Here is a 67,406-nt window from a genome sequence, read left to right as displayed (position 1 = left end):
TTGGTTTTGAAAGGAGTCACTTTTCCCCAAGAAGCCAAACTCAAGAGCCCACTTGGCAGGTGTCATTTTGTAGGGCACGTTTGGGCCTCCGATGGCAGCCAGGTTTGGAGGAGGGGGCAGCTTTGGTCTGGGAGAAATCCTCGTCCTTCTGGAATTTTTGGAGGCAAAAGCCCAGCACGGGCCGCAGGCAAGTTAGGCAAGTTGGCTTTGAAAGGAGGCACTTTTCCCCAAGAAGCCAAACTCAAGAACCCACAATGCAGATGTCATTTTGTAGGGCGCGTTTGGGCCTCCGATGGCAGCCAGGTTTGGAGGAGGGGGCAGCTTTGGTCTGGGAGAAATCCTCGTCCTTATGGAATTTTTGGAGGCAAAAGCCCAGGACGGGCCGCAGGCAAGTTGGCTTTGAAAGGAGGCACATCCACCCAAGAAGCCAAACTCAAGAGCCCACTTGGCAGGTGTCATTTTGTAGGGCACGTTTGGGCCTCCGATGGCAGCCAGGTTTGGAGGAGGGGGCAGCTTTGGCCTGGGAGAAATCCTCGTCCTTATGGAATTTTTGGAGGCAAAAGCCCAGGACTGGCCGCAGGCAAGTTAGGCAAGTTGGCTTTGAAAGGAGGCACTTTTCCCCAAGAAGCCAAACTCAAGAACCCTCAATGCAGATGTCATTTTGTGGGGCGCGTTTGGGCCTCCGATGGCAGCCAGGTTTGGAGGAGGGAGCAGCTTTGGTCTGGGAGAAATCCTTGTCCTTCCGGAATTTTTGTAGGCAAAAGCCCAGGACGGGCCGCAGGAAAGTTAGGCAAGTTGGCTTTGAAAGTAGGCACTTTCCCCCAAGAAGCCAAACTCAAGAGCCCACTTGGCAGATGTCATTTTGTAGGGCGCGTTTGGGCCTCCGATGGCAGCCAGGTTTGGAGGAGGGGGCAGCTTTGGTCTGGGAGAAATCCTCGTCCTTCTGGAATTTTTGTACTCAAAAGCCCAGGACGGGCCGCAGGCAAGTTAGGCAAGTTGGCTCCGAAAGGAGGCACTTTTCCCCAAGAAGCCAAACTCAAGAACCCACAATGCAGATGTCATTTTGTAGGGCGCGTTTGGGCCTCCGATGGCAGCCAGGTTTGGAGGAGGGGGCAGCTTTGTTCTGGGAGAAATCCTCGTCCTTATGGAATTTTTGTAGGCAAAAGCCCTGCATGGGCCGCCGGCAAGTTGACTCCGAAAGGAGGCACTTTTCCCCAAGAAGCCAAACTCAAGAGCCCACTTGGCAGATGTCATTTTGTAGGGCGCGTTTGGGCCTCCGATGGCAGCCAGGTTTGGAGGAGGGGGCAGCTTTGGTCTGGGAGAAATCCTCGTCCTTCTGGAATTTTTGTAGGCAAAAGCCCAGGACGGGCCGCAGGCAAGTTGGCTTTGAAAGGAGGCACTTCCACCCAAGAAGCCAAACTCAAGAGCCCACTTGGCAGTTGTCATTTTGTAGGGCACGTTTGGGCCTCCGATGGCAGCCAGGTTTGGAGGAGGGGGCAGCTTTGGTCTGGGAGAATTCCTCGTCCTTATGGAATTTTTGTAGGCAAAAGCCCTGCATGAGCCGCAGGCAAGTTGACTCCGAAAGGAGGCACTTTTCCCCAGAAAGCCAAACTCAAGAGCCCACTTGGCAGATGTCATTTTGTAGGGCGCGTTTGGGCCTCCGATGGCAGCCAGGTTTGGAGGAGGGGGCAGCTTTGGTCTGGGAGAAATCCTCGTCCTTATGGAATTTTTGTAGTAAAAGCCCGGGACGGGACGCAGGCAAGTTGGTTTTGAAAGGAGTCACTTTTCCCCAAGAAGCCAAACTCAAGAGCCCACAATGCAGATGTCATTTTGTAGGGCGCGTTTGGGCCTCCGATGGCAGCCAGGTTTGGAGGAGGGGGCAGCTTTGGTCTGGGAGAAATCCTCGTCCTTATGGAATTTTTGTAGGCAAAAACCCCGCATGGGCCGCAGGCAAGTTAGGCAAGTTGACTCCGAAAGGAGGCACTTTCCCCCAAGAAGCCAAACTCAGGAACCCACTTGGCAGATGTCATTTTGTAGGGCGCGTTTGGGCCACCGATGGCAGCTAGGTTTGGAGGAGGGGGCAGCTTTGGTCTGGGAGAAATCCTCGTCCTTATGGAATTTTTGTAGGCAAAAGCCCAGAATGGGCCGCAGGCTAGTTAGGCAAGTTGGCTTTGAAAGGAGGCACTTTTCCGCAAGAAGCCAAACTCAAGAGCCCACTTGGCAGATGTCATTTTGTAGGGCGCGTTTGGGCCTCCGATGGCAGCCAGGTTTGGAGGAGGGGGCAGCTTTGGTCTGGGAGAAATCCTCGTCCTTCTGGAATTTTTGTAGGCAAAAGCCCAGGACGGGCCGCAGGCAAGTTGGCTTTAAAGGAGGCACTTCCACCCAAGAAGCCAAACTCAAGAGCCCACTTGGCAGATGTCATTTTGTAGGGCACGTTTGGGCCTCCGATGGCAGCCAGGTTTGGAGGAGGGGGCAGCTTTGGTCTGGGAGAAATCCTCGTCCTTATGGAATTTTTGTAGGCAAAAGTCCTGCATGGGCCGCCGGCGAGTTGACTCCGAAAGGAGGCACTTTTCCCCAAGAAGCGAAACTCAAGAACCCACAATGCAGATGTCATTTTGTAGGGCACGTTTGGGCCTCCGATGGCAGCCAGGTTTGGAGGAGGGGGCTGCTTTGGTCTGGGAGAAATCCTCGTCCTTCTGGAATTTTTGTAGGCAAAAGCCCAGCACGGGCCGCAGGCTAGTTAGGCAAGTTGGCTCCGAAAGGAGGCACTTTTCCCCAAGAAGCCAAACTCAAGAGCCCACTTGGCAGGTGTCATTTTGTAGGGCGCGTTTGGGCCTCCGATGGCAGCCAGGTTTGGAGGAGGGGGCAGCTTTGGTCTGGGAGAAATCCTCGTCCTTCTGGAATTTTTGTACTCAACAGCCCAGGACGGGCCGCAGGCAAGTTAGGCATTTTGGCTCCGAAAGGAAGCACTTTTCCCCAAGAACCCAAACTCAAGAGCCCACTTGGCAGATGTCATTTTGTAGGGCGCGTTTGGGCCTCCGATGGCAGCCAGGTTTGGAGGAGGGGGCAGCTTTGTTCTGGGAGAAATCCTCGTCCTTATGGAATTTTTGTAGGCACAAGCCCAGGACGGGCCGCAGGCAAGTTGGCTTTGAAAGGAGGCACTTTCCCCCAAGAAGCCAAACTCAAGAGCCCACTTGGCAGGTGTCATTTTGTAGGGCGCGTTTGGGCCTCCGATGGCAGCCAGGTTTGGAGGAGGGGGCAGCTTTGGTCTGGGAGAAATCCTCGTCCTTATGGAATTTTTGTAGGCAAAAGCCCTGCATGGGCCGCAGGCAAGTTGACTCCGAAAGGAGGCACTTTTCCCCAGGAAGCCAAACTCAAGAGCCCACTTGGCAGATGTCATTTTGTAGGGCGCGTTTGGGCCTCCGATGGCAGCCAGGTTTGGCGGAGGGGGCAGCTTTGGTCTGGGAGGAATCCTCGTCCTTATGGAATTTTTGTAGCAAAAGCCCGGGACGGGACACAGGCAAGTTGGTTTTGAAAGGAGTCACTTTTCCCCAAGAAGCCAAACTCAAGAGCCCACTTGGCAGGTGTCATTTTGTAGGGCGCGTTTGGGCCTCCGATGGCAGCCAGGTTTGGAGGAGGGGGCAGCTTTGGCCTGGGAGAAATCCTCGTCCTTCTGGAATTTTTGTAGGCAAAAGCCCAGGACGGGCCGCAGGCAAGTTAGGCAAGTTGGCTTTGAAAGGAGGCACTTTTCCCCAAGAAGCCAAACTCAAGAGCCCACTTGGCAGATGTCATTTTGTAGGGCGCGTTTGGGCCTCCGATGGCAGCCAGGTTTGGAGGAGGGGGCAGCTTTGGTCTGGGAGAAATCCTCGTCCTTCTGGAATTTTTGTAGGCAAAAGCCCAGGACGGGCCGCAGGCAAGTTGGCTTTGAAAGGAGGCACTTCCACCCAAGAAGCCAAACTCAAGAGCCCACTTGGCAGATGTCATTTTGTAGGGCACGTTTGGGCCTCCGATGGCAGCCAGGTTTGGAGGAGGGGGCAGCTTTGGTCTGGGAGAAATCCTCGTCCTTATGGAATTTTTGTAGGCAAAAGCCCTGCATGAGCCGCCGGCAAGTTGACTCCGAAAGGAGGCACTTTTCCCCAGAAAGCCAAACTCAAGAGCCCACTTGGCAGATGTCATTTTGTAGGGCGCGTTTGGGCCTCCGATGGCAGCCAGGTTTGGAGGAGGGGGCAGCTTTGGTCTGGGAGAAATCCTCGTCCTTATGGAATTTTTGTAGCAAAAGCCCGGGACGGGACGCAGGCAAGTTGGTTTTGAAAGGAGTCACTATTCCCCAAGAAGCCAAACTCAAGAGCCCACAATGCAGATGTCATTTTGTAGGGCACGTTTGGGCCTCCGATGGCAGCCAGGTTTGGAGGAGGGGGCTGCTTTGGTCTGGGAGAAATCCTCGTCCTTCTGGAATTTTTGTAGGCAAAAGCCCAGCACGGGCCGCAGGCTAGTTAGGCAAGTTGGCTCCGAAAGGAGGCACTTTTCCCCAAGAAGCCAAACTCAAGAGCCCACTTGGCAGGTGTCATTTTGTAGGGCGCGTTTGGGCCTCCGATGGCAGCCAGGTTTGGAGGAGGGGGCAGCTTTGGTCTGGGAGAAATCCTCGTCCTTCTGGAATTTTTGTACTCAAAAGCCCAGGACGGGCCGCAGGCAAGTTAGGCATTTTGGCTCCGAAAGGAAGCACTTTTCCCCAAGAACCCAAACTCAAGAGCCCACTTGGCAGATGTCATTTTGTAGGGCGCGTTTGGGCCTCCGATGGCAGCCAGGTTTGGAGGAGGGGGCAGCTTTGTTCTGGGAGAAATCCTCGTCCTTATGGAATTTTTGTAGGCACAAGCCCAGGACGGGCCGCAGGCAAGTTGGCTTTGAAAGGAGGCACTTTCCCCCAAGAAGCCAAACTCAAGAGCCCACTTGGCAGGTGTCATTTTGTAGGGCGCGTTTGGGCCTCCGATGGCAGCCAGGTTTGGAGGAGGGGGCAGCTTTGGTCTGGGAGAAATCCTCGTCCTTATGGAATTTTTGTAGGCAAAAGCCCTGCATGGGCCGCAGGCAAGTTGACTCCGAAAGGAGGCACTTTTCCCCAGGAAGCCAAACTCAAGAGCCCACTTGGCAGATGTCATTTTGTAGGGCGCGTTTGGGCCTCCGATGGCAGCCAGGTTTGGAGGAGGGGGCAGCTTTGGTCTGGGAGGAATCCTCGTCCTTATGGAATTTTTGTAGCAAAAGCCCGGGACGGGACACAGGCAAGTTGGTTTTGAAAGGAGTCACTTTTCCCCAAGAAGCCAAACTCAAGAGCCCACTTGGCAGGTGTCATTTTGTAGGGCGCGTTTGGGCCTCCGATGGCAGCCAGGTTTGGAGGAGGGGGCAGCTTTGGCCTGGGAGAAATCCTCGTCCTTCTGGAATTTTTGTAGGCAAAAGCCCTGCATGGGCCGCAGGCAAGTTGACTCCGAAAGGAGGCACTTTTCCCCAAGAAGCCAAACTCAAGAGCCCACTTGGCAGATGTCATTTTGTAGGGCGCGTTTGGGCCTCCGATGGCAGCCAGGTTTGGAGGAGGGGGCAGCTTTGGTCTGGGAGAAATTCTTGTCCTTATGGAATTTTTGTTGGCAAAAGCCCAGGACGGTCCGCAGGCAAGTTAGGCAAGTTGGCTATGAAAGGAGGCACTTTTCCCCAAGAAGCCAAACTCAAGAACCCACAATGCAGATGTCATTTTGTAGGGCGCGTTTGGGCCTCCGATGGCAGCCAGGTTTGGAGGAGGGGGCAGCTTTGGTCTGGGAGAAATCCTCGTCCTTCTGGAATTTTTGTAGGCAAAAGCCCAGCACGGGCCGCAGGCTAGATAGGCAAGTTGGCTCCGAAAGGAGGCACTTTTCCCCAAGAAGCCAAACTCAAGAGCCCACTTGGCAGGTGTCATTTTGTAGGGCGCGTTTGGGCCTCCGATGGCAGCCAGGTTTGGAGGAGGGGGCAGCTTTGGTCTGGGAGGAATCCTCGTCCTTATGGAATTTTTGTAGCAAAAGTCCGGGACGGGAAGCAGGGAAGTTGGTTTTAAAAAAGTCACTTTTCCCCAAGAAGCCAAACTCAAGAGCCCACTTGGCAGATGTCATTTTGTAGGGCGCGTTTGGGCCTCCGATGGCAGCCAGGTTTGGAGGAGGGGGCAGCTTTGGTCTGGGAGAAATCCTCGTCCTTCTGGAATTTTTGTAGGCAAAAGCCCAGGACGGGCCGCAGGCAAGTTGGCTTTGAAAGGAGGCACTTTTCCCCAAGAAGCCAAACTCAAGAGCCCACTTGGCAGGTGTCATTTTGTAGGGCACGTTTGGGCCTCCGATGGCAGCCAGGTTTGGAGGAGGGGGCAGCTTTGGTCTGGGAGAAATCCTTGTCCTTATGGAATTTTTGTAGGCAAAAGCCCAGGACGGGCCTCAGGTAAGTTAGGCAAGTTGGCTTTGAAAGGAGGCACTTTTCCCCAAGAAGCCAAACTCAAGAACCCACAATGCAGATGTCCTTTTGTAGGGCGCGTTTGGGCCTCCGATGGCAGCCAGGTTTGGAGGAGGGGGCAGCTTTGGTCTGGGAGAAATCCTCGTCCTTCTGGAATTTTTGTACTCAAAAGCCCAGGACGGGCCGCAGGCAAGTTAGGCATTTTGGCTCCGAAAGGAAGCACTTTTCCCCAAGAACCCAAACTCAAGAGCCCACTTGGCAGATGTCATTTTGTAGGGCGCGTTTGGGCCTCCGATGGCAGCCAGGTTTGGAGGAGGGGGCAGCTTTGTTCTGGGAGAAATCCTCGTCCTTATGGAATTTTTGTAGGCACAAGCCCAGGACGGGCCGCAGGCAAGTTGGCTTTGAAAGGAGGCACTTTCCCCCAAGAAGCCAAACTCAAGAGCCCACTTGGCAGGTGTCATTTTGTAGGGGGCGTTTGGGCCTCCGATGGCAGCCAGGTTTGGAGGAGGGGGCAGCTTTGGTCTGGGAGAAATCCTCGTCCTTATGGAATTTTTGTCGGCAAAAGCCCTGCAGGGGCCGCAGGCAAGTTGACTCCGAAAGGAGGCACTTTTCCCCAAGAACCCAAACTCAAGAGCCCACTTGGCAGATGTCATTTTGTAGGGCGCGTTTGGGCCTCCGATGGCAGCCAGGTTTGGAGGAGGGGGCAGCTTTGGTCTGGGAGGAATCCTCGTCCTTATGGAATTTTTGTAGCAAAAGCCCGGGACGGGACACAGGCAAGTTGGTTTTGAAAGGAGTCACTTTTCCCCAAGAAGCCAAACTCAAGAGCCCACTTGGCAGATGTCATTTTGTAGGGCGCGTTTGGGCCTCCGATGGCAGCCAGGTTTGGAGGAGGGGGCAGCTTTGGTCTGGGAGGAATCCTCGTCCTTATGGAATTTTTGTAGCAAAAGCCCGGGACGGGACACAGGCAAGTTGGCTCCGAAAGGAGGCACTTTTCCGCAAGAGGCCAAACTCAAGAACCCTCAATGCAGATGTCATTTTGTGGGGCGCGTTTGGGCCTCTGATGGCAGCCAGGTTTGGAGGAGGGGGCAGCTTTGGTCTGGGAGAAATCCTCGTCCTTATGGAATTTTTGTAGGCAAAAGCCCAGGACGGGCCGCAGGCAAGTTGGCTTTGAAAGGAGGCACTTCCACCCAAGAAGCCAAACTCAAGAGCCCACTTGGCAGGTGTCATTTTGTAGGGCACGTTTGGGCCTCCGATGGCAGCCAGGTTTGGAGGAGGGGGCAGCTTTGGTCTGGGAGAAATCCTCGTCCTTTTGGAATTTTTGTTGGCAAAAGCCCACGACGGTCCGCAGGCAAGTTAGGCAAGTTGGCTATGAAAGGAGGCACTTTTCCCCAAGAAGCCAAACTCAAGAGCCCACTTGGCAGGTGTCATTTTGTAGGGCGCGTTTGGGCCTCCGATGGCAGCCAGGTTTGGAGGAGGGGGCAGCTTTGGCCTGGGAGAAATCCTCGTCCTTATGGAATTTTTGTACTCAAAAGCCCAGGACGGGCCGCAGGCAAGTTAGGCATTTTGGCTCCGAAAGGAAGCACTTTTCCCCAAGAAGCCAAACTCAAGAGCCCACTTGGCAGATGTCATTTTGTAGGGCGCGTTTGGGCCTCCGATGGCAGCCAGGTTTGGAGGAGGGGGCAGCTTTGGTCTGGGAGAAATCCTCGTCCTTATGGAATTTTTGTTGGCAAAAGCCCAGGATGGGCCGCAGGCAAGTTAGGCAAGTTGGCTCCGAAAGGAGGCACTTTTCCCCAAGGAGCCAAACTCAAGAACCCACAGTGCAGATGTCATTTTGTGGGGCGCGTTTGGGCCTCCGATGGCAGCCAGGTTTGGAGGAGGGGGCAGCCTTGGTCTGGGAGAAATCCTCGTCCTTATGGAAGTTTTGTAGGCAAAAGCCCAGGACGGGACGCAGACAAGTTGGTTTTGAAAGGAGGCACTTTCCCCCAAGAAGCCAAACTCCAGAGCCCACTTGGCAGATGTCATTTTGTAGGGCGCGTTTGGGCCTCCGATGGCAGCCAGGTTTGGAGGAGGGGGCAGCTTTGGTCTGGGAGAAATCCTCGTCCTTATGGAATTTTAGTAGGCAAAAGCCCAGGACGGGACGCAGGCAAGTTAGGTAAGTTGGCTCCGAATGGAGGCACTTTTCCCCAAGAAGCCAAACTCAAGAGCCCACGTGGCAGATGTCATTTTGTAGGGCGCGTTTGGGCCTCCGATGGCAGCCAGGTTTGGAGGAGGGGGCAGCTTTGGTTTGGGAGAAATCCTCGTCCTTATGGAATTTTTGTAGGCAAAAGCCCAGGACGGGCCGCAGGCAAGTTAGGCAAGTTGGCTTTGAAAGGAGTCACTTTTCCCCAAGAAGCCAAACTCAAGAACCCACTTGGCAGATGTCATTTTGTAGGGCGCGTTTGGGCCTCCGATGGCAGCCAGGTTTGGAGTAGGGGGCAGCTTTGGTATGGGAGAAATCCTCGTCCTTATGGAATTTTTGTAGGCAGAATCCCAGGAAGGGCCGCAGGCAAGTTGACTCCGAAAGGAAGCACTTTTCCCCAAGAAGCCAAACTCAAGAACCCTCAATGCAGATGTCATTTTGTGGGGCGCGTTTGGGCCTCCGATGGCAGCCAGGTTTGGAGGAGGGGGCAGCTTTGGTTTGGGAGAAATCCTCGTCCTTCTGGAATTTTTGTTGTCCAAATTCCAGTCACCAATCTTTCACGCTATCATCAATCCATTTGTCTTGGGGGGGTTGGGACATTTGGGGGCATTTTGGGACATTTGCGCATGGATTCTAGGGGATTTTGGGGATTTTTTTGCTATTCTCGGGCTGCTTTACGGGGATTTTTTTTCGGTTTTGAAGTGATGTTGTGGGTGTTTTGCCTATTTTTGTATTTTGTGCTTGTTTTGGGGTTATTTTGTGTGATTTTAGTCTGGTTTTGAAGTGATTTTTTTGGATTTTGGGGCATTTTTTGCTGTTTTTTGTGGTAATTTTGCCTGATTTTTGGTTGTATTTGGGGTGATTTTGGTCACTTTTGGGTGATATGAGGGGGATTTTGGAGTGTTTTTGGGGTCTCACCCTGGGCGGATTCCCAGCGGTCTCCCTGCCCCAGCACCTGCAGGGGACTGTGAGGGTTGAGGGTCCCAAATAATTCCTCGTCCTCCACGAGGGTCTCATCCTCGGCCACCACCAGTGACAGGGGGAGGGGAAGCCCCAGAGCCGAGCTTGCCTGTGCCCGAAATTTGGGGGATTTAGGGGGAAATTTGGAGGAATTTAGTGGCGACTTGGGAGATTTTGGGGAGTAATTTTGGGAATTTGGGAAGGAATTTGGGGATTTTAGGAAGAATTTGGGAGATTTTGGGGGTGATTTGTGGGATTTGGGGAGGAATTTTGGAAATTTCAGGAGGAATTTGGGGAGATTTGTGACGAATTCGATGTAGATTTAGGTCTGAATTTTGGGCAGATATTAGGGAGATTTTGGGATGATTTTTGAGTAGATTTTGGGATGTTTCTGGGGAGATTTTGGATTATTTCGGGATGATTTTATGCAGTTTTTGGGGTGGATTTTTGGAGCAGATTTTGAGTTGGATTTGGGGGGAATTTGGGGATAAGTTTTGGGAGTATTTTGGGAAATTCCCAAAACAATTTTGTGTTTTCCAGAGTTAATCCGGGACGATCGAAGGAATTGAACGCCATTAATTAGCGTTAATTAATCAGGGTTTAATCGGGGTTAATTAATCCGCGGTTGTTAATTAGCCGGCACGGCGCAGTCGGGACCTTCACGAAGTCGGGGTCACCGAGAAGTTCTGGGGGGGGGTTGCTGGGCTGGGGGATACGCCCATGGGTGCTGTTTGTGGAAGGTGGGGCTGTGTTCTGCCCCAGGGGAGGATATTGGGGGTGGGGCTCGCTCGATGATACAGGAGGGGCTGGGCGGTCCACGTGGCTCCTGGGGTTGACGGTTATCGTGAGGGCGGATGCGTGGGGCTGCAGTCGGAGGGGCAAGGGGAAGAGCTGCGTCCGTGGGGTCCATGCCCGTGCGTCTGTGTGTCCGTGTGCAGCATGTCTGTGTGTCCACGTGCAGCTTGTCTGTGTGTCCACGTGCAGCATGTCTGTGTGTTCGTGTGCAGCTTGTCTGTGTGTCCGTGCGTCCAAGCGTCCGTGTCCGTGGGCTCTCGGGCGGGGCTGTAGTGACGCGCTCTCCCACCAGGTGGCAGTGCCGAGCCGCACCGTCTCCCCCGACGGAGGCAGCGGCGGCGCAGGTGCGCGTACCTGTACAGCACTTACGGAGCGAGGTGCGCGTACCTGTACGGCACTTACGGAGCGAGGTGCGCGTACCTGTACAGCACTTACGGAGCGAGGTGCGCGTACCTGTACGGCACTTACGGAGCGAGGTGCGCGTACCTGTACGGCACTTACGGAGCGAGGTGCGCGTACCTGTACGGCACTTACGGAGCGAGGTGCGCGTACCTGTACGGCACTTACGGAGCGAGGTGCGCGTACCTGTACGGCACTTACGGAGCAAGGTGCGCATCCGGTACGCACACAAAGCATAGTGCATGCCTGTCCTGGTGGGGGTGGCCCACGGGTACGAGAGACGAGCGTAGGCACGCTCAGGGACATGCAGGTCACCTATACACACCCACCTACGTGCACGGGGCCGTCTGGCTTTCATACATCCCTATATGTACATCCACAGGTGCTACAGGCTGTGACCTCCGGCTACCACATCCGTGCTGGACACTAGATGTTCCCCCTAGCTCCATGGATGAGGGCACAAAGGGTGCCATCACGTCCCGGTGTCACAGGGGCTGAGCCCAGCATAGGACTTGTCCCCAACTGTGCAGTGGGAACACACGCTGGGACATTTTTGTAGAAAGTGAAGTTCCCTGGGTGAACAGAGAGTAAAAAAAATAACTAAAAGCAGTGAGAAAGCAAGCGCGGGTCGGCTTCCGGCACCTGACCCCACAGGTGGTTCAGCAGCTGGCTCTGTAGAGAGAGCTGGGGACAGGGACAAGGGGCCCTCGCCTTCAGCCTTGCACTCCAGCATCCTTGTCATCCTAGGGAATGGTGCTGGACAGGGCAGCCGCAATGGAGTTTCATGGCAGGGGAGGACTGGGATGGGTGTGCCCAGGCTTTTCGAGTTGTTCACCCAGGACCCCTGCACCCATCTCCCAGTCACTGGAGTCAGGGGATGGGATAAGGAGAGGGGCCAAAGGATGGAGAAACCAGTGGATATTGGGGCTGGACCACATCATTCCAGGCTGGAATTTTTACTTTCACTCCTAACGAGAGGGTAGAAGCTGCATTTAATATTCTGAGTGGGGAAACTGAGGCAGGGAGAGTCTCAGCGCTGGGATTTGGGAATGGGGACCCCCAGTTTGGCCACTCCCCTGGGGTCCTTGGATTGTCCAGTGGGTTTAGAGGAGCAGTGAGGGGACACTCCCATGTCTCCCCTTCCCTGCAAAGATGCAGCTTGAAGAAAGGAGAGGAACGAGCCCCTCCTCACTCTGCCACTGCTTCTCATGTGGCATCTACTGGGGCTGGATGGAAACTGTGTGTCAGAGGAAGCTGGGGGGGACACCCAGGTGTCCTCCCCCAGTACCTGAGCCAAGCCTGACCTACCCCATTCCCTGGTGCATCTGGGATGAGCAGAGCCCACAGCAGAGGAAGGGCACAACCCTTACCCCCACCTTTGCTTCCCATTCCTGCTTAAAGCCAGCATCGCCACACAATCGAAAAGCCCCTGGGGGTGAACAAGCTGAGGGGTCCCCATCAGCAAACTACAGCACTAACACCGTTCCCTGCCTCAGTTTCCCTACTCAGGGTCTGAAGAGTGGCTTCTCATTCCACACTGGGACTGGAAAGGCACAATCCAGGACAGGAATTATTTGGTCCAGTCTGAACTTTCACCAGCATCCCAGCCCCATGGGAAGGCTTGGATCTCATTCCAAGATACCGGCATGTTGGGGGCCAGATGAATGAGGAGGTTAGACAGGGGAGGCTGGGGAGGGGATGCCACCAAGATATTTATACTGAGGATAGAAAGGGAAGGATCTGTGGCGCTCTTTGCCAAGCAAAGAAAATAACAATTTGGGTAGGTTTGAAAAGCGCCGAAACCACGACAGGAAACTCAAATTGTACAAATGCAGATGCGAGTGGAAAAAGCTCTTGAGCTGGTTGCTCTGGCTTGCACCTCCACTAAAAATAAACCTGCCCTATTAGGGGCAGATGGGGGCCGAGATAAAACATCTCTTCCCCCCCGGCCCCCACCATGGTTTTCCATGGAGGGGCTGTTCCATGTGATGCTGTGTGATGCGGCTTTCGGGGGGTAGTGGGGATGGATGGCTACACCAGGGGCTTGTGTTGGGTTTTGGAGAGGATCCGGGGGGGGGGGGGGGGGGGTTAAGGGTTTTGAGGGTGTGTGTCGGGTTTTCTGGGGGAGGGTTCCTGGGTGATTTAGGGTTGGGCAATGCAGGGTGGGGGGTGTGATGAGTTGTAACCGTCTCTGAGTGTAATAAGGCAGCCTGGCAAAGCCACATCCTGCAGCACAGCAGGACCTGTGGGGAGGAATTTGGGGTGCTGAGAAAGGGAAGGATTTGGGGCAGAGGCTGCAGGGAGCAGCAAAACTCCTCCTGGGAACCCCACGTAACATAGGTTAGGCTCCTCTTCCTCGTGCCTGCTTTCCCTCTTTGGACCATGACAGGGCTGCAGCACCCTACGTTTGGGGGCAGGCTGTGGCAAAGACAACACCAGGTTTGGGTGCCCACTGCCCCCCTGCTGTTGCACCCCTGCCTTTGGAGGATACTGTGGGAGGCGGGAATTGCTTCACTGTCAGCTTGGCAGTATCAGCAGGGCCAGGCTCCTCTGAGTCAGCCCAGTGTCTCCACACCTGCAGCAGCCAGGGGGGAAAGCAGGGTTGTTCACATCTGCAGCCTTTGCACCCCCAGCCTCATCCTCCTCTATCTTTTGCAGAGATGCAATTTGGATTAATGCAATTTGGGAAGGAAGGAATCAAAAGGGTAGAGAGAGAAGGGAGCAGACCAAATTGTGAGTGTCCTTCCAGTAGCAGCACAGCACCTCAGCACCTACCCTGTTGGGGACACCCACATGGACTCCCCCCACCAAGGTCGGGGTTATAGAGGTCACATGGCATGAGCTGATCAGTCTTGGGCCCCTTAGGGTAACATGGGGGTATGATGCTCCAGTTCCCCCAAAACACTGGGGGTGCCCCAAAAGGGTCCCAGGAGGGAAAAGACCCCTCAGGATGCAGATGGGACTCGGAGGGACTGCTGCTATGTCAGAATGGGGAGGGGAAGGGATAGGCTCTGTCCAGCCTTGGGGGGAGGTGGTGAGAACAGTGGCCAGGGCATGGGGGGTCAGTGCAGGAAGCACTGGCGGTGGCAGCTGCCCAAGGCTCCCCAGATGTGCCCACGAGATAGGGCAGCAGGAAGCAGCTGTGGGAATCCCAGTGCTGGGAACAGCCGCTGCTGCCTGTCCAACACTGCATGACCCCTGGCCCTGCAGTGTCCCTCCACTTTGGGTACTACCCGGGGATGTTCCAAGCGTCCTGGCTGCTCCTATGCAGGGAACAGAGGTGTTCAGGGTTTGCCTTGAAGAAGAAGCTCTGATCCCTCATGGGAATACTTGGTTGCCTCTGGCTCTGAGGGTGATGGAGATGTGGCGCTGCTCCAAACTGGACTTCGGATGAGAGGAAATGTGGGGAAACTGAGGCACGGGCAGTTACTGAGAAGCTCGGACACAGCTCATGTCATGGTCCCTGGTTCCCCTTCCAGAGGGATGTGAGTGTTCCTCTCCCTCGCCTGAGTACTCTGGAACAAGGTAATGCCTCATGGTGTTCATCTGCTCCCTAATCATCACCAGCATGGAGTGTCCTGGGTGCTGCCTCCAGGCTGGGTTGGGCTGGGACGCTCAGGCTGAGGGGGGGGGAGGGGTCCCTGGGGCTAATCCCCTGCACAAACAGATGCACATTGCCCAGATCAAGTCTCCTGGTGACAGAGCCTGGGGGGGGGGGCACCTCACTGCTGCGTTTTGGGTGTACATTCCCAGTGGTGCCACCCCTTTCCCCACCTAATTCTCTGCCATTTGTCTGCTCACCCAGCCCCATTCATGGCCCATTACAGAGCCTCTGGCATTGTCTGACTCTAGAGAAGGTCCCTGTGGTGAGTGAGGGGGTAAACTGAGGCACGGAGCAGACAGGTGGTTCGGGCCAGGCTCCTTTCTGCATGGGCTGTGGACTCTGACATCCATTTGTCCATCCATCCATCCAGCCGTCCGTCCATCCATCCATCCATCCATCCATCCATCCATCCATCCGTCCATCCATCCATATCTGCTAGCTCCAATTTATAATCCCCATTGATTCTGAAACACTCGAAATCTGGCCCAATCCAGAGGTGTCACTGTGGCTACAGGCACCGCAGGGAGGGTTTGCCAAACTGCACAGGAATGTTCTGTGCATTCTCTGTGTGACCAATGGCCAAAGCAGGGCCACAACACTTGTCCCTGCCTGTCCTTGTCCATCCTGGACCCACTGTCTCTCCAGGAGCACTCAGCCCCAGTGTGGATTGAGGTGTCAAGAGAGCTGCCACCGAGTGTTCAGCAGGATCACTAAATGGCACTGGACTGCCTCCCCATGCCAACCTGACCTTGGGGTTAAGGTGGGAAAGAAATCTCAGAGCTCTTTTAAGAAGCCAGAGTCCCTTCTTTCCCTTAAGCGTCCATCTAGATTTCTTCCCCAGCACCAAAACTCCCCTGGATAGCTGCTGTGCCACGCCATGTGGGTGCCCAGACTGTGGGGCTGGCTTGAAGAATCTCCAAAAATCAATTAATTAATTAATTAATTTCTGTGCTCTTGTTCCTGTGTTGTGCTGAGTCGGAGCACAACCAGCCAGGTCCCTCAGCTTCCCTTGCTCTTGAAGGATTGCGAAGGCCTTCCAAGATCTCTGGTAAATGGGATTTATACCTCAGCCCCATCTGAAAGTAAATCCAGATGACCTCTGGGAAAAAGCCCTTCTCTTTGTAGCTGCCTTGGGCACCCTGCCACATCTCTGTTCCTCTCCCATCCAAATCCCTTCCCTGCAGCCAGCACTTCCAGACAGCCTCCAGCTTCCACAACACAAGAAATTCCCCCCAGAATGCTGGTGGTGTTCCCCCAGGACACAGGGAACCCCACACTCACCCTCCCTGCCCTGTAGCAGCCAGGCTGAATCCGGCCTTTTCCACTCCATGTTACATCCCTCACATCCTGCCACCTGTACCGACTTATTTCAGGGAAAAAACAAAACAAAACAAAACAAAACAAAACAGAACAGAACAAAAAAAAAAAAAAAAAAGAATCCAAGCCCAAGGGGTAGATTATTTTTGGGCAGGGGGAAGCAGCTGCTGGTGAGCCCCCTCCCGCTCTGCCCCAAGCTTCGAGGACCTCTGCAGGTATTTGCAGCATGGGCAAATCCCCTGGGATTAACGATCTGCTCCAGGAAAAGAGGAAAGGTGGTGGGGAGCAATGGCTGAACTGTAGTGAGGTACATGGTCACCTCTCCCCCAGGGGACTTGGGGGGTGCGGTGCTTGCTGCGGTGGATAATCCCAACTCTTGCTTATTCTCCTACTTATTTGAGTTTTCCTTTTTACAAAACACCCAGTGTAGGCCCTGTTCACCACGAAATCACAATGCTCCCTTCCTCCCCCATTTTCTCTCCTCCGTGCCAAGAAATCCACTCCCCACCACAGCCGCACTCCCCAAACCCGGAGCTGCCACCGCAACAGCAACCTAAAAGTGACCCCATCCGGGCGATGGGGCGCTGCTACGCACACTTGCGGCGATCAGATAAAAACATCCGCGTGCTCCCAGCCCTCTCACCCACTCGGGGTATCCCAGGATTGGAACGAATCCCCTCGGAACAGAGCGGCGGTGGTGGCGCGGGGGGGGGCGGGGGGAGGTTGCCTTGGCCACGCATCCCTCTGTGAATGCATGACGTGCGCAGGGCTGGCGCCAGGCTGTCTGGGGCCGGGAGTTAGATCAACACAGCTGGAGGGCCCGGGCCACAGCTGGGCAAAGGCAGCGGGTCCCGCCGCCCAGGCAGGGCCTGTGGGAACCGCCGCCAACAAAACCCCCCTGCAAACAAAAGCTCCCCCTCCCCAGCCCCTCTGAAGCCTTTCAGCGCCCCCCACCCCCCCAACCCATCCCTTGGGAAATGGGAGGGGGTGTATGGGAATAAGCAGAGGCTGTACGTTCTCAGTAAGCGGCTGTATGCTGCTATTTTGTATTGAGGGGAAGTCATAACAAGGATTCAGGTGGTGGTCTGAAAAGAGTTTCTAAATGTTCTGTAAACGTTTTTAAAAATCTGTGTTGATTTCATCAAGTTTTACGTTTTTAATTTATTTTTAAATATGTTTAATTATTTTTTTAAATTTATTTTGTTCTTAATTTTTTGGATGGGGGATTTGGTTGTTGGCCCTTGCCCCAAAACAGGTTAATGAGGGTAATTATGCCTCTTTCCAAGGTGTTGTCCTTTACACAGAGGCGATTTCCCCGGAAATTCATAACGAGTGAGGTGGGGGGCGGGGGGGGGGGGGGGGAGGGGGGGGGAAGGAGGGAGAGAAAAAGAAAAGATCCAACCCCAAAAACTGTTGGATGCTGCTTTCAAGGCTTTTTGTTGAGCAGCTCATGGCTTGGGGAAGATGTGGGGAGGAGGGGTGCCCTCCAACCTGAAATCCCCAGACCCCTTTGGGGGGATGGAAATAAACCCCAGCACTACCAAACTGGGATTTGGGCATATCTGCAATAAATCGCTGCCATGGGCAGGAACAATTCCGGCCAGGTGCCTGTACCCCCACCCCCCTGCACCCCTCATTAGCTGGGACCCCCAGGCCAAGCAGGATCCAGGGTGTCCCCAACCTTCTGGGTTGCAACATTTCCTTCCTGCACTTTCATAACCAAGCCCCCATAACACCGCCCAGAAATAAATCCCACTGAAGTCAATATTTGAGGGAGAGAGGTTTTTTCCCCTTGGGCTCATACAGATTCACAATCTGGGTGTTGTGGGGCTCTCACTTCTGCGGGACATCTGCATGTGCCATCTGCTGGGGTGACACCCACTGGGGACCCCAGATTGCTCCAGCTTTGGGCTTTTTCTGTAGACATTCTCTGATTCTATAAGTTTTGAGGCAGAGATGGTTCGGAAGGACAGCTTCCTTCTTATCCCCCCCCACCACATCAATTCTTCTGGGATAACCCCTTTGACTATAAATCTCCTCTCCCCCCTCCAAAATAAAAAGCCCTCCAGGCCTCTCGCAGGCGCTGACCTAAATCTGGTTTCTCCATCGTAACCTCAGTTTTACCGCAATTAATTTTTTTCTGCTGGTCACAAGATAATTCCTGACGCCAGAAAGTCTGGAGGTCAGATGAGAAGCGGATTGAGGAAAAGGGCGGCACTAATTTCCTTAAAACAGGGAGGTTGAGAAGGGGGAAAACCCCATCCTCCTGTCTAGAAATAGAGGGAGTTCACTGGGAAAGAGAGTGGGACAATTTGGGGATGTTGGGTGTTGAAGGGGTTTAGGAGGAGATAATCCCCAAGAGGTTTTGGGGGGGCCTGGCCATGGGGAGGGGGAACTGCGTGGTCGTGTCATCATCCCCCGTCGGGCCACTCTGGCCATGAAGGGTCAATTTGGGGGGCTGGGGAGGGAGGCGGGGGTGAAGTAGAGGGGGTTTAAGGATCCATTTATGTGTAGGGGCGGAGTTGGATGCTTCATTGACACTCGGAGGCGGGGTTTAGGGCTTCGTTTACATAAAAGGGAAGCGATTAATGGCTGTTTTACATAAAAGGGGGTTGTGTTGTTAATAATTTGCATGTAGTGGGCGCGGTCAAGTACCACTGTCTATATAAAGGCGGTGCGAGTGCCCTCCCACCCTCCCCAGTCTGCGAGCGAGGTGCTTTGAGGTCCTGGGGGTGAGACTTAAGGCTCTCGGAGCTGCTCTCTTTGGCGGTCCTGGTCCTCGGAGGTCCCAGCAAAACCCCCGCTGTCGCGACCGCCCCCGAGGCTCCCAGACATCTCTCCGTCCTGCATCTGCACTCCTGCTCCGAGCCCAGCATGAAAGCCATCAGCCCGGTGCGCTCCGTCCGGAGCTGCTACGAGGCCGTTTGCTGCCTCTCGGAGCAGAGTTTGGCCATCGCCCGGGGCAGCCACAACAAGAGCCCGGCCTTGGAAGAACCCATGAACCTGCTCTACGATATGAACGACTGCTATTCGAAATTGCGGGAGCTGGTGCCGGGGATCCCTCAAGGCACCAAGGTGAGCCAGGTGGAGATCCTGCAGCACGTCATAGACTACATCTTCGACCTCCAGATCGTGCTGGAGGAGGGGTCCAAGGGCCGCGACCCCTCTTCCGAGACCACCCTGCTCTCCCTTAAGGTAAGGATCGCTTCGGGCTGGGGGCTAGGTATGTTGATTTGGGGAGAGAGGTTGTGTTTGGTTGGAGGCGATGACGAGTAGGGACGGGGGCGCTTGCAGGGTCCCCGAGTGTGTTGGTGGGTCATGGCACGGTGGGGAATGGGGACGAGTGGGGACCACCAGCCGCCGGGGTCATCTTAAGCCCTGTCCTGTCTCTTCGCAGGCGGCTGAACTCTCCTCAGAACTCTGCGCCAAAGACGAGAGAAGTTTGTGTCATTAACGCCACCTCCATCAGGTGAGTGTCACCCCCAGTCACCACGACCACCATCCACAGCTCAGTCCTCCCGATATGCCCGCACCCCAGGTACAGTGCCGGGCCCCCCTCCCGCCGCCCAGCATCAAAATCCCCAGGGGACCGATCCCAAGCAACCCATGCTCCCCTCTTCCCAGTTCCCCCTCGCACCCCAATTTTTCACCATCCGCATCCCAGTCCACCTCCCCCAGCTCACCGCCGATATCGATCCAAATAACGCAAAACAGTGCTCCCCCTTTCTGCAGTCCTCCCCCCAAGCTTCCCCACTGCACCCCAGTCCCCTGTCAGCACCAACCCAACCCAAGCATCCCCCTCCGGGGGCCAGATACCGACCCCGAGCACCGTGGTTTCCCGGCTCCCACCCCCTCTTTCGAAATCTCCATCCCCAACCCCACTTATCACTACACTAATTACCACTATTATTTTTTTTTCCTCCCTCTCTTCTCTCACCTCCCGATGCCAATTAGCAAACAGGCAGCGAGTGTCGGTTCCTGGTTCGTTATCAGCCGGAGGTAAATAGCAGCTTCCTCCGTGGCGCCGGGCTGTCTGCGACTTACCGGCCCCGGCATCGCCTCCCCCGGGCCCGGGCACCGCGAGTGGGGAGCGGCTGGTTCCGACCCCCCTAGCCTTCCACCGCCAGCATCCCACCCACGGAACTCAGCATCCCAGCTTTGGACCCGAACTCGCATGAGATATTTTTAATGATAGACTGATGATGAAGAGGAGGTTGTCTGTATATTTTTGGATTATAGCAGCGAGTCATTTTTTTTTTAAAGGTGTTTAATGGGATGGTGGGGTGGGGATTAGGGGGTTTTGGGGAGGGGGGAACAAACATCCTCGAGTATGAACCAAACTCTCTGGGGCTGTGGCCTCGTGTATTGTGGAGCTCTATACTAGAGTAATAACTTTTTGTACCTTTTGTGCAGGAAGGTGAATTTCTGCAAATGTGCCTTGTACTTGCTTTATAAACTTTTTATAAAAGTTACCATTTTTACATAATAAAAACCAGATAATTTTTATCAGTTTTTCTCCTTCATCACTGGGGTGGAAGGAGCTAGGGTGAATCCCTGGGTGGGAAAACTACCCCGTGGGGGGTGGGAGCCTCCCAAGCTCTGATGGGAACTCCTAGGGTTACTGTAGGAATCTCCACAATTGTGTAACAGCCTTGAAATGTCAGCTCAGGTATGGGAGGAATTAACCCTAGGCTGCCGGCTATTTTGGGTGCTGCTCTGCTTATCTGATACCGAAGGAGTGAAGACTGTGCTGAGCCCCGGGAACCATCTGGAGGTGTAGCTGGAGCCCTGGGAAGGAGAGGAAAAGATGCTTTTCCCACTTTAAGCCACGTGCAAATTGGCTGCTTGACCATCAGCTTCCATCCTGAAGCTGGATTAGAGCTTCTGTGGTGCTGGAAGGGATGAGGCTGCTCCCCCAGGATATACCCCACAGCGGTAGAGGAGTTTCTGGGCTGCTTTTGCTGCCTCAGGTAGTATTCAGAGAGCGGTCCCTACCCAGCCTGATCTCCCTGGGGTTGACACCCTAAGGAAGGGGTGCTGGGAGCAAAAGTGCTTTTCCCTCCCATTGGGTAATGCTGCAGTTTCCCTTTGGCCCAGGAGCAGATGTGTCCCCCGGCTGGCTCAGATGTGGTGCTGGATCATGCTCCCTGGGGAAGGTGCTGGCCTGCCTAGCATGAAGTTAAATTAACTTCACCCCCACTTGCAGCACCATCATCTTCATCCCCTGTGCTGGCCTCTGGTTTTGCTGTGGTGGGCTTAGCCAGGCATGATGTGGGTCCAACACCCATGGCATTGGGGTGTCCCCAGGGTTCTCCAGCATGGAGCATGGGTTAGGGGCCGCATCATGGGAGGAGAAGGAGGGAGAAGACACAGGCGTCTTGGAGCACAGTGATACAGATCTTTGCCCACACACATTGGCTTCAGCCTCTATCCCAGTGACAGCCAACGGCAGCTTGGGATGCAGCCAGCACCTGCCAAACACCCCCTTGTCCACGAGCATTTCCACAGGGAAAAGCAGCACCTGGTCCAACTGGATCACCAGCCCCCAGGAACTTTCATCTCTCCTCCCAGCTCGATGTCCCCCAGCTCCCCAGGACACAGTATCCTCAGGCACCCCTGGGTGGGGTGGGATGCCGTGACAACGGCTGCCCAGGCATGGTGGGAAGCAGGTGAGGGTGTCCATCCAGAAATCACTGCATCTGAGAACAGAGCTGTTGTTATGCTCGCAGCTAAAAATAGGCTTTTGCTATCTCCACTGGCTTTTGGCTCTGGAGGAAAGGCAAGGGGTGGGTTAGGGGTGAGTGTCCCCATGTTCACCCTGGTGTCATGGTCCTCCAGCTGTGCCAGTGCTGATGTGCCAAAGGGATTTACATTGGATGGGTGGGAAAAGCACCCTGAGCATGAGCCGAAGGATATGGATGAGTCTGGGTACCTGGAAAGTGGGGTTTCTTGAAGTGTGAGCTCTCCAGGTCCCAATGGGTCCCCCATCAGGGATGATGGTGGTGGAAATCCTGGACTCGCGGGAGCATTAGTGAGCCTATTTTGAGGCTGGGTTACTGGCAGAAGTGGAGCTAGGCGCTGGTGGAGTGGGAGAAACCAGTCCTGCTGGGGCTTTTTGGATGGAAACAGCACTGGGGAGGTAGAGGGGGACTCCAGCCCCCAGGGAGCAGAGGGCGGCCCCTGCTACTGTCCCCTCTCAGGGATGAGGGAAGGGGATTCCCGAGACCAGGGGCTGTGGGATTTGGCAGGGTGTAGGTTTGGCTCTAGCTCCCAAGAAGCCTCCCAGGGCCGTTACCTCCTCCGCGAGGTGGATGGATCCCGGCGCCTTGCCCGGAACAGCCGCCCCGACACTCCCGGACTCTGGCACAAGCCTCATTCACACCCCGCTGGCTCCCCAGACTTGGGCTGTCAGCTGCCACCGCTTTCCTTGAAACTCCTCTTAAAAAAAAAAAAAAAAAACAAAACCAAAAAAAACCCAAACAACAGCAAACAAAAACCAAAACAATACAAAAGCAACCAACCAACCAAACAAAACACCAGTAAAAATAATTGCTGGGACTGGGATTTACCCCGTGGGCCAAATCGATTTACCTCGGGGGGAAGGTTTACCCCATGCTGCAGATTTATCCTGGCTGTTGTGGGATGCCGATGCTTTCCTGGAAAACACTGATTAAAACTAAATAAATAAATAAATAAATAAATGGAAACGGGAAAAACACATGGCTAAAAATAGCCGCAGGGGCCGAGATTTACCTCGAGGGGGCGTGGGGGGGGGGGGGGGTGGGGGTGGAACAGCTGGAACGAGAAAAATGCTCCTGGCCGAGTAAGCCCGGCTTCACTTTTACCACGCCAGCTACACTGCAGGGATGAAGGAAAGAGGTTGAGGAGGGCAAAAACCAATAGCGGGGGGCGGGGAGTGGTGAAGGTCGAGCGCGGCCCCGCCGCGGTGCCGGTGGCCCCTGGGCCGGCTCGTTCGCCTCTTGGCAAGCGCCGGAGTCTGATGCAATCGCTGCTCTGACGGAGGCGGCGGTTCCCACCTGTATTTGCCATTGTGTGCCCGGAGCTGTTTGCAGGTGTTTGCTGGCGCCGCGCTGTCTGAGCCGCACTTCCCTCCTCCTCCTCCTCCTCCTCCTCCTCCTCCTCCTCCTCCTCCTCCTCCTCTTCCCGCTGGTGCCCCGGCCAAGGCCCCCTCGCCCCCCCGCCCGGCTCCCCGCCGCTGACACAAATGCTGCGCGCACACGCGTGACCTTGGCCAGGCGCGCTCACGCGTGGAGAGGGTTTCTGGCCGCTGAGCGAGGGTGCGCGCACGCACATGTGTGCTTACTACACGGCTAGGCTAACACGCGTGGTAGATGCATATTCACATGCGTGTGCACGTACGCGCACACGGCCGTGTGCACTCACACACCTGTGTGCGCTCATCCACGTGACTACCCTGACATGTCTCTGTGCACGCACACGTGCATGCACAGGAGGGCTCACCCCGCAAACCAACCTGTGTAGGGGCTCATTACCCCCTTGGCTGGGACTCCCGGACACGCTGCGGAATTGGAGGAGGCTATTCCTGCTCCCTCTCCACCCCCGTGCAGACCACCCTCTGTCCGGGCAGCCAACTCGCGTGTTCCTGTCAGCCCTCGTCTTCCCTTTCCCACAGGTGACATCGGGGGTTTTGTCCCGCGGTGGGACAGAGGCTTCACACCCGTCCCAAAATCTGCCGATGTCGACGCGGGACGCAGCCGGAGTGCTGCGGGCGCTGCAGCCGCGACTCGCTGCTGCCGTCTCCAGGGCAGAGGAAGGAGAGCCCGGCACACTGGGAAGGTTCTCCCCTCGGGAAGAGCTGGGTTTTCAGATTTCCTCCGGTGTACCCTTGGAAACGACCAGGACTTCCCCCGATACCTACCCCGGCAAGAATTAAGATATCTTCTAGTGTTCCACTTGGACCAGGACCTTCTCCGGTGCTCTTTAGAAAGGACTGGGACTCCTCTGTTGCCCCCATTCTGGGCACAGGGGTGTGTGGCATTGGGCTGTGGGGGCTGCTGGCCACTTGTGCTTGACTGGTGGCCCATGACTCCTGGGACAGTTGTTCCCCCACCCTGGGCAGAGCCATAGGGCACCAGCACCCCTTGTACACCCTCTCTCCTGGGAATGTTCCTCGGGGAGGAACATTAGGGGATGGGGTCTCATGTGGGGTCCACAGTGCAGCTTCAGCCCCCTGTTTCCGGGATATAGTCAACCTCCTCCTTGTGCTCTGCATCCTGATGAGGTCCCTCATCTCCAAGCTGAATATCCAAAAGATTTTCCAGATTCTGAGGTGAGCAAGGATGTGGGAGCTGTACCCCTAAGCCTCTGGTGGTGCTGTCTTGGTAGAGATGCAGTGGCCCAGATGTGGTGCCACTATTTCATGTGCTGAATCTGCACTGGGAAAAGCAACATCATTGCTTGTTTGTGCCATCAGCTCTTCACCTTGCTTTTGGGGTGCTGTTCAGACCCTGCCAAGACTCTTGGGGGAGAAGTTAGGAGAGCTCTCCCGGCTCCTGTACCCACCGTGGCTAGCACAGTGATGGGATCTCTTGCCTTGCCCCAGGGTGGGGAGGCTGGTCAAGCAGCTGGTTGGGATGCTTCAGGCTATCCACAAGGTCATCTCAGACCTCTGCAACATCATGGAATGAGATGGTCTCTAAGGTCCTTTCCAATCCAAACCCCTCTGGTTTGTAGGGTGGAAGCTGGTGCATGGGCCACACTTCTGGACACCTTGGTGTCACAGGGAGATACAGATCTGTGTCTTCTGGTATGGGAGAGGACTTTGTTGGTGGAAAACCATGGCTAGAAAGGCAGGAAAAGGCTTATTGAGCAACTATTGGGTAGTGGAAAAGATGCCCTTGACTCCTCCCTCAGCTGTCCCCACAGTACAGCTGAGGGGGTGAGGGCCAACAAGTTTTCCCATCTTCTGGGTCAGCCCTTGCCCCAGTGAGGTCACGCTAACATGTGGGGATGTCACCTCTGCTTTGTCCAAACTGGAGTTGAGCACACAAGCTGCCAGGCCCTCCCCATACCCCAATGTCCTTATCCCAAGGGTCACCCACTGGAGCGAGCCCCAGGCGGGCAACTGATACAAATTTATCCACCCTGCTAGGCATGGCCTTGTCTTTGTGCGCTGGGATGGAGACAGCAGTTGCCTTGCTCCCACAGAGGGGAAGGAGAAGGCCTGGGTGGATTGATTTGCCAGGCTCAACCATGCTCCGGGCACAGGGGCCGCACTGCCCAGCTGGGGTGGCATCGCTGCTGCCAGGCCTCTGCTCTGCCCCAAAGTCTCGCCCAGTGGGAGGTAAATGTCTATGCTGCATCCCGGGCTACTGGAACGTTTCTGGGTGTCCCTCCCAGCTGAGCTGGAGTCCGGAGGTCTGGTGTCCTTCCTTGTCCACAGCAGAGGCCATGGCCAGCACGTGTATCCTTCTGTCTGTATTCCAGGAGGCTTCTTCACATTATCTGGGATTACCCTTCTCCCAGACCTGAGCATGGAGTTGGCTCTTCCTGGAGAGGAGAATGATGGAGAGAAGAACAATGGGGAGGAGTCAATGGATGGAGGAAACCAGGTGATGGAGAAGAATCAGGGAATGGAGAGGAACCTGGGGATAGAGACAAACAAGGTGATGGACAGGAACCAAGGGACAAAGAGGAACCAACTCCTGTGGCTTGGTGGCCTCAGCAGGATGAAACCCTGGCTCGTCTCAGTGGCTGTGGTGGCCTTTTACTGGTGCCAGTAAGGGTGAAAGTTGCCCTCACTCAGGGCTTTGCCATTGCCTCCACGATTCCTGTTACTTCTGCACTCTGAAATACCCTGTAGGCCAGCTTGGGTGCCCTTCATCTCCTTTTTCTCCGTCTACTTTGCCAGAAAGATCTGGTGCACTCCAAGGACGTAGGTGGGATGCATGTGGAACATTGGGTGGCAGGTTGAATGAACTGTGAGTGAACCAGGGGCCAAATCTCCTCATGCTGAGCCCCTCTGAGATCCCTGCCCTCCCCCAACAGCACTGTCCCCTGTCAGCAGGGTGGGGAGGCGCCAGGCATCCTCTGGCTGGTGGAGGCAAAAATTTTTTGTTTTAAATACATGCTGCTCCCTCTCCCCTACCCTGGGCTACTGTAACTGCGGATAGGGATGGTGGAACGATGGGAAGGGTGGGATGAGGATGGGAAGATGAAACTTGATGGAGCTGGACAGATATGACAGGACGATGTGGAATGTGGGGTGAGGGGGTTGGAGGGTCGCAGCCCCTGGGCCATACCCACTAGATTGATGGGGGGGCAGTATCTTCTAAAAAAATAAATAAGTAACAGAAAATGTATCCTAGTCCCGATCTCCAACCCAAATGCCCTCCACCCCCAAAACAGGTGCCCCCACCCCCAGCAGGTGGTCTCAAGAAGGCACCTCCCCTTATTTGCATAAATGACCACGCCCGTCGCGCGGTCCCTTTAAGGCCTCTCCCGGCGCGGCACAACCGGCCGCAGCGAAGGGGCGGGGCCACGGCGGCGACAGCCAATCAGCTCGCGGCGTTTTCCGCGGGAAATCCGAATTTCGCGGCACGGGTTTTGGCGCTTAAAAAAAAAAAAAAAAAAAAAAAAAAAAGGAAAGGAGCGCTCGGGGCCGGGCGCGATCGGGCGGGAGCGGAGCCGGGCGCGGGGGTCCCGGCCCAGGTGGGGCCGCGCTCCGGCCCTATACGGCCGCAGTGCGGCTGATTTTGGGGGCCGAATTTTCCGCCGGTATCGGCAGCATCGTCGCCGCGTTCTTCTCTGCAGGTTTTTCGGGGTGGAATTTGGGAACCGGCCGGTGGCATCGCCCGCCGGAACGGCTCTCCGCTCCCCCAAAATGCCGCGGCTGAGATTGTGACCCACCCCCCCTCCCGGCTACGGAATTGCGGGGTGCTCCTGCCCCCTTCCCCGGGCCGGGCTTTCCGGAAAGGACTTTGCAATGCTGCGGCTCCCCAGGGGAGTGTCCCCTGCCCCGGGGAGGGGGGGTACCGCCCTCCCGGCCCCCCCTCCCCACCACCACCCGAAGAAGGTCATGTCAGTGATGGGCTCCTGTGATCCGGGGGCTTCCAGCCTGGGCAGCCCCCCGTTATCCACAGGCGGTTTCACCCAGGTCTACACGCCAGCAGCTGTCAGCGGCCCCGCTTCCCGGGGCGGGTGTCTCTGTGACACCCCCCAGGGCCCCGAGCTCAGGACCCTCTGTTCAGCCTCGGCCGGACGGCTGCCGGTAAGATGTCTGCATCCCGCCTCTTCCTCGGGCATCGCTTCGGGGGCACGGGAGGCTGGGGATGGTGCTGGGTGGGGAGCAGGAGATGTGTAACCCTAGCATGTATAACCCCCTCCCTTTCAAATTTTGCAGCTTGTGTTGGAGTCTGCACCCTCTAATGTGTCTTTCTCGGAGTGGGGGAGGGTGAGGTCTGAAATCAGAAGTCGAAGTGAAATGGCTCAGATGTTTCTCAACTTCCCCTCACCCCTGCGTGCCCGCGGCTCCGGCTTCCGCTTCTTGGCCTTTTTCGGCCTCTTTTCCTCTCTCCAGCTTGCAAAAAGTCCGGGTTGTGCCTCAACACCCGCTCAGCAATCCCAGGCCCTTTAAGAAGCCCTTTCTATGGTGGAGAAATGAGGAATGGGTACATTCCCTACCCTGCCTGCTCTGGGTAGGGGGCACCAGCGCTGCTGACTGGCTCGCCCCACTTTGGAGCTGTGACCCCCGTTGTGACCCGTCAGCCCGGAATGTGGGGCAGCACGGGACAGGGGTGCTACAGCGTCGCTTTCCAAGCTTGGTTTCTGCCCGTGGTTACGGTGGGACTGGCAATGACTGTTTTTTTATTTTTTTGGGTGGCGGTGTCTCATCCTCCACGGATCGCTCCAAGGCTTCGTAGCTCAGACGCTGATGCTGGGACTTGTGTAGGGGGTTGCTGTCCCATATCCCTGCCGCCAAGCCGCGGCATCACGGCTGTGTTTGCAAAGCCCAGCACTAAGCTATAAAGCTCCCTCTAAAGAGCGAAAGTGAGGCACAGGTCGGGTGCTGGCCCCGTGCCCACTGTCACCGTGCACAGGAGGCTCTGCCCCGCCGGTCCCTGCTCCCGGAGGGCCCCCTCCGAGTCCCCGGCCCGTTGGCCCCGCTGGCAGCTGGCATTTAATTCCTGCCTGCTCCAGCCTGGGCACACATCCAGCCCTCACTGTGAGCCTCTGTTCTCCTCGGTCCTGGGAGGAATCCCAGACCCTGCTAACACTGATTGAGTTCTCCCAAAGCTTGATTTATTTATTTATTCCCCACCCCGCCCTTTCCCAATCCCTAATGCTTGGTGCCAGCTGGGGACATTGCCGCGGCGGGGGGAGAGGGAGTGTCTTTGCTTCCCCTTTTGTGCCATGGCTGGGGGGCTGGATGCGGCTGTTTTGAGTCCCCATCCCAGGGGATTTTGGGACCACCTGTCTCCTCTCGGCGTCTTTGTCTCCGAGCCGCACGAGACATCCTGCACTGCCAGGGGCTGTTGTTTAAGAAGACACCATCATTGCTGCCCCCTCCCTTAAAAACACCCCATAGACTCCCAGTACCATTTCTGTGGATGTGCAGAGTTGGTTTTGGGCTAATGGCCCCTTTGTCATCATCATTGTTATGGGCTCAGAGTACTCCTTCCTGCCACTGTCCCCTAAATGTGGCTGGTGAGGGGGGCGGGGGGGGGGGGGGGCGGGCTCGTGTGACACTTGAGGACATGAAGTGCTTGTCCTTAAGTGACACCTGGAATCAAGACGTTTGGGCTAACGGCCTCTTTGTCATCATCACCACCATCATCATCACCCACACAAGCAGATGTTGCAGGTGCTGCTGTGCATAACTGTCCCTTGAACAGGGTCTGGGGGGCTCATGTAACACCTGGGGACATGACGTGCTCCTCTATCCCCCTTGGTGGCTTGCGAGAGGCGTTTTCCCCCGTCCCCATCTCATTTCCTGCTGCCATTATCCCACTCGCGGTGCTGAAATACTATTTCCAGCCCCGGTATGGCACCCGCAGCCCTGACAGCTGGGGTTCCTGCCGCACACACCCTGTTCATGGTACAACCTTTGTGTGCAGAGCCCAGGCGATCAGATACGAGTGCTTCCTCCCGATTCCCAAGCAGGGCAATTGCGGCCGCTCCCACCGGCTTTGTGCCACATGAGCGATCTGGGATCACATGGAGGAGCCTATCACCCCGCGGGAAAGCAGGATGGGTTGTCTCTCGTTGCCCAAAAAAGCCTTAAATTTACCCTACTCTCCAGTTTGAGGGCTCTGGAGTAATTGAATGTGTTTTCCTCTAGGGAAAAATGTGTATTTTGGAGTGGTTTTAGCCCACACCAATCCTGTCATCCGTGTTTGCCCATCTCTTGCGGCTATAGGGGCTCTGGAGTCTCTACAGGGTGCTTAGGGCTATGCAGGAACACTGGAGAGAGGGGTGTTTCTGACACAGAGTCCCAGCTCCCCAGCCTGAGCAAGGGCGTCCAGAGTCTGCTGTGGTTCTGTATGAGCTGGCAGGGCTGAGCCCTCTGTGCAAAGAACACCCGAGAGTGGCAGCCCCTGTGGGTGCTGGGTTGTGGGAGAACATTGTTAGGAGCACCCCAGATTCTACAGGAGTGACATAATCCCATCCCACCTTGATCCCAAGCTGATTCAAAGGGTTTTCTGCATGGGCAAAAGAGGGGATTTTTGAGGGAGGGATGGCTGGGTAAGTGTGATTTTGCTGCTGCCCTTGGAGGGGCTTTTTTGGCTATGGCTTTTAAGCTCCTCTCTGCCGGGGAACATCTCCCCGGGTGGGGCTATGGGAGGGGATGCAGGTGTCGGCTGCACCCCAGACCAGGTAGGTGCAGTACCTGGGGTGAGGATACTGCCTTCCTCCCCAGTGCAGGGTGGTCTTACTGTCCCCCAAATCTGGGATCAGCCTCCATTCTCCAAGGCAGTGGGAGCTGCACCTCTGGGGGTCTGACCCAACAGGCACTTGGCACAAGCAAGCAGCAGGATTGCCCCTTGGCTCCCTGCCAGCTCTGAGTGCCCAACCCCAGGCACTGCGTTCCCACGCCCCCGTGGGGGCGGTGGGACTGATAAAAGGGGGAACTGGGGGGAGCTCCATAAAGGCCGGGCAGAGCCCGGGCAAGCCCGGAGAAGGCAGTGGATGCTGTTGAAAGGGAAGGTTGGCAGGAGGAGCTCCTTGCGGGGGGGTGGGGGGACTGAGGGATGCTCTGATGCTTGGGCTGGGTGCAGGGTGTAGCCCCTGGCGCCAGGGCTGGGCTCAGGGCTGCTTGGCAGGCAGAGCTGGCAGGGGGCCCAGCCTGCCCCCTCACTGCCTTATATACCCCCAAAATTTTGGGGTCAAGCCTGATTTCCCACCCCCACCGTCATATTGGGGTGCAGATGGTGTATTCCCACATCCTGGGGAGCCATGGCTGGGGGCTGGCAAGTGGCATGGGGTGGTCCTGACATATCTTGGGGAGGTCTTTGGGTTTGGACCCTGCTTCCCTACCTACTCTGGTTCATCCCACCACCCCCCCTCAGTGCTGGTAGGGTGCTGGGAGCCCCTCACTGTGCCCCACTCAGCTGTTGTGTGCCTAATCCTGCCCAGCTTGGGGGATGGCAGCTGTGTCACAGGAGGGAGCCCCTTGTCCATTGTCCCTTACTGGTGGGGTCCTGCCGCTGTCTGAGCCCACCAAGCCCCCACCCCCCAAACCTACACCTGGGGAAGCAGGGGTCCCTCTTTATCCCCTCCTGCACATGGGGAGGGGGGATTCAGAGGGTTTGGAGGTGTCTGGACACACCAGGACCTGCTATGGGTTGCTCCGTGCCTCCATTTCCCCATTGCTTGGGAGAGGTGGGGTGCAGCTGACCTCCCCAGCAGTGATGGGAACTGCGGCCATGGCCACGCATGCTGGAGGAGCAAGGGATACTGGGGGCTGGGGGTGATGCCCACCCTCCCGTGCTGGCAGAAGGATGGGGTCTTATCTGAGGCAGGTGTTTCCCATGCACTCAGCATTAACCGTTGTGGTGCCGGCAGCTCCGGGGCAGATTCGGGGGAACGAGGCTGGGGTTGGAGGCAAGTTCACTGGGAAAAACCTGCTTGGGGAAGCGCGGGAGGGAACAGATTCCCACAGGAGCTCGCCACCAACCTGGCTCTGGAGGGGTGGAAAACAGCCCTTGGCGCCTCCCTGCCAGCCCCCTCCGGTGGGAATGAGGCCGAGGTGCCCAACCCTTCCCTGCAAAGGGCGTTGTGCTCCCAAGGGAGCCACCGTCGGAGCCCTCACAGGCACCTGGGTGCCATGCGACATGTGCTGGGGGGAGCCCTGTGGGACAGCCCGGCCCGGGAGCAGGTATGGGGGGAGGTCGGGATGGGGTGGGGAGGCTGCTTTCTGCTGCTGAGCCGAAGTGTTCCCTCTCAGATCGCCCGGTGCATGTTTGTGGGTGTGTAGGAGTCCTGGGGGGTTTGTTTGCATGGGGGGGGTGGGGTGGGGTGATGACACCCTCCAGTTCTCCTGTGAATTTATTCTGCTGTACTCTTCCCAGGGTCCCTTCTGCCCATGTGCTGCTTGGGGTTCCTTGGGGGGCATTTCAAGGAGCTGCATGCCCTGCCGAAGGGACAGCAGGTGCAGGGATGTTTGTCTGCCCTCTCAGAACCCAGCATACCCCCCCTCACCCTAGTTTCCCTCCAGCTGGGTACATGTGTCCAGGGCACCCAGGGGTCACAGGAGGGGCTGAACCCAGCTGGTCCCAGGTGTGCTGGTGGCAGCTGGGTGCCCTCAGCTGCCTCAACCATGACCTGGGTGGGAGGGGGGAAGTGAAATCCTGCACCCCAGTGGGCCAGCTGGCAGGGTGGGAGGGTCTGGCTTTGGAGTTGCCACATTCCCAGGGGTCAGCCTGTGGAGCCCTGCCAGGAGCTGGGGGTGAGGGGAAATCTGAGTAGGTTCCCTGTGACTGCCGGGCTGTGCAGGAAGTCATGGGGGATGACGGGACCCCTTATCTCCTCTCTGTCCAGTTTTCCCAGTGGCCTCTCACACTGCTGGGTTCTGCTGTGTCCCTTTCCAAAAGGAGTATTGCAACTGGATGAGCCTCTTGCAGGATTCCCTCACCTCAGGATGTGGTGCTCAGGGCTTGGCTGATGGCCCTTGGGGGCCTGGGGAACTCAGAGGGGTGTTTGGCTTGATCACAATGCAGGGTTTTCTCTCATGCTTCAGGCCAAGAGGAAGCTGGACCTGGAGGGCCCCGAATTTCGCACACCCAAGGGGAAGGGCTGGACACTGGCACAGGTCCCCAGCCCCAGAAGTAAGTGATGCGAGTAGGGTGAAACGGGGCAGGGGAAGCTGGGGGGAGCAGACTCCACTTCTCTTCCCTCTTAGAACCATGTCCCCTCTAGCACTACCTCATGTCACCTCCAGCCCACATCCCACACTAAGGAGAGAATGGGAGGGGATCTGCCCAAGTGATACCTCCATCCCATGGACCTGGCTCAGGGGAGGATTGGAGAAGTCTCTGGTCTCCAACCCTATGTGACCTCAGTTTCACATCTGACACTAAAGAAAGGAAAACGTGGTTTCTCATGTCTAGCCCCATGTCACCTCCATCCCACATCCCAAACTAAGGAGAGAATGGGAGCATCTGTCATTTCCCCACAGCCCCCAAGTCTCCTGGGGAGAAGACTCGCTACGACACCTCACTGGGTCTGCTTACCAAAAAATTCATCTGTTTGCTGAACGAGTCTTCCGATGGTGTTGTGGATCTGAACCGGGCTGCTGAGGTGCTGGAGGTCCAGAAACGTCGCATCTACGACATCACCAATGTACTGGAGGGCATCCAGCTCATCCGCAAGAAATCCAAGAACCACATCCAGTGGATGTAAAGGATGCTGGGCATCTGAAAATGGAACATGGGATGGGGCAGGGTGGGGGACACAGGGCTTGAAGACACATAGGGTGTGCTGTGCCATCACTCAGATGCCATCTCCATTGGCAGGGGGACAGGGATCTTTGAGGATGCAGCAATGGTGGCGAAGCAACAAGTGCTGAGTGGGGAACTGGCTGAACTGGCTAGGACAGAGAGGATGCTGGACCAGCTCATGCAGAACTGTGCCCTGCAGATCCAGCAGCTGGCTGACAACGAGACCAACCAGAGATATCCTTGCTGAGGGAGTTGGGAGGGAGGACAGGGTCTTAGGAACCCCTCTGAGCCTTTTCTCCAGTTGGATTTTTCTGGGACTGGGGGGTGTTTGGAGGGATGCAAGGGTTGAAGTCCTGCTTGCAGCCCCCCCTTTTCCTATACCTCATCGCTGTCCACGCTGGCATACGTCACCTATCAGGACCTCCGTGCCATCGGCAGCTTCCAGGAGCAGACGGTGATTGCTGTGAAGGCTCCCCCTGAGACGCAGCTGGAGGTGCCAGATTTCAGCCAGGTGTGTGTGGGTACTGCTGGATCCGTGCCACACTCAATGGGCCCCTCTGGGGAGTCCTAAGGACACATCCCAGCATGACCCTGGGTGGTTTTGGGGTGTCTCCATGGGGTTGTTTGACCCTGAACTGGTCCTTCAAGGGTTGCAATGCTCCAGCTGGATCCCTCATGGGCTGGGGTTAGTAGAGTGGGTGACCTTCTGGGTGTCCCCCTGAGCTTTACTCTGTCCTCCCAGGAGAACTTCCAGCTCTACTTGAAGAGCACCAGTGGTCCCATCGAGGTGTACCTCTGCCCAGAGGAGATCACGGAGGAGAGCCCCACCAAGGACCACCCTGTCCCCTCTGCTGCCACCTCTGCACAGGACCACCCTGTATCCCTTTCCCTGCCAAACAGCTCCCCATCAGCCACACAGCCACCCCACCCCATCTCCCAGAGCTGGGGGGGCACAGGAACTGCTCTCTCACCCCCATCTCTGCCTCTCCCCATCCAGGGGGGACCCAGCTCACTGCTGGAGATGGAACCTGGGCTCCTGGGCTCCCCTGCCCACCTTCTGCAGCAGACAGAGGACCAGCTGCCCTGCCCCCCCTCCCACCTGGACTTGGGACCCTCTGTCACCTTCTCGCCCCCCCTGGAACAGGATGACTATCTCTGGGGGCTTGAGGGCGAGGGAGTCACAGACCTCTTTGAGACATATGACCTGGGGGACCTGCTGAAGCACTGAGTGTCCCCCCAGTCCCCATTGCCTTTGTCCCCTCTGGCCACTTGTGTCCTGAGCGTGTGGGAGCTCTGTAGGCTGACTGGAGAGACTGGGGTATGTTGAGGAGCACTGGGTTTTCTGAGGATGACGGGGAGAGGGGGACTTGTGTTGTTCACCCAATGTGGCTTCTGTGCACCCTCTTGGATTGGTTATCACCTCACTGGGTGTGCTCTGGGATCCATCCAGGACCCATCCCAGCATCCGCCCCTAAATCCATGGGGCACTGTGCTTCCCACCACAACCCCCCACCACCCTGTGGATGCTGGTGGACTGGAAGTGTTTTTGGGTGCTCCAGATGACTTAGGGGCACCCTTGGGTGGGAGAGAAACCTCTGCCCAGAATGGGCTGTGTCATGTTTTGGGGTCACTCCCATCTGCTCCTCAGTTAAATTGGTGGTTCTTCATGGTCACAACAGGTCATTTCCAGTGGCATTTTCCCCACCACAGCTGGAATATCTTAAAAACACATCGAGGCAGTAAAGCTGAAGTCACCTTTGGGTGAGGGAAGGATGAAGCTCGCGTGGCTCCAGCAAATCTCAGGCCAAGACATGGAGCCATATTCACTGAGGGGCTTCAGCCCTCTGCCCCAGTCTGTACCAGCTCCCTTCGGCCTCTTGGAGCTACTGGTGCTGGGAGTATCATAACTGGAATATACTAGGAAGAGGTATGCCTGGAGGAGGCGATGACTTGAAGAGAGGGGCTTGGGAAACAGCTTGGGACAAGCCTTGGGACATGGGGTAGCATAGGACTTTTAATTGTGCCATTCCTTGCAAAATATCTGTAATTATTGCACTGTATTTATCTGGGTCCCCCCATTGGTGTGGGGCGGGGAGGGGTTGGATTTATCAGAGGGTGTATTTAAGTTGTCCTTCCTTGGTTGTTGGTGCTCCTGTAGGTTGGCTCAAAAACTTTTAGCACTTGATGTTTTCTGCCCAGGAGGGGTTGAAATAAAATAAAATTTTTGAGTTACAGAGGGCTGTTTTCCTCTAGCAAAATGCTGGAATGGTTTTGGAGGAGGGAGGAGCCGAGCTGGTTTTGCTCCTGTTTTCAGGGTAAAATGGCCTGTTTTGGGGCTTTTTATCTGGCCAGCCTGCTCTGTAGGCACTTGTGGAGAAGGGGTTTGAGATGAAGCTTTGACTGGAGTGAGGAGAATGGGTGTCACCTGCTCAGGTTGATGATTTCCAGCCCAAATCTAGAATAAGCCTTTGCCTCAGCTAGAGCCCCTTCAACCAGGAGCGTGGGAAAAGCCCCACCAGGGCTGGGAGCCAGCTCCCTATGGATCTTGGGGCTGGAGAGGCTTGTGCATCCCACTTTGGGGTCTGCAGAACAAAATCCTGGGGGAGCTGTGTGCATGTCCTTCTTCATGTGTTACCTGTCATGCTGTGACCTGGGGACGCAGCCAGTACTGGTGGCAAAGCGATGGTCGGTGCTAGCAGGCGATGTCCTGTGGCATGTGGTGGTGGGCAGTGGTACCCAGGTGATATCCGGTGGTACCCAGTGATGGCTGGTGGTACCTGATGTTCATTGGTACCAAGCGATACCTGGGGGTACTCAGTGATGTCTGAAGGTACCTGCTGATGTCTCATACCTGGGATTGTGGCACATGCTGGTCTTGCATAGCTCGTCTGGTGGTGTGGAGGAGGAGGAGGAGGAGGGCCCCGGGCCATGTGAACCAGGCGAGGGGCACGGAGTCCTGCAGCGAGTAAGGGAATGTCCCCGGGCGATTTGCGGCCCCTGCCCCGCTCCCCCCGCGCAGTCCCCAGGCCAGCCAGGAGGTGGCAGGGCCACACCAGCCAAGGGAGCGGAGGGACCCCTCGGGGCAGCGCGGAGAAAGCGGGAGGATCCGGGGCCGCCTGTTTGCTGAGAGCCTCTTATCCCAAATCCCTCCTGCTCCAGTCCTGCCTGGGCTGCAGCCTTTTAACCCTCTGTCTGCCGGAGCCCTGCATCCGAGGGGGATGTCCTGGGAGCTCGTCAGATGTTGGGTCCCCCCAGCCGGGTTGGACACCCCGAACGGTGGGCTCCCCTGCTTGCCGGTGCCAGAAGCGTTGGAATCTTTCAAGCGTAGCCGTTCACCCAAGGCTCGTGATGGCTCTTCCTATAACTCGTTCCCCCTTAGCCCCCCAGTAACAGCGGGTTAGAGGAAGGCTTGGGCTGGCCCCTGGTTAGGCACAGACCTAAGTTCGACTGAGTCCCACTCCTGGCTCAGTAAAAGGCTCGAGGGTCTGTCACCCCCTGATCCACCATCCACGGTGGGTGAGGGGTGCGAGGGATATTGGGGGTGGGGAGGGGTCCTGCAAAGCCCCCTTGCACCCATGTTGGCCTCTCGTGGCAAACCAGCCCCAGTGAGGCTTCTCGCGCCTTTCTGTTCTGGCTGGGTCACCAGCCCCACCCAGCCCTGCAAGTAGGATGTGCTCAGTGTCTGTTCAGCCTCATCGCCTGCTCCTGAGGTGTCCGTGCTTCCAACCCATCATCCGGGAAGAGCAAATAAACAGGAATGGGAAATCAAATTCCATTGAGAAGTGGGACGAATGAGGAGGGGGAACAAAGAGGTCGCCTCCAGCGGGACAAAAAGCCAAGGGCTGCCGTAATTGTCCCCTCGGAGTCCTAGGAAGGGCAGGGTGGGAGTGACCTCCAGTTAAAACGGTGTTTGGAGTGGACTGGCCATTACTCTGTGTCTCCATCTTCTACCGACATGGCGAGAGGTGATTTCTGGGGTCCCTGGGTGAGGTGAGTACTGGAGTGCTGGGGGGGAAGTGGCTTCCGGGCAGAGACGGGTGCTGGGGTCCCTGGGGACTTGGGTTAGGTGGATAGTGGCGTTAGGGGGGTGCTGGAGCCTAGGGAATGCGGGTACTGGGGTTAGGGAGATGCTGGGTGCCTGGGAAAGGTGGGTGCCGAGGCAAGGCTGGGGGTGCGGATCCACCCAGACCCGAGGGTTTTCTCTTCGTCCCACCATAGCACGGGGGAACCCCGCACCCCCTACGTCACGGAACGGGGTTCACGGGGATGATTCTTGGGGAGCACCGCGGCTCTTGGCCTTTAACGCGCGGACGGGCGGGGCCGCCGCGTGACGGTGGTGGGAGGGAGGGGCGGGAGCGGGGCGGGGCTTGCGGGGCTCCTCCTCCCGGGGCGGGGCTCCACCTCCCGGGGCGGGGCTCCTCTTCCCGGGGCGGGGCTCCTCTTCCCGGGGCGGGGCTCCTCTTCCCGGGGCGGGGCTCCTCTTCCCGGGGCGGGGCTCCTCTTCCCGGGGCGGGGCTCCTCTTCCCGGGGCGGGGCTCCTCTTCCCGGGGCGGGGCTCCTCTTCCCGGGGCGGGGCTCCTCTTCCCGGGGCGGGGCGCTGAGCCGGGCTGAGCCCGGGGCGCTCCGCAGGGGAGGCTCTCCCGCTCCCCGCGCTCCCCCTGCCGCCGCCCGGTGCCCCCCGCACCATGCCCGAGCAGCTCAGCGTGGCCGACTTCTTGGCCGTGACCAGCGAGGACCTCAGTTCCCCGGCCGCAGCCTTCACCTCCAACATGCAGAAGTGCCGGGGGGCCGTGGGGGCTCTGGAGGAGGTGAGCGGGGCAGGGGAGTGGTCCGGGTCTGGTTGCGCATCCCACCTGGGAACATCCCCCGCACCAAGAGGTGCTAGTCCCTTGATGCTTGCGCCTCCCTCGGACTTCTGTTTTTTAGGGCCCACCCTTTCACCCCGAGACTACGCTGGTCATCCTAAACGGGTGGTTTGGGACCCTCGGGTGGGGGGGGGCAGGGCCCGTTTGCATCTTCCGAGCAGCCCTGGCGTACTTATATGGGGGTTAAACCTGAAGAAATGAGCAAAGGCCCCTTGAAAGCACCAGGTGTCCCCCGGGGCCAGGATATACCCCCCAGCACCCCAAAGTCAGGGCGGCCTATTTCCCTCTTTCTAGGGCCGGGGCATCCCCACTTGCCCCTCCCGAGGATCAAGGCATCCTTCCCTGGGGCTGGGGATCCTTTCTTTCCACCGGGACCAGCACACCACCCCTGTCCCAGGGCCCAGGACTCGTCCCGGAGAATTAGCCCCACATTTCTATCCACTATCGAGTTCCTGTGCTGGAGCCAGCCCCGACGTGATGTGGTGTGGCTGGGGGGTCTCCTCCTTGATCAAAGTCTGGGGAGTATTCTCAGCATTCCCCCAAAATCATCGGCAGCTTTTTTGGGAAGGGTGGAGGTGGTGGGGTGCCTTCCTCCTCCTTCTCCCGCCTGGAATAAAGGCAGTTTCCAGCTGGTCCTGTGGCTTATGCCAACTCCTCTTAGCTAAGGAATGACTTTGAAGGAGAGCCAGAGCTGGCAGGGAGTGGGGGGGGGGCAGGTTCTAGGGCTGCCGGGATACCTGGGGCAGTGGGATGGGTGTCCCAGGCCTGGAAATCTGGGAACACACCGTGTAGCATCTTGGTCCCCATCAGCACATGCTGGTCACTGCCATGGATCCTCTTCCCAGTGGGGAAGGAAGGGGGAGGCAGGTCCAGCCAGGAGGGAGCAGCAGGAATTTTGTTTGGCTCTTTGGAGAGGCTGCAGTAAGGAATGCAGGGATGGGGGGAGTCCCTCGGGAATGACAGAGGGTCCCTGGGATTAGCTTAGTAAAGTTCCAGCAAGCATGAGAGAGAGCTGGGAATCGTAACTGCTGCCATGCGTGCCATGGAGGGCACAGGACTGAACCCCCCATGCCACTGGAAGCTCTGGGGAGGGGGCCAAACTGCTGCCACACCTTTGGCATTGCCCTGGTCCCAGCACGAGGGCAGGAGGGAAATCCAAGCAAACCAGCTCCACGCTATCCTTGGAGCCCCAACAGGGTGATAGCATGAGGCAGGGGGGATAATCGCTGGTGGAATTGGGGATCACTGGGGGATGAGGGAGACAGTCTGTGATCAAACCAAGTCATGGTCTTTTCTGTCACCACACCACATACTGTCTGGCAGCTTGGTGAGCAGGAGGGAGCAAAGGATGCTGGTTTTACTCCAGCTGGGTGGGAAGGGATGGCTATATCCCACCAGGACCATGGGACAGAGCATGGTCACATGCACCCAAGATAGAGGCAGGTCTCAAATCGGGGGCAGAAGTGAACAGGAAGAGGATTGGAGATTGCTGCTCAACACTGAGGAGACATCCTGATGTTGGCTGGAGCTACTTCGTGCCTCAGTTTACCTCCTGAGATTAAAGAGAGCTCTCCCCTCCCAGGGGTTTTTGGGAATTCAGGATCCTTGAGGCTGCTGTGGAGACAGAACCTGAGTTATCTGGAGTGGGCTTGGAAGGTCGAATCCAGCCCTTGGTGACTGGTGCTGTGTGCATGTCAGAAGGGACTGGGCACCTGTGGGCAGGGGCAGGGTGACATGGCAGAGGCTGCTGACGTGTCCCAGCTCACGCTGTCCCCCAGGGCAATGCCACATAATGCTCCTAGCCTGGCAGCTTGGCACCCTGGCTCTGGCTCCTGTGGTGGCTCCTTCGCTGGGTAGCACGAGCTGGCAGCAGTGGGGGGAGGCAGAAGAATGGCCTCCATTGAGCATCCTGCCTGAGGGCCCCAGGCTGCAAACCCAGCTAGTTGTGGTGCAGGTGTGCATTCGTCCCTTCCTCCATCCCATGGGGAATTCCTCCTGCTGCTGTCCCTGTTGTGCCAATGTCCTCAGCTGCCCCCTGACCAGAAGCCCTTGAGCCGTGCCTGGGGGATGATGGGTGCCATCAGGGGCTCCAGACATCTCTGCCCCTCCACTCCTGAGCAGCCAAGGACCGTGTTCCCAGCAGCCAGCCTGGGACAGTGGGGATGCCAGTGCTGCCCACAGCTACTGGAAGCACTTTATAGTGATTCCCTCGGCCTTTACCACCCAAATACTTGTCTCTGCCTGCCCTGTGACCACTGGTTGAACTCCTGGATCCCTTCCTGAAAACCCTTGTGTCCTTCCCTGGATCATCCCTGCTCTGCACCAGCCCTGCATTCTGCATCCTGCAGCCGTGATCTGGCACAAGGATGAGCTGCTCTGTCCTGGACACTTGAAGGAGCATCTTTCCACACTTGCCCAGTGATGCTTCCAAAGCATCTCATGCTACCTGTTTCCCCTTCCTAAGACTCTGCCATGTTTGCAAGCCTGGAGCATCCAGCCCTGGCTTCCCTCAGAGGCAGGGAATATCTCTGCTCTGGAGAGCTTGGTGCATCTGGATTTGACATAGAGAAGGACCAGGGGGAGCCTTGGTGCTCCCCAGCATTCTCCCCACTGTAGATGCATTGCAAGGCTCCCCTGAGCAGGGGATTTGGCTCCCACCTCAGCCCCAGTCCACTCCCAGCCAGTTCATTCTGGCAGCATCCCATCTGACAAAGAGAGCAGTGCTGAAGCTAGGCTGCCCCTGCTGTCAGGAAATCAGCCTTAACATCAGCCTGAAAACCTTCAATGAAGCCCAAGTAGAGAGAGAGCCTCTTTATTGTAATTCCTCCGAGGTCTCATCCCTGCCCTTTCTGCTGTTCACGCCCTCTAAATATTTCCAGCCTGTTATCATGGCTCTGCAGGATACCTGCAGCCAAGCTGCCCTTAACCCTTTCCTGATGCTGAGGCCAGTGTGTGCTCGGATACTTGGGCTGACAGCAGCACAGCCCCTTGCCCTTGGGTGGGCTGAGTTTGTTGTGGTGCTCAGGGGGGCAAATCAGGGCTGTAAAGGTAGGAAGAGATGGGGGTGATGTGGAGAGCTCCAAACCAGAGCAGGATCTGGCTGATGGGCCTGTTGGGAGACTCATGGTGCTGGGGACCATGGGCAAGACCCTGCATGAGCTGGGGGGTGTTGGAAAGCTACATTCCTCGTTGTGGGATTGTTGTGGTTTAGCACACAACTGGCACAAGGGTTTATGGGATTTAGGTCCCCATCAGCAGGAGGTGGGTCCCATCTTTGGCTCTGTGGGGAGCTGAGCACCCTCACCCATCTCGCCTGGTTCTGAGCCATGGGGATGGGCTGATGTGCTTACATGATGCTTCAACCCCTCCTTGGCTGAAAGTCCCTCCAAGAGCCAGCAAGGCATTTTCCATGGTAAATAGAAGCTGCTGGAATCCAAAGAGCCTCTCACCTTCTCCTACTGTCTTGCTCAAGCCCTCCTCTCTGGGGCCAGCCAAAACTCTGCCTTGCAACAACGCTATTGGGACCACGGCCCTGGCAGGGGACCAGCTGGATGCTGTGGCTCCAGCATCCCCAGGATGCCTCCAGCTCCTTTCCCAGCCCTGGGAGCTTGGATCCTACCCCACACATCTGCACAGCAGAGCTGCAGCCTTTCCAAGGGCCAGCTGGGCTAGGGGAGTGGCAGCCGTGCTTGGCTAATGAGCTCCATTTTTTTTTTTTTTCTCTCTTTGCTGTTGCAGAGCCTGGATGGGGACCAAGCTGTGCTCCAGAGGATCAGGAAATATGTGAAAGCCATTCACATCTCCGGGCTCGGTGAGTTAGGCTTTGGGAGATGATGGGCATTTCCAGAGCATGGGGCTGGGGGTGTGTGATAGTCCCATCCCCCACCAGCAATGGTCACACTGGGCAGCCATGGGTGCTGGTGAGCCTGGGGGTATTTGCTACTTGGATGCTGCCAGCCTGTCAGTCTGGCAACATGCTGAGGTGCCAAAAATTGTCTTAAAACTATATAAAGAGGGAAATGGAGAGCCTTAGGAAGGTTGTTTTGGATGTTCCAGTGCTGTCTTGCAGCAGGATCAGACCAGCTATGCTACAGAGGTGAGTAGCAAACCCAAAAAAAATATGTGGGGAAGGTGGATGCTAGCTGCTGGTGGAACCTCATGATGTGAACTGGTAGTGTGTTTAGATATCAAAAACTGTCTGAAATAGATATACAAAAGAAATTTTAGACCCTTAGGGAGGTTGTTCTGGGGCACTGCTTCTGTCCTGCATCAGGATCAGCCCAGCTCTTTTACAGAGGGATGGAGAGATGGTGGGACCTCATGCTGTGACCGTGATGTGTCAGGTGCTACAGGGTCATCCGATGTCCCTCTCCGGTGTCTCCCCATACAGCCCATGTGGAGAATGAAGAACAGTACAGCGAGGCCCTGGAGAACTTCGGCAGCAACCACCTCTCCCAGAACAACCATGAGCTCTCCACCGGCTTCCTCAACCTGGCTGTCTTCACCCGTGAGGTCACTGCACTCTTCAAGAACCTGGTAAGCTGTCGCAAATGCATTTGGATTTGGAATCCCCCCACCAACCAATGCAGCACCCCTCCTTCCAGTTTAGCTGCCCTCCGTCCCATGCAGGAATATCTACCTCCCACCCTGGGCTCAGGGACATAGTCCCAGTGCTCTCAGACCACCTGGCACTCCGTTCCTGGATTTATAACTCACTACCAGCTCCCCGGGGCCATTGACAGTGGGATCTGATGGGAAGCTGGGGCTGCTATTTGAATTTTTCCCCTTTTTTCTTGCTTTCTGTTTTTTTCTCACATCAATTGCATCTCTGATCTTGCTTGCCAAGAGTAAATCAAAGCCACACTGGGCTGCACAGTGGGGCCATGGGGAGCAGGCAGAGGCGGCTGTGAGCCGAGCCAGGAATGGCTCCAATGGAAAATTCAGCTCCTGAATGGAGCTGGGTTCAGCAGCAAATCCCTGTGGGGTCTTATGTGGCTCCCTCTCTGTTCACTTTTAAATCCCCCTCTCCAAAGGGTGTTTTTGGCCCCTGGCTCTGCTTAAGGAGGAAATTGATTTCTGCTGCCCTTCCCCCAGCAAGAATTTCAGATTTTTGGCGTCTTCCTCTGCCGGTTACCCCAATCTGGGCCTCCCTGCTCCTCCCCTTCCCCATCCTGGCTGTCCCAGTGTGCTGGACTCCCGTGCTCCTGTCGGGCTCTGCAGAACTGTCCTGATGGAGGAGTTAGACCAGTTCTGAGGGTCCCCACCTCCTGTCCCACATGCTGCTGAGTGAGGTTTCTGTGCCAAGACCCTCAACCGGATCCAAAAAGCTGTGTTTCCCCTCCTAGAGTCTCCCTGGAGATCTCCTGTTACCCCTGTTTTGGGGGTGGTCCTGTGCCCTGGGGCTGAGTTTCTCCCCAGGTGCTGCAGAGGACCAAAACCCTTTAAAAGAAGTCTGAGTGCAGTGGGGAAGTCCCATGTGGGTGCTGGAGCTGCTGTCACAGCTCTAAAATGGGGTGCTGCTCTGTGGGTTGCATGGAGGGATGCCAGGATGGCAGCTGGCTCCCACGTCCCTACCATGGATGCCTGCACAGCACTGGTAGGGACAGTGGTGGCTGCATTGGTATCCCCAGACCCCAGCAAAGGGAGACATTTTGGGAAGCCCCTCTGACATGGACTTTGTATCACAGGACCATGGAGGGGCTGGTCATGTCGCTGGGTGCAGGGGACAGGGATGGGGACAGGGATGAGGTGTCAATGGGGGAAGACAGCTTTTTATTTGGCAGCTGTGGTGCTGGTGTGGTTTGTGGGAAGGGCCACATTCATCAGACATCGTGCAGCCAGCTCCAACAAGCCCCAGCGTGCCCTCTGCCAGGATCCTGGATTCAGCCCCACTTCCAGCCTCTTTAACCCTTCCTGGGGCAGTGATGGAGGTGGGGAGGTCCCTGGAGGTCCCTGGCACTGAGAAGGATGTGGGGATCCAGGTCCCTGACTTCTGCCACCATGGGAACCCAATCTCTACCTTCTGCAGGTGCAGAACCTGAATAACATTGTGTCCTTCCCCCTGGACAGCCTGTTGAAGGGGCAGCTGAAGGATGGCCGCCTGGTAAGTCCTGTCCCCAGGGTCACTCATTTGGTGATATTCTGCAGCGAGACCCCCAGTATGGATTCAGCTCATGCCTGTGGCCAGGAGAAGAAAGGAATCAGTACCAGGGGCAGGAAGGAAGCAGGGAGTGTTGGGAGTAACAGAAGTGAGGGGTGAAGACCTGGTAGCGACAGCCCTCACCCTCAAGGGGTGCAGCAATGCAGAACAAAGCTCTCAGCCCCTTTAGTGCCACCGGCCCTTTTGCTTTCCCTGACAGCTGCCACCCCTTCTTTCCTTTGCCACAGGATTCCAAGAAGCAGATTGAAAAGGCCTGGAAAGATTATGAGACCAAAGTGTAAGCAACACACTGCCTCTGGCAAAATCTACCTAATCCCATCCTGGACAAAGACGTTTTGTCCCCGGGCTGGAGCCAGGCACCAATGGAGCCAGTTTGTCATGGGGAGGGTTCTGGTCCAGCTTTTCCCAAAGGGAAAAGGGAGAGGGGCTGGAAAGGGCCTGGAGATGTTTCTCCTGATCCCGTTACCAATGTAGCCTCCCGCGTGGGACACCCCTCAGAGCAGGGATGTCCCCAACCTGCTTCCAGCCCATTCCACAGGGGGAAGATGGAGAAGGAGAAGGAACGAGCCCGCTTGGCTGGGGTCAGCCCGGCAGAGCCAGCAGCAGCAGAGATGGCTGAGGACATGCAGAAGGAGCGGCGGCTCTTGCAGCTCCACATGTGTGAGGTGGGGCAGTGCTGGGGGGTTGGGGACTGTTCCCTTCCAGGAGCTGAGTCCCAGGGGGACCGCTCTGCTAGAAGCTGTGTAGGGACATCGGAGCCTGTCCCAGTATCCAACACCAAAGCAGCTCCACCTGTGTGCTGTGGGGGACCCTTGCCATCCCCATCCTGTTATGTCCCTGCATGGTCCCAGCTCAGGGATCCCTCTCCCCATACTGAGGTCCCTGTGGGATGCAGCTCCAGATGGCAGCCATGGTGCCCCACAAGGGTGGCCATGTCCCCCCAGTCCCGCTCCTACCCTTCCTTAGGTGGTGTTTGGGTAAAAAGTGAGCTCTTTGGCTTAAATCTGTGAGGTTGGCTTTGTGGTTTTCACCTATCCTCAAAACTGCTCTGGGCTTTGTTGAGGGGGTCACAAGTCACCCTAGATCCTTTGCAGTTCTGGGTCCTTGCAGTCCATGCTCAGGAGATGAGGTGGGAATAAGTGAAGGATGGAGAACTCAATTTTAAAGCCCTGCAGCAAGGAGGAACCCAGGTGTCCTGGCTCCAGACACTCAGCAGCCCCATAAACCTCGAGGGTGGCAGAGCAGGGAACAAATCTGCAATGGGCGGTCCCAGACGTCTCCCATGTTCCCAAGGGCCAGATCCCGGTGCCACCCCATGCCTGCCCAGCAAAGAACAGGGGTTGTGGGGAGGAGGCTGTGGAGCTGGGACCCAGCCAGATGAGTCACTCCCTTGAATAGCTCCACTGTGGGATAAATAACAGCAAATGGAGAGATGGGAGCTGGAGCAGGGCATGTGCACCCATGTTTCTGCATGCACGAGAGCTGCTGCAGGTCCTGGGAATGGGAGGGCAGTTCTTCTGGGGGGCTGGGGGCCATGTGATGCACATGGGTTTTAGGAAAGTGGATTTTACTACTTCCTGGGCTGGGAACAGGGTCCTGTTTCACCTCATGGGGTGGTTGTGTCTCTCCACTGTGGGCCATCTCACACCGTCTGGGCTGTGAGCAGTTGGACATAGGCTCAGGGGTGCTGGGAGCATTGCTTTGTTCATGGGTCCCAGCCAGCGTTGCCTGGGACATTTTGCTGCCACTGTCACTGTGGGACATCCCATGGGCAGGGACATCCCATGGGAGCTGGGTACATGTGGCCTTTTCTAGGTGGGACGTTGTTCAGGGGTATAGTCGTGCTCCCTGCCATTGACTTGGTACCTCCAGGTTGCACGGAGCAGACTAATACCTGTCTCCAGTCCAGTGACCCCTCCGGGTGTCCAGAGTGCCTGGGGCATGGGGACACTCCATTCCAGAAGCTCTATCCCACCCTGGAAATCCTCCAGAGCTCAGGGCTGCCTCCCCTTCCCCTCGCTCTCAAAACCATTCCAGCAGCTGGAGAGGAGCTTGAAGGGGGAAAATCTCTTCCCCTCCTTATTTTGCTTAGGGTGAGCGAGACTCTGTGTCTTTCCTTCTCTGCCTGCAGCTGATGGATGGGTTTGATGCATAAAGCTGAAATTCCCCATCCCATGGGGCACCTCAGCAGACCTCCAGCACTGGTGTACTGCAGGTGCTCACTTCTTGGAATCTGATGTTTTGGGAATAAAAGGGCCATGTCTTAAAAAACATTTGGCCTTTTTTGTTGTGGGGTATTTTTTTGTTGGTTTCTTTTTTTTTTTCCTTCACAAGCTGCCTTGAATTTTGGTTATTTATTAACTCCAGAAGTAATGAGCAGTAGGGGAAGCATGCTTGGCTGGAAACCCTGGAGGCCTGCCTCAGTCCTTGAACTTTCCATGTCTTGGAGGACTTCCAGAGCCAGGTTTTTTGAGGGTGGTCCCCAGCGAGCTGCCTTCAAATCCAAAATCATGACTCGACTTCTTGAAACCCAGCCAGTGTTTTAACCTTCCTCCCTGTGCTGGGAAAGGAATCAAGGGTTGGGCAGGCTCTTGCTCTTTCCTCTGGGATATTTTCAGCTGGCCCTTGTCTCTGTCACCTAACCAGGTGTCTTCTCCCCCTCCAGTACCTGCTAAAAGTCAGCGAGTCTCAGATGAAACAGGGACCAGATTTCCTGCAGAGCCTCATCAAATTTTTCCACGCTCAGCACAAGTAGGTGCCACCTGGGTCAAGGTGGTTCATCCCTGGGGCTGGTTGTCAGCCTTGGGTGGTCCCATGATGGTCTAGGGTCTTCTACTCTCATCCCAGACCCATACAGCTCTTGGTAGAGATACTGGGCAGAGGCCATCACTCTTTAGTTTTCTCTGGGGAGCTGAAATGTGCTTTGTTGTCTTGAGGAGCTGTAAACGTGTTCCTGGGGCTGCGGGAGAGGCACTGGCTTGAGATAGAGCTGATTATTTGGTTTCTGGATAGATTTCCACAGATGAGCTCAGCTGAGCAGCTCTGGCATTGGCCATGGGGCTTGTAAGGAAGTTGTTTGGAGTGAGGATTAACATCCTCTTGCCTTTCCTGTTGCTCTGTGGGGCTAGAATAGCAGTCTGTGGGAGTCATCATCTCCTGCAGCTCTCAAGAGGGGCAACTGAGGCAGATTGAGACAGTCACTGTGGTTAAAAGCATGTCTTTGGCTGGGACTGTGACCCAGGGATTCTCCAACATGTGGCTTTTGGTAGCACTGCTCCCCAGTGAGTTAGTTGAGCTGGGATTAAACAAGAGGCCAATCCTGCATCCCAAACACCCCAAATATTTGGAGTATCCAAACCCTGCGGGCTGGGCTTGGCCTTTGCTGGGGTGTCTCCAGATCCCCATAGCCAGGGAGCCACAAAGCGAGCACAGCTTTCCAGGGAGGGGATTGCCATGATCTGCCACATTTTCTCTAAAAACCCCTCTTTTTTTCCTCCATCTTCATCTGCATCTTAATCACCCTCAACAAACACCCAGTTTCTTCCAAGATGGCTGGAAGGCTGCCCAGAACCTCTACCCCTTCATTGAGAAGCTCGCCGTGTCCCTGCACGGGGTAAGGCCCTCAGGCTGCCATCCAGTGCCCCTCGGACGTGTCTCCCAGGGTGCCACCCCCCTGTCCCCGTGCCAGCCCCTGAGAACACCCTCCTGAGTGAGGGCAGCTGCTCTTTCCAGCTGCGCCAAGCACAGGAGGAGGAGGTGAGGCAGCTCACGCAGACCCGCGATTCCCTCCGCAGTGTCCTGCAGCTGGAGAGCAAGGAGGTGAGACCCCCAGCATGGGCAGGGGAGAGCTGAGAAGGAGCTTTGCGAGGGTGCTAGTCAGCCTAGGGTTAGTTTGGGGATGGGGAGCAGAAGGGAGCTGGGTTAACCTCTCCAGGGACCTGGAGATATTTGGATGGTGGGAGGGCATGGGGCTGTCTGGCATCCTGCTGGACACACTGCACCCCCATAAGGACACAGTCACTTGGGGCAGATACTGCCTCTGTGCCTCCCACTTTGCTTTTTAATTGGTTTTGGTTTTTTTTTTGTTTGTTTGTTTGGTTTTTTTTGTTTGTTTGTTGTTTTTTTTTTTTTCAGGAAAACTTGAGCAGGAAGAACTCTGGCGGTGGCTACAGTATCCATCAGCACCAAGGCAACAAGCAGTACGGGATGGAGAAGTCAGGATTCCTGTACAAGAAGAGTGATGGGTGAGGATGAGTGGTACCCCGGAGAGCTCTTGACTTCATCCCGACACTGTCAGTGCTCATGGGAGGCCCCAGAGCTGGAATCCAGCTCACAGGACATTTAGCACCCTATGACTTAGAGAAAGCACAACCCCTTGTCTAGAAGACCATCAGGCCTCTGCTGTGGCTGGTTTGAGATGTGAACATAGGTGACTACAGCTATGCAATCCTCACTCCTCCTCTTCCTCCTTCTCAGGATCCGCAAAGTGTGGCAGAAGAGGAAATGTGGTGTGAAGTACGGCTGCCTGACCATCTCCCACAGCACGGTGGGGAGCGTGGGGGCTGCCGCCCTGACCTTTCTTTGTGCACCCTTTGGGGCTTGGTGTCCTTTGGAATTCAATACAGGATGGGACTGGTCCCCCGGGTGGTCCCCCGGGTCTGACAGGGGTCCAAAGGTGGCCCCCCATGTCTGGCAGGGGTCCATGGGCAAGGAGGGTGAACTTGACTGGGGCAGCGAGATGGAGATGAGGGTCCAGACAAGCCCAAAGGGGATGGGGCTGGTTGGGAGGGAAGGGCTGGCCCCTGGCGTCGGAGGCTGGAAATTACAGGAGGAACAGAGGAACATCCTGGAGCCGTGTTCTCCTGCAAAGGGTCCCTGTTTTTCTAAAGTGGGTCAGACAGGGTCTGATTTGCGTGGTTATCCCAAGAGAAACCATCTGTGGTGGTGGTTGTACCACCACAGTTGCCATTGGAGGTGGTGATGCCCATCCTATCCCTTCCTGGTCCTTTAACCCACCTCGGTCCTCTCACCCTGCAGATAAACCGTCCCCCTGTGAAGCTGAATCTCCTCACCTGCCAGGTGCGGCCCCATACCGAGGAGAAGAAATGCTTTGACCTGGTGACACGTGAGTGCCTGGGATGAGGTGTTTGACCTGGAGGTGGAGGCTGTGGTAGGACCTCTTGCTTTGTAGAGTGATTTTCCCTCTGAAACACCTTGGCACCCTCTTTAAATACTTTTAATCTGGCTCTAGGTGTCTTCTTGGCTGTCTTTATAGATGAAAGACTGATCTCTTGAAGGAGATCTAGAAAGTTGAGACAAAAAGAGGTTGTGGTAGGGTTCAGGTGATGGGGTAGTGGTGTGCAGTGATTTAATTTGTAATGAAACAACTCTTTTGAAGAGATTTCAGCTGATTTCTTCTGTCCTGGGTATCCCTAGACCACAGAATCCTAGAATGGTTTAGGCTGCAAGCAACCTTAAAGACTGTCTTGTTCCACTCCCACACCATGGGCAGGGACACCTTCCACTAGACCAGATTGCTCCAAGCCCCATCAGGATGGAGACACAGCTTCTCTCCTTTCACCTTCTCCCCTCTCTCCCCATCCTTGCAGACAACAGGACATATCACTTCCAAGCAGAGGATGAGCAGGAGTGTGTTGTGTAAGTGCCACAGCCCATCCCTCCCCTTTGACATGCCAGATCCTGCTCTGCCTTCCCCATTCTCCTCTTCCTCCTCCCTCCTGCCCAGGTGGGTCTCAGTGCTGCAGAACAGCAAGGATGAAGCCCTGAGCAATGCCTTCAAGGGGGATGGGGGCAGTGGCGGGATGGCGGCAGGCACCGGGGTGGATTGTGGCATGCAGGAGCTCACCAGGGTGGTTATCAGTGAGGTGAAGAACATGCCAGGAAACAAGCAGTGTTGTGACTGCGGCGCCCCAGGTACGTCAGGGCCTGGGATGTGTCCCCCCAGCCTGGGTGTGAGACAGGTGTCATAGGGGTCACAGCATCTTTGGGGGCTGGGCGTGGTGCTGAGCCCCACACCGCTCCCACTGCAGATCCCACATGGCTCTCTACCAACCTTGGCATCCTGACATGCATCGAGTGCTCTGGTATCCATCGGGAGCTGGGTGTGCATTATTCCCGCATCCAGTCCCTCACCCTGGATGTTCTCAGCACCTCTGAGCTGCTGGTAAGCTGGTCTCTGAGCCCAGAGGTCTCCTGGCTCCTGGGAACCACCTTCTGTGTCTCCCAGACCTCCTGTGATGCAGGGTTCATTCCTTCTCCTCCATCCCATCTGTCCCCAGTTTGCTCCAGGGCTTGCAAACTTGCCTCCGTCTCCCCAGTGCGGTGGTCTCGGCAAGGGGGGCTCTGCAAAGTGATTTGCTAAGTGGAGGGCTGCTGGCAGCTCCCCAGGATTTTCTCCCTCCTAAAACAAATTTCCATTGCCATAAGAGAGCATCATCCTGGCAGAGATGCTGCTCTGCGAAAGCTCTGGGTGGATCCAGTGGATTCCTTCCTTCTGGGATGGGATGGAGCAGGGTGAGTGTGGCCAGGAGGGCTCATGTCCCTCTGGTCTCCTCTCTCCCTAGCTGGCTGTTAGCATTGGGAACACTCGCTTCAATGAGATCATGGAGGCCATGCTACCCACACAGGACTGTCCCAAGCCCTCGGCCAGCAGTGATATGTGAGTCAGGGACTTGGGTGTGCTGGGAAGAAGTGGAGGAGGAGGACTGGGAGTGCATGGTGTGTGCCCTGTTCTTGTCCCCATGCTGCCACTGCCCATCAGCTGTAAGACATCCCTGGGATGAGGTATCCTCGTGTCACTGCTGGATTGTGGTGGGGATCTGCACCTCTTTGGAGGTTTACCCTTGAGCCTGAGGCTTCAGGAGGAGGCAGGAGCACAGGGATTCACCCCCTGGCTCCCTGCCCATCCTCGCCCCCCTTCCGGCAGGGCTGCGCGCAAGGAATACATCACGGCCAAGTACATGGAGCGACGCTACGCGCAGAGAAGCGGCCAGGACAACCCCCATGGCCTCTGGGAAGCCATTCGAACCCGTGACCTCCTGGCCCTGCTCAAGGCCTTTGTTGAGGGGCATGACCTGACCAAGCCCCTGGCCAGCCCTGAGGGTCAGGTGAGGCTTGCACCTGACAGGGAATGGATTTTCCCTCTCTGGGGGTCTGTGCTTGGGGTTGTCCTGGGCTTTGGGCAGCTATGTGCTGGTGGGAAGATGAGCATTCTCGGGTCCAGCTTTCTTCTCTCCTACATATAGGAGATGAAGCATTGTTGAGGCCACTCCTCTCTCTTCCATATCTTGGGAGATGAAGCATCCTTGGGTTCAGCTGTCCTTTCCCTTCTTGGGAGTGATGAGCATGCATGGGTCCAGCACTCCTTTTCTCTTCATTCAGAAGGGAAGATGAGCATTCTTGGATCCAGTACTTCTTTTCCCTTTATTCTGAGGAAAGATGAGCATTCTCAGGGTCATCCCTCCCATCTCTTGGCAGGATGCAGGTGAGCTGCCACTGCACATGGCAGTGCGCCACGCCGACAGATCATCCCTTCCCTTGGTGGACTTCATCATCCAGAATGGGTGCGTCCCCAAGTGCTCCCAGTGTTCCCTGCCCCTCTCCCTCATGGGAGGAATGTACAGGATGCTTGTGTGTTCTCAAGCCTTGACTTTCCTGCTGCTGGCCCTGCACAGGGGAACACTGGACCGGGTGACACAGGATGGAAATACGGCCTTGCACTATGGTGCACTCTACAACCAGCCCAACTGCCTCAAGCTGCTTCTGAAAGGCAAAGCCACCTTCACCACAGGTATGAGGTTGGGATGGGGGTTTTGGGGCTCTTCAGTAGGGGTGGCAAGGCTGAAATTTGGATTTGTCTCCTTTTTGTCCCTTGGGCAGTGAATGCGGCAGGCGAGACGGCTCTGGATGTGGCGAGGAGGCTGAAGTACAGCGAGTGTGAGGAGCTGGTAGGTGGGATGGAGGAATGGGGGAGAAGCACCGAGTGGGGCAGAAGGAGCCAAGTGCCTGAGGAGGGCTTGCATGAAGTTGGGGGGCTTCTGGGGCGTGTCCCTCCAGTGCTGAGAGCCCTGTGGGCTGCCCCATCCTGAGATAGCCCTGACCTGCCCTATCCCTCTGGCAGCTGGAGCAGGCGCAGGCAGGGAAGCTCTCCCTGCAAATCCACGTGGACTATGACTGGGAGCCCCCATCAGAGTTCCCCTATGACAGTGAGGATGAGCTGGAGGAGAAGGTACCTGTGGGGTGGTGGTGGGGGGGCCTCCACATTCCCAGTGAAGGAGCTGGGGGAGTGCAGACCCTTTTGAGGGGCTGGTGGCAGTGGGACATGCCTGGAGCTGTGCATATACCCTCAGGTGAGCCCCCTCCAGCGTTCCTTCAAGGGCACATCACCACTGGCCGCCAGCCCGCTGCCCACCTGCCCCCAGACCCGCTGGAGTTGCATGGGGATGGACATCACCAACAAGACCTACGAGAGCATCCTTGTGCCCTCGCGCCCTGCACCCCGCCGAGCCCACAGCGAGGAGATCCCCCCGCCGCTGCCCCTCAAAAACCCTACACGGGGCAGCTCTCGCCCCAAACCCAGCCACAGCCCCACCGGTGAGTCGGAGTGGGGAGTCACGGTGGGGCTGTGCCTTCCCCAAGAGACCAAGTTTATTGTCCCCGTTGTGTGTGTTCCCCCAGAGTGCCCTGAACTGCCCCAGCAGGCATCAGAGCCTCACTTGTCTGGGCCAGCGGAGGTGCTGGCACCACGCAGCATGCCTTGTGCCAGCAGCACGGGTGCCCTGGATGGCAGCCCCGGCACCCGCAGCCCCACCGAAAGCCAGCGGGCAGCGTACTGGGAAACGCGCTCCGAGACGGACACCGGCAGCAGTCGGAGGGGGCCAGAGCACAATCCTCCACCAGTGCAGCCCCTGCCAGGCAGCATGGTCCCCGACATCCCCCCTGTCAAGTTTGGGTAGGGATGCTGCTCCAGACTGGGGTTGCACTTGGTGTTGGGGGGTCGTTGCATGGGTGCTGATGGGTGAGCTTCGACCTCTGCCACCCCCACGGGCATGGAGAATCACTGCGAAGCCAAGGGGTCCCCACCCTCTGGGCTCTGCAGAGAAGCTGATGGTGACCATGGTGTGCAGGAGGAGACAAGGGCAGCTGTGGGGATGCAGGGTTGTCCTTGTAGACAATGACTCAGATTATTTGGGAGAACACCAAGGTCCTCTCTGCAAATTATGATATGTATTTTTTCTCTCTTTTGGCAAAATATGGTGGGATGGGCTCATTTGAGGGAGTTTGGGTGCTGGGGACCCTTTCCATCAGCATCCAGGGTGCTTTGGGTGGGATTCAAGTCCCATGGGGGAAACCCTGACCCCCTTGAGACCTCACAGGAAGGAAAACGGGGAGGGGGAAGGCAACAGAAGAGGGGAGGGGGTGATACTGATCCTGCTGTCACCCACAGCTCAGAGAGCACCCGCTCGTACCGGCGTATCAGTGGCATGGTGGGCAAAATGGGGTCAGCTGGGTCCCCCCAGAGCCCTGGTGGCCCCGAGGAACCCGCTCTCAGCAAGGTGCCCCCTGTACCCATGCCCAGGAGATTTGCTCCGGTAGGTGCAAATTCTCCTTTCTTCATTCCCAAGCATCCCAGCTTCTCTAATCCTGGGGTGGCAGACGGAGTGATCAGGGGGTCATATCCCTGCTGCTGCCTTTTGGATGGCCTCGGGGGGCTCTGTCACCCCTTTTCATTCCATTTCAGGCCAAGGGGAGGCAGAAGCGGGTAAAGGCAGTGGCTGACTGCAAGGGGGACAAGGCACGAGACCTGACTTTCTCCAAGGGGGAGGTCATCGTCGTGACACGTGAGGAGGACGAGCAGATCTGGGTGAGTCACTGTGGCACTGACAGGTGCTGGGATCCAAATCCTGGTCCCTTTTCCCTCTCTAGTTCTCTTCTGAAGGAGGCTGGGTTTTTCGGGGGTGAGGGGGCGTGGATGGCAGACTCCTGCCCCATGTGTGCGTAGAGAAGGGCTGGGAGGGCTCCACTGCTGTGTCACCACAGCTCTGCCTCTCTAAATCCCTGTTGGAATTGAGCAGGTGAGAGGTTTTGGGGCTGATACCTCGAGATAGGACTGGCACTCCCCTGAACTCTCTTTCTGCACCCCCAGGTCGGCTTCATTGAGGGCGATGGCTCCCGCACCGGAGTCTTCCCTGCCAGCTTTGTTCACCTCTTGCAAGACTGACCATGTGGTGGTGGCCCATGTGTCACTGTCCCATTGGCTGGGACTAGAGACAGCTCCCTGCTGGGGGCTTGGTAGAGCCAGGCCACAGGGGACACATGCCCAGAATCCTGGCTTGAGACCACTGTCCTCCAAGGGGGCCCAGAGACCCACTGCACTGGGAGAGCTGTCCATGGATGGTGGTGGTGGGGAGCTGAGGAGCAGAGGATGGATGGATGTGCTCGCTGCGCCGGTGGGCTGAGGTTTCTGTGCCAGCCCCTGCTCTGGTTGCTCTTCCAACCTTCCCATGGGCTCTGCCCTTCCCTTGGGTTTTCTTTTTCCTTATCTGCAAGGAATTGGGGACGGGGGAGCTGTATTTGGTGTCTCCTTCCCTCTGCCAGATAGTCATGAAGCCTTCTCCTTATCCTGGGGGCAGCCATGGACTGCCAGCCTCCTTCTGTACCCCAACTGTGAAGCTTTTGGGATGGGCAAGAAATAGGAGAAGGGTTTTTTATTGTGTCCATCCCCCACCCCACATTCTGGGAGCTGCCTGGACTGGTGGAAGTTGGGGATGCTTCAAAGGTTCTCCAAAGCAGGTAGCGAAATGCCATTCACTGCTTTGGAGGGCGGGGGATGTTTCAGGTGGTACCACAAAGCCCCTGCCCCATGTCCCTCATGTGGGGTGGGTGCTGGATCACCACCCCTTCCCTGCAGGGTCTCTCAGAGGGGCTTTTGTAGATTTTTCTAGGACCAGAATACCCCTGTACCAGTGTCCCTTGGGAGCCACCTGCCTCCATACCCTCTCGCTTTAACCTTCTCATTTCTGTGTCAAATACTTAATCTCAAAAAATATTTTAAAATATGTTTTCTGTCTCTTGATTTTGAATAAACCATCATTTTTTAAAGCACCTGGAAGTGTGTTGAGGGTGCAATCCCTGCCTTGGCAGTCCCCAGCAGGGTGAGTCTGCTGATGTGTCCCCAAGGCTCCCAGTCACTGGCATCTGTGAGCACCCTTGGGGATAGCCATGTAGAGCTGGTCTGGGACATGGGCACCTTCCCTGGGATGGATGCCAGGATGAGCGCTGGAGCAGGACCAAGCAAGGAGGGCAAGGTTGTCACTTACATAGCCCAGTGGCCTGTGCCTCATATTGCTGCCCCTCCAGGCAGGCCTGAGGGGCTTGTGGCTCCCATCCCAGGCTGACACACCATCAGCTGGCAGGGCTCTGCTGCCCTTCAAAGACTGCAGGACATATCATCACACAATCGTGGAATGTTGGAAGGGGCCTTACGGAGAGCTCCTTCCATCCCCTGACAGAGGGGAGGACACCTTCTACTAGACCAGGTTGCTCCAACCCTGTCCAGCCTGGCAATTCTCAGTACCAAAATACTCCAGTATGTGGAGTACTCCAGTATAAGAACTATTCCTATATACTGGAATTCCACCGACACGGGAGCGGAGTATAACGATTACTGCCCCAGCACAGTGCACGGTAGCCGTGCCCCCAGGATTCGCTAGCTAAGCCATCCCGGTGGCAAAGCCCCGTGCCGGGCTCTGGCCCTCGCAGCCCGGGCTCCCCCCTCCCGGCCGCCGCAGCGCCCCCGCTCCTGGCTCTCGGCTATATTTAGCCCTGCCCCGCGCTGTTTCGCTTTCCTGGCAGAGTTTATAACTGGCCGGGACAGCCCCGCCTCCTTTCTGCTTTCTCTCCCTTCTCTTTCCTTCCCTTCCCTTTCCCCCTTTCCCCCCTCTCTGCTCCCTCCCCTCCGGCTGCCCAGGACCCGCCGTGCCAGCTGTGCCAGCTGTGCCAGCTGTGCCAGCTGTGCCAGCTGTGCCTGCTGTGCCTGCAGCCAGAGCCCTGCTCCGCTCGAGCCCCCACCATGGGGCCCGCTGAGGAGCTGGTCCGGATTGCCAAGAAACTGGAGAAGATGGTGGCCAGGAAGAGCATGGTAAAGTAGCTGATATTTACACACAGCTGTATTTACGCATGTGTTTGTTTACACATGTGCTTTTTTTACATGATTGTTTGAATGCTGTTGGGTGGCTTGGGAAAGGGGGGCTGGGGGGGGGGGGGGAGTTTGGTTTTCACACCCCTGAGGTTGTCCCTGGAGGGGCTGAGTGGGTTTAAGGGGTGCTGCCTCTGCCACCCAAGCCCAACCTCAGGACATTGTAGTCAGCACCCAGGGGATTTAATTTTATGTCTGATTTGGGGCTCTCCTGTAGCCCATTGCTCCCAGACACTTGAACTTGTGGGTAAGGGGGGATTTGTCCCGTGGGTGGCAGCTCTCGACACCACTTGGCAGTGCTGGATTATTGTGGGTGACAGGTGTTTGGCACCCAGCCTGGGCACCAACGCCCGATCAGTGCCAGGGCCAGAGGCTCATGTACAAGCAGGGAAAAGCTCCGGGCTGGGGGAGCAACCTTCAATGCAGCCAGCACAGCCCTGACTGTTGCACAAGTGTGCAAAGGGAGGAGAGGGGTCAGTCACTGTTTTCTGGGTGGTTTTGGTGGTTGTGTGCTGGGGAAGCCAGGATCCAGCCTTGCCACCCTTGTGCCAAGTGAGGATGCATCAGGGGATCCTGGTGTGCCAGTTACGAGTGCCAAAGCCGCCCTCAGGGTTAATATTTGACTGTTTCCATTGCCCTTTGCCCTGACAAGGTGCAGGCTCCTGGCTGGGGGGGCAGTACTGCTGTCTCCCTTGATCTGGTGGCTTTTTGGGTCGCCAATGCTTGGTATCAAACCAGGAGGACACTGGGGAATCCCCCAGCTGTCCCTAGCTCCCACCAGCCCAGATTTTTCTTGCAGGTGTTTTTTTCCAAGTTTTAAGAAAAGCTCCTGCTACCCAGCTGGAGGCGTGACCTGGTGCTGGGATGGTCCAGCAGGATTTGGGTGTGGGACTTTTCCATCTGAAACAGAGGGTCAGGCAGTCCCAGGGAGCAGCCCAGGGCTGCTTTGGGTTCTCCTTTCATGCCCTTCCTGGTGCTGCCTGGTGCCTCCTCAAGGTCTCTTCTGGGTGGCTTGTCCCTGCTGCAGGAAGGGGCACTGGATCTGCTCAAATCCCTGACCAGCTACACCATGACCATCCAGCTGCTGCAGGTGAGGGGGTTTGGGTGGGATGGACACCCGGTGGGGTAGCTTGTCCTGTGCCCCATGCCAGCCAGCACATCCCTAAGGATTGTCCCTGGTGTGTGTCCCCAGACCACACGGATTGGAGTGGCTGTGAACTCAGTGCGGAAACACTGCTCAGATGAAGAGGTGGTGGCCTCAGCCAAAATCCTCATCAAAAACTGGAAACGGCTTCTGGGTGAGTGATGCTGGGGGAAGGTGAGAACCCCCCAAAGCCTCAGTCCTCCCTGGGCCATCCCCACACCTCGAGCCCCGATGCTTTCTTGGGGAATGGAGTGGAATCGGTCCAAAGCTAGGATGTGCGGACTTCTATGAGCTGTAACCCAGATTTTCCAAGGGCTTGTTTTCACTCTGGGATAAAGTGGTATAAATCAATGTGTGCCCCGCCAAAGGCTGAGCATCTCCATAGTCATTCCCCAGCCAAAGATGCAGCTCTGCAGGTGCCCTGTGCTGGTTTGGGCTGTGACTGTGACACCCAAATCTTTCCCCAGAGTCCACCACCACAAAAAAAGAGAAGGATGCAGATGGGAAGAAGGAGAAGGACACAGCTGCAGACAAAGAGAAGAAGAAGGGGTTGGATGTTTCCAGCTGCCCCAGTGAAGGGGTGAAGCACACCAAGAATACAGCTGAGAAGCCCAGGGAGAAGCATAAGGAGAGGTGAGGGCTCCTGCCTGTTTTCGGGAGGCAAATATGAGACCACCCCCTGCTTGGTCCTTAAGAGTTTATCCATCTCTGCCTACCCGTGGGTGCCGGCAGCACCTCTGGAGACCAAACTGCCTCTGGGACAGCAGCAGGGCAGTTTTTGGAGGAGGGAGAAGTGATCATTTTTTATCTTCCCTTCTCTAAAATGAATTATTCCTTGGATGAGATCAGTTTGGACTGTGCTCATCTGACCCTTGCTCTCTCTGTCCCTAGGAAGCCCAGCAACTGTGACTCTCATGCCAGCAGCACCCAGGGCCACTCTGCTGATTCCAGCCCAGAGAGGTACCTGCTGAAGGATGCCCTGACCCTCACAGCAGGCTCTGCCAGGCACTGCCAGCCCAGGGGGGGCTTTGCTGGCAGCCTGGGGTGGAGCTCAGGGATGGGGGATGCAGGATCCAGCTCACAGGTTGCCAGAGTATGCTGGGGTTGCTGAGAGCTTCTCTCCCTTCCTTTGGGCCTCTGTGGTGAAGAGAGTCCAGTGATGGCCAGAGCCCCACTGCATCCTCCAAGAAATCACCTCTGGATGGCAAGAAAGAGAGGTGGGTGCTACACTGGGTGAAGATGGGAGTGGCCAGACCCTAGCCCCTCATCGGGCTGTGGTTGGGGGTGTGGACCCACCACTTGTCCCAGTCGCTGCCCTCTGACATGGGGCTTGTCCTGCCAGGAGAGCCTCTGCTGACTCCAGGTCCTCAACCATCTCCTCTTCCTCCCCACAGAAGAGACTGTCGGGGGACAGGTAAGGGGGGTGTCCCTGGGCAGCCTGGGGATGCTTTTAGGGTCTCCCTTGGGGATGCCTTGACCATGGAGGGTGTGAGAAGTAGCTGGAAGCCCAGATCCTGCTGCAGCACTGGGATATTCCCTGGGAGGAGCAAATCCTCCCCTGGGGAGATTCCTGTTGGCTTCTGAGCACTCTCATCGATGTGCTGGTTCCTGAGGTCCTGCCCTCAGTCCCTGCCCCCTGTCCTGTCTGCTCCATCTCTGGTGTCACCCCCACTGTCCCATTCCGTGCCAGCCCCAGGAGAGCTTCTCTGGGCACCAGCCTCTCTCCAACTCTCACCAGCTCCCAGAGAAACTCCAGTGACAGCAAGGAAGAAAGGTAGGAGAGAGGAGGAAAGGTAGGAGGGAGGAGGAAAGGTAGGAGAGACCCATTCCGCTTCCAGGGGAGCCCGGCAGGTCCCTGCAGCTGTGCCAGAGCCCTGCCACCTGCCCGTCCCCCTCCATGTGCCCCTGCAGAACCAACAGCAGCAAGGCCAAACCTGAGGTGCTGCAAACCCCCACCAGTCCCTCCTTCTCTCCCAGCCCCTGCTTCCTGCCTCCCTGCTATCTCACGGGCGACTTGGTGCGAGACAAGTGCATTGAGATGCTGACAGCTGCACTCCGCATGGATGGTGAGCAGTTCTGCGGGTGCTGCAGCCAGACTGGGCTGTTTCTGCTATGGGACAGTCCTGATAGGAGCATTTGGCTCCTAAAGGAAAGAAAAGGAGGTTGGCAGGGTCTCTGATAAGCGGGTTGGAAGTGAGGATGCATCTTTGTAAGGTTCAAGATGGGTAAAAATAGGTATTTTAGAGATTGAGTGCCTGGGGCAAATACAGGGAGAGATGAGACTTTTTGGGGGAGGTACAGTGGGGCTTGTGGCTGGTTTCACAGCTGAAGGTCACCCCTTAACCTCTCTACCCTTTAGATGACTACAAGGAGTTCAGTGTCAACTGCGAGAAGATGGCATCAGAGATTGAAGACCATATCCTTTGGGGGGCTAGGGCTCCCCAGGCTCCGTCTGCTGGGGCGGCGTGCGTGGCCTCAGGAGCACTGCTGGGGACAGGGCAGAGCGTGACAGGGACAAGGGCAGAGCGTGACAGGGACAAGGGCAGAGCGTGACAGACTGCCTTGCTCGGTGCCTGCAGAGGGAGCCCAGACATCAGTTAGGGGAGGCTGAGGCTGAGGCTGATGCTGAGCAAGGCATCTCCTGAGCACACGCCTTCATGCGGGGGTCTGTGTGTACGCCCCAGTCCCCTCTGGTCAGGGACCTGCCTTCAACCCTGGGGAAATAAATCCAAACCCAGCCAGCATTTTTGTTTTTTTCCATGAGCCTGCTGTAGGTAACTGTGTCTCCTGCCAGAACCAGTCTGTCACAATGTCCAGGCTGTGCCATGCTGGCAGGGATGAAGCCAACTCTGCCTACCCCCAGCTCGAGGCTTGGTGTTCTCCTGGCACCCCCTGAGACCAGGACCAACCCCAACGTTTTGGTGCCTCCCAGACTCTGTGCCCAAAGCTGCTATATCAACCTGTCCCTATCCATGTTCTTTGGGAGGAGGGAGAAGACCGAATCCTCTGCACCATGAACTTTTGTCCCAGCACAGGGCTTGGTGACAGTCCCTGAGTCCCACAGCCTCTCCTGGGTGTTAGACATTCCAAGGCAATGCAAAGTCATTTTCCTCCCCACATCTTAAGCTGTGCTTCATCCTCTTAATGCCAAGGATGGGGATGCTTCCCGCAGAGAGGAAAGCCCCACTGGGATCAGCCACCTGCACATGACCATTGGCCCCGGTGACAGCAGCATCCAAGCTGGCATCCTCCCTTGATTCCTTGACAGACCCCACATATCTTCCAGGAGCTGAAGAGCACGGACATGAAGTATCGCAACCGGGTGCGGAGCAGGATCAGCAACCTGAAGGACCCCAAGAACCCTGGTCTGCGGAGGAACGTGCTGTGTGGGGCCATCGAGCCCGGTCTCATCGCCCGCATGACTGCCGAGGTGGGCAGCGGGGTGCATGAGGCTGCTCCCCATGGATCTCATCCATGTTGCCTCTGTGATGCCCAAGTGCAGGGTCTTGGCTTGGTGCTGTCCACAACGGGGTTGTCCCAGAACCTCCCTGTCCCACTCCAGTGCTGAATGAGGCCCAGGGAGCATTAGGAGAAAGCTGGCAGCACTGCCAGGTCTCCTCATATAGCCCTGCAGACCCCCAGCCCATCACAGATCTGGCCGTGGGATGTCACACTGGCAGAAGTGTGCCCATTTGTCCTCCTCAACCAGGGTCCTCAAATCAGAAGCCCAGTTTCCCCTGTGGGGAGACAGATCACAGCAGTTTTAGTTTGAGGATGGGGTGATTTTTTCATCTGGATGGGTCTGAGCCTTCCAACAAGCACAGAGAAAGGTTAATCCTGTTTTGGGAGAGGATGGGGAAGGCGTTGGACTGTGGTGCTTGGATGTGAGCAGAGCCATGGCCACACTGACCCATCTGGGCCAATGCTGGTGGCAGGAGATGGCCAGTGATGAGCTGAAGAAGCTGCGGAACGCCATGACCCAGGAGGCCATCCGGGAGCACCAGATGGCCAAGACGGGCGGCACTGTCACCGACCTCTTCCAATGCAGCAAATGCAAGAAGAAGAACTGCACGTACAACCAGGTCAGGCGTGGTCCCCAGGGGATCTTGGCTTGGGGCACCCCAGAAGGGTCTCCTCTGACCCGACGCTGCTCCACCCCAGGTACAGACGCGCAGTGCTGATGAGCCCATGACAACGTTCGTGCTGTGCAACGAGTGTGGGAACCGCTGGAAGGTCTGTAACTGTCTGGGCAGAGGCTCTGGGCAACCCAGCCCTTCCCTAGCCTTTGGGGGTGGCAGAGCCCCCTGAGGTGGTGCTTTGGGGACTGGGTGAGTGCTTACCACTTGCCCTGGGCTCTGCTTCTCCTGCAGTTCTGCTGATGCTGCTGGCGAGTGGGCTGGAGGGAGCATGATGCAAGACAAGAGGCTGTGACACCACACTGGGCAGCTGGGGTGCGAGGAGGGGTCAGGGTGGCACCAGTCCCTAAACCCCAGCTCCTTGTTCCCTTGCACTGGGTTCCCTTGGGGAGGCAGCCTCCAGCAATGTCAGGTTCACTCGAGAAGGTCCCTGTGAATTCAATGGTTCTTCCCTGCAAATGCCTACCTGCCATTTAATTGGGGTGTGTCGGGATCCCACTGCAAATGGATTCATTCCTGGAAAGGGAGATTGGTACAACCTGGGCAGCATGTCCTTCCCTGAGAAATCTGGGCTTGGATGATTTGGGGGGCAGGAGAGACATTGCTCCATGGACATGGGGCTGTGCCTGGGAGCTGAGGGTGGCAGAGGGCCAGGTTTTAACCCAAACACCTTCTTCCTCACCCAAGTGCATGAAGAGGGAGGACATGGAGGGGACTGGGTAGTTGCAGTGTGTCCAGATGCTGTTGGGATGCCACTGTGTCCCTCTGCTCTGTGACAAATGGACCATCCATCCTGGCTTGAAGGCACCATGTCCCAGGAAAGAAGGAAGGATGGCAGGGAGAGAAGTGAGGAAGAACCCTTCCAGCCAGAGTAATAAAGGTGTGAACAATCTCTGCAGAGCAGACTGTTTCTTAAGGTGGGTCTGGGATCTCTGTCTCAAGTTTATAGCTCCCCAGTTTGAGCCTCAAGGTTGTTCAAGATCCCTCACCGAATTCCAACATATATATCAAGTCCACCAGCCCCAGCTTGGGATACAACCATGGCTTGCTGCTCATCCACCACTTGACTGGTGATTAAAGACCTTCAATTAAGGCTGGAGCAGCTCCCTGGCTTGCTCTGGATGCTGCAGCCTGCCCCATGGCAGGACAGAACTTCCACCAACAGCAGGGAGCTCTTTCCAGGGAAAAAGCATCAGGGAGCAGCTGGGAGACATCCCTTTGGCTACAGGAGTTCTGGGATGGAGCCTTGTGGCACCAAGCCCATCCCTCGTTACCACCAGCCTCTTCCAGTGGCAGTGAGGTGTGGTGGGGACACAGGAAGGTCATGGTGACCCTGGGTGGCCATGGATGGGGATGAGGGTGCTGCTCCCAAGCCTGCATGAGCTTAGGGTGAGAGCAGAGAAGGATGGTGAAGCTGTTAATTAACCCATCATTAATTTTTTTAAGTTGGGCTGAGGTGTGATTTTTTTCACAAGGCAGTGCTGTTTGCAGCCAGACTTGGGTGCTAAACCCTCCGTGTTTGGGGGTCTCCACCACCCTTGAGCCCCCTGAGAAAGTTCTCTGGGCTGTGGTGCTGGTTAACATGCTGACGTGATTAATGAGCTTCCAAGGCAATTATTTACTCTTGTGATGGTGTGTGTGGCTGAAATTAAAGAATATAGTGGCTTGTAGGGGATGAATAAAACATCAGTGTGACCTTGAGCTGTGAAGGGAGTGCAGGAAGGGCAGGACTGGGGCTCCCAGCTGTTACCAGTGTGCCTCAGGGCACGTTTGCCTGCAACAAGGTTGAAATAGGGGGATTTGGACCTGTATTTTTTTAATATAGGTGTTACAGGTGTTTAAGTGATACTGGAGGGAGATGGACTCCAAGCATGTTATGATGGTTCAGTCCTCTGTGTCCTTTGGCCCCCCCCCATGAACTTGTCCCCAGGAAAATTGTCACCCTGTGCCCCCTCCCCAGGTTCCCTGGGAAGTCCCAGAGGAGGAAAGGAAAAGGCAAACTGGAGAGCTGGGAAAGCAGGGGCTCTGCTGACACCCATGCAAAGATCCAATTCCTGTACTTTCAGTCCCAAACTGGGGGCTGAGCCCCCCAGGATAACCTGCCATCCCCTTTCCACCCCTCAGCTCCAGAGGTCCCTGGAGCTTTCCCCTCTCTCATCCCCAGTGGTGGTCCCCTCCTCCCCTCCACATCTCCCAGCCTGCTGAGGAAAAGGAGCAGGGAAGATCCCTGGCAGCTGCCCATGCTGCCAGCACTCAGCTCTCTCTTGAACTTTGGTGCAGTGGGTACTTCAGTTCTCATCAGTGCTGGAGAGGTGGAACCATGTCTGCACCAGCAAGTGCTAATGCTGGTCCCCCTGCCTTCTGCGGGCAGGAGGTACAGACAGACAAGAGCCCTCAGGACCCCTGTGGCAGCTCCAGCCCCACGTGTGGCTGGTCATGACCGTGCAATGATGGAGAGGCCCTTAACCGTCGCTGTCAGGGGTTGATTTACCCACCCCGAAGCTCCAGGTTTGGATGTTCCAAAGCTTCAGCAGAAGCTGGTGCCTCTTCCTGCCTCTCCCTGCCTGTCCTCTGCATGAATCACAGAATCACTTCAGTTGGAAAAGACCTCCAAAACAATTGGGTCCAACTGCTGTCCCAGCACCACCAAGCCCACCACTAACCACATGTGCCCAATACCACATCAACACATCTTTTAAATCCCTCCAGGTGACTCCAGTGAGGTGCTCAATCTGATGCTCAGATTATATTTCTATTCAGCCTCCAACCTGCAATGCTTTAAACAACCCCAGAGGATGTCCAACCCCAGCCAGGCTTCCCTGTGAGGGGACAGCCACTACTGGTGCTGCCAGACCACAGCCCTTCCCCAGGGGCTGCCCTCAGCCAGCTCAGGAACACTGCTCCACAGAATCTGGTCCATGGCCAGCTTTACTTTGCAATCCTGGCTTGCCCAGGGGTCACCCCCCTCCCCCTGTGCTCCAAGCTCACCCACAGCACGGGGCTTTGCCGCTGCCCTTCTCCCCCGCATTTCTCTAGCCTTGAGAAAAAATCAGCACTTTGCTGTTCTGCGGTTTCCTTGGCAACCCCATTTCCCCATCCTCTCGCTTTATGCATCTGTAACTCCCCCCACCCCGGTCACCGCCCCCCAAAGCACAGTGCCAGGTCCCTGTGCACAAGGGGACAGGGATGGGGCAGGAGGTGACATGTCCTGTCCACCACCAGGACAGCTCGTTCTCAGCCGGGGCTTCCCAGGCACCTGGGCTTCTTGGAAAGGGATGGAATAGCTAATGGTGCTTCGTGTGTCTGAACTGAACTGAAGTCAAACAGTTTTGGAGCCCTTACCTCTCTGCGTGGGTCCTAGTGCTCCTGCACAGGGTGCCCAGAGAAGCTGTGGCTGCCCCGTCCCTGGGAGCGTCCAAGGCCAGGTTGGATGGAGCTTGGAGCAGCCTGGGATAGTAAGAGGTGTCCCTGTCCGTGGCAGGGGGTGGAATGAGATGGGCTTTAAAGGTCCTTCCAAACCAAACCATTCCGTGTTTCCATGACTGGCAGGCTCTGTGACAAACTGTGCAGACTCCCCTGCCCATTCCCATGCTTCCTTCCAATCAATAGGTTATGATCCCTTAGGCACAGGTGCTCACTGCCTCCCCAGACATCAAATCCACATATTTATCTGGTGACAGCCACAGGCTCTCAGCGTGACTCGGGTAGACAGGATTCAGATCTCCTGGGAAAACCACCCATCACCTCTGCATCATGGCTTCTCCCACGGGTGATGACACCGGAATGATGCTCAGAGCGGTGGGCACACGGCAAGGGGACAGCCCTGCTCAGGAACTGGGCTAACTTCCTTTAAAAAGCAGGAAAGCACAGCCCTGGGGAGGTTTAGGGAGGGCAAGGATGGTGCAGAGAGTGCTGCGTGGGTTGGGGGGAGTCAAAGAAACTCCCTTTGCCTTGGTGACCAGGGAAAGGTGCCCAGTGTGGCCCCAATACTTGGACTACAACAGCTCTTCCCCAAATCCCGAAAAGCTGATCAGTACCTTAAAAGCTGAGCAGACCTTGCACCAGCCTGAGCTGGGACTTGATGCTAAATGAAAGCAAGAGCTGTAGAGAGTCCCTACATTTTTTAGGGAGACCTCAGCTGCTGCACTTCCTTCGAGCTGTGGCTCAGCCAAAGCTTTCAAAACTCTGGGCTTTTTATTCACCTTTTGTTTAGGTTTTTTTTTTTTTTTTCCTAAGCACAAGGTGCTGCCTCTGCTACAGGGGCAGGGGAAGATGGGGAATGCAGGGCTTTGGGTCTGGATTCCATAGGGTTGGTTGCCAAAGGATGCCGTGGTGTGGTGGTCCCTAAACCCCTGTAGGACCCAGGCAGGACGCTCCCAGCACTGAATGACACACAAATAGCACTGAAATAGAAGGGAAAAATTGCTGAGCCTCCCAGTTCTGGTGCCAGCCCCAGGTTGGGATACAAATGGAATTTCCTTTCTCTTTCGTTGTTTTGTCTTGATGTGAGTGATTCAACTGCTTCGGAGCGGCTCTGAAAAAAATTAGTGATTGTCCAGGACAGCCACCTGATCCAGCCTGGATCTTCAGCCAAACAAAAATACTTGGAGCAAAGCCATGGATTTGAGCTGACTGGGAAAAAAAAAAATCAGTTTTCATCTACAGTGTTTCAGTGTTTGCAGCCCATTGGAAGGAAATTATTTGTCAAGGTGTATGGCTGCAATTCTGCACACCAGGCTTTGTGATGATTTAAAAGCATCAAAAGAGCCCAAATTGGATCCAGACCTTTATTTCTAAAGTGAAATTTGTTGCATGGAAAATTACAGAACATACTTTTCCTAAAGAAAAACCCTGTGCCCTTTTTTTTCCTGGCCAGAGAGGGTTGCTGAGTTTGCAGAGCACTTTGATCTAAGCTTTCCTAAAATTACAGGCACAGACCTCTTTTTTTTCCCCCTTCCTTTAGCTGAATACACGGAGAACTGAGCAAAGATCCCCCATTAAAAGCAGAAATCTCTCCACAAAATACAAATTTTTCCTGACTTTCAGCTGGAATCATGCACACTCTTCCCCTTTACAGTAGGATGGAGGAGATGACAGACAAAAAGCCCCAGTAAATGCTGTAAAACCCCCCAGCTCCCTCAAAGCACACAAATTCCCATCTCCGTGCTTCCCACATCAGCAGGCCAACCTAAATATTGCAGAGGGGAAAAAAAAACTTTGGCTTTTTTTGCCTGACACTTTTTTCCCCTCCCTGCCAGGAGCTCTTGGGTGCTCAGCAATTAGGAGCTGCGGATTAATCTTGAGTGATATAATGAAGTGCCAGGTGGCTGAAGGACAGAGCTGGTGGGGTGGGTGAGGGGGGAGTAGGGTTGCTCTACAGATTCATATGATTTCGGACAGGTTTAGTGCAGGTAGAGCACCCAAGGTGATGGGGAAAAGGCTCAGTGGGATATCCAGGCTCATACTTACTCCATGATGATCCTTTGCATGTAAATGCATGGACTGGGCAGGGCTTGTGTTGCAGAGGAAAAATTATCTTTTCACATTTTCTAACCCTGATTTTCTTGTAATGTCCCCAGAATATCTTTCCACCAGCTTTACACCATCCCAGTCTCCCAGCCTCATGTCAATTATTTATTTTTGAAAATTGCCCCAGGAGGGGCAGTTTGGACAGGTCCCAAGCTCTTCCCCCAGCCATATCTGTGTCCCCTTTCACAGTCATAGAATCACAGAGTTCTTGGAGTGTGAGGGGACCTTAAAGCCCATCCAGTGCCACCCCCTGCCATGGGAGGGACACCTCCCACTGTCCCAGGTTAATCCAAGCCCATCCAGCCCAGCCTTGGGCACTGCCAGGGATCCAGGGGCAGCCACAGCTGCTCTGGCACCCCGTGCCAGGGCCTGCCCATCCTCACAGGGAGGAATTCCTTCCCAAAACCCCATCTATCCCTGGCAGTGGAAAGCCATTCCCCCTTGCCTTGCCACTCCAGACCCTTGTAAATCGTGTCTGTCTGACTTTCTTGACAGCTCTTTCAGGTACTGGAAGGCCACAATTAGGTGACCTCAAAGCCTCTTTTCCAGGCTGAGCAATCCCAACTGTCTCAGCTCTTTGCCTTTTCCCCAAGGTCTCTGTAAGCCTCAAAGTCAAGAGGAGCTGGCACCGAGGGCCACATTCTTCCAACAAACCGCCTTGTCTTTCCAAAATGAGAATATTAATAGCTCATCCTGTAACGATGCCATGACCCAGGAGCTGTGCCACCC

At 56.2% G+C, this 67,406-nt stretch overlaps 4 protein-coding genes across 4 annotated transcripts; all 4 read left to right on the top strand.

Annotated features, from left to right (window-relative positions):
• Positions 1–18,581: 18,581 nt before the first annotated feature.
• ID3 (inhibitor of DNA binding 3) lies at positions 18,582–19,167 on the top strand. Its single transcript, XM_062509190.1, has 2 exons — positions 18,582–18,902; positions 19,105–19,167. The coding sequence occupies exons 1-2, from the start codon at positions 18,582–18,584 to the stop codon at positions 19,159–19,161; spliced, it is 378 nt and encodes a 125-aa protein (XP_062365174.1). The 3' UTR covers positions 19,162–19,167.
• Positions 19,168–26,673: 7,506 nt separating this feature from the next.
• E2F2 (E2F transcription factor 2) lies at positions 26,674–33,854 on the top strand. The gene is made up of 6 exons (XM_062509025.1): positions 26,674–26,958; positions 31,927–32,014; positions 32,365–32,584; positions 32,702–32,860; positions 33,023–33,137; positions 33,369–33,854. Exons 1-6 carry the CDS (start codon positions 26,674–26,676, stop codon positions 33,852–33,854), a joined length of 1,353 nt encoding a protein of 450 aa, XP_062365009.1.
• A 3,447-nt stretch (positions 33,855–37,301) lies between these two features.
• Positions 37,302–54,752, top strand: ASAP3 (ArfGAP with SH3 domain, ankyrin repeat and PH domain 3). Its single transcript, XM_062508936.1, has 26 exons — positions 37,302–37,434; positions 41,230–41,302; positions 41,882–42,027; positions 43,520–43,594; positions 43,879–43,928; positions 44,190–44,316; positions 46,317–46,402; positions 47,189–47,264; positions 47,384–47,470; positions 47,786–47,895; positions 48,128–48,197; positions 48,689–48,776; positions 49,261–49,309; positions 49,398–49,585; positions 49,702–49,835; positions 50,236–50,330; positions 50,598–50,778; positions 51,149–51,234; positions 51,346–51,461; positions 51,551–51,618; positions 51,792–51,899; positions 52,021–52,264; positions 52,349–52,622; positions 53,118–53,262; positions 53,412–53,534; positions 53,817–54,752. Exons 1-26 carry the CDS (start codon positions 37,312–37,314, stop codon positions 53,889–53,891), a joined length of 2,997 nt encoding a protein of 998 aa, XP_062364920.1. The 5' UTR covers positions 37,302–37,311; the 3' UTR covers positions 53,892–54,752.
• Positions 54,753–55,742: 990 nt separating this feature from the next.
• Positions 55,743–61,440, top strand: TCEA3 (transcription elongation factor A3). The gene is made up of 14 exons (XM_062508901.1): positions 55,743–55,811; positions 56,896–56,958; positions 57,061–57,166; positions 57,480–57,645; positions 57,904–57,972; positions 58,161–58,229; positions 58,355–58,426; positions 58,709–58,786; positions 58,924–59,078; positions 59,372–59,428; positions 60,288–60,442; positions 60,948–61,094; positions 61,174–61,245; positions 61,383–61,440. The coding sequence occupies exons 1-14, from the start codon at positions 55,743–55,745 to the stop codon at positions 61,389–61,391; spliced, it is 1,287 nt and encodes a 428-aa protein (XP_062364885.1). The 3' UTR covers positions 61,392–61,440.
• Positions 61,441–67,406: the final 5,966 nt, after the last annotated feature.

This window comes from Cinclus cinclus, chromosome 26 (genome assembly GCF_963662255.1).
Source record: "Cinclus cinclus chromosome 26, bCinCin1.1, whole genome shotgun sequence".
In the NCBI taxonomy this organism is placed as follows: Eukaryota; Metazoa; Chordata; class Aves; order Passeriformes; family Cinclidae; genus Cinclus; species Cinclus cinclus.
This window is presented reverse-complemented; position numbering and strand designations above follow the sequence as displayed.

Bases quoted from the DNA above. Each gene is read 5' to 3' on its own strand.
- ID3 (XM_062509190.1), top strand. From the start codon at position 18,582: ATGAAAGCCATCAGCCCGGTGCGCTCCGTCCGGAGCTGCTACGAGGCC. The intron at 18,903-19,104 runs GTAAGGATCGCT...GTCTCTTCGCAG, and splicing joins CCACCCTGCTCTCCCTTAAG to GCGGCTGAACTCTCCTCAGA.
- E2F2 (XM_062509025.1), top strand. From the start codon at position 26,674: ATGCTGCGGCTCCCCAGGGGAGTGTCCCCTGCCCCGGGGAGGGGGGGT. The intron at 26,959-31,926 runs GTAAGATGTCTG...CTCATGCTTCAG, and splicing joins CCTCGGCCGGACGGCTGCCG to GCCAAGAGGAAGCTGGACCT. The intron at 33,138-33,368 runs GTGTGTGTGGGT...CTGTCCTCCCAG, and splicing joins AGGTGCCAGATTTCAGCCAG to GAGAACTTCCAGCTCTACTT.
- ASAP3 (XM_062508936.1), top strand. From the start codon at position 37,312: ATGCCCGAGCAGCTCAGCGTGGCCGACTTCTTGGCCGTGACCAGCGAG. The intron at 44,317-46,316 runs GTGGGGCAGTGC...CTCCCCCTCCAG, and splicing joins TGCAGCTCCACATGTGTGAG to TACCTGCTAAAAGTCAGCGA. The intron at 51,900-52,020 runs GTACCTGTGGGG...ATATACCCTCAG, and splicing joins AGGATGAGCTGGAGGAGAAG to GTGAGCCCCCTCCAGCGTTC.
- TCEA3 (XM_062508901.1), top strand. From the start codon at position 55,743: ATGGGGCCCGCTGAGGAGCTGGTCCGGATTGCCAAGAAACTGGAGAAG. The intron at 57,167-57,479 runs GTGAGTGATGCT...ATCTTTCCCCAG, and splicing joins AAACTGGAAACGGCTTCTGG to AGTCCACCACCACAAAAAAA. The intron at 59,429-60,287 runs ATATCCTTTGGG...GACAGACCCCAC, and splicing joins GGCATCAGAGATTGAAGACC to ATATCTTCCAGGAGCTGAAG.